Source organism: Gossypium arboreum, chromosome 3 (assembly GCF_025698485.1).
Source record: "Gossypium arboreum isolate Shixiya-1 chromosome 3, ASM2569848v2, whole genome shotgun sequence".
Classification (NCBI taxonomy): domain Eukaryota; kingdom Viridiplantae; phylum Streptophyta; class Magnoliopsida; order Malvales; family Malvaceae; genus Gossypium; species Gossypium arboreum.
Window position 1 is genome coordinate 109,867,282 of NC_069072.1, and position 72,089 is coordinate 109,939,370.

Below are 72,089 nucleotides of genomic sequence, written 5' to 3' on the forward strand. Positions count from 1 at the left end.
GCCGACTTAATATACGAGATTAGATTAGAGCATCGACACTAGGAAAATTTGCTTAAATATTTAACTCTAACTAGAAATTTAAACAATTTACAATTATTTACACCTAAATAGATTAGTTCAATAAACTACAAAGTAAATTAGTTAAAGAAAATTAAATATATGGTTCCATCAAATTGTATATACAAATATAGTATTTATTTTTGCAAAGTATAGTCAGTTCAAATATCTTTTATCCTACTCAGTTTATTTTCGTCCATGATTTCAACTCTAATGTTGTAATATTTCCCCGTATAATCCTGGCCGCCTCTGGACGTACCAACATCCAGAGTAAAAATCCTGCACAAAATATATAAAAAAAATGACAGTATCCGCAAGTATATGGGTCAGGTTGTAATATAGTTACAACTGAGTAGATGAGCACTTTGAGAATCGTACCCAAGGGAGGCGAGCACTAAGTTAACTCTAACCTAAGCACAAATATGTCTAATTAGTACTTTAGATAGATTATATTACGACGAAATATAAAGAAGGGTTTTTGGGATTTTTTATAATAATAATAAAAGAACATAAATAAATAGCAGTAAACTAAATAGTAGAATTTATCAAATCTGAGCATGAGTGATTAGCTCACTTCAGTAATCATAATCAACTGTTGTTTAGGGCTTCTTGTTCAATCAACTAGTCGATACCCTAGTAAAATCTTCCAGTCTTCCACTAGAATAACGAGTCAACAAGAACTGCTTATCTCTCAACCACACTGTAACACCCCTAACCTGTATTCGTCGTTGGAATAGGGTCCTGAGGTATTACTGAACAAAAGCACAACTCTGAATATTCATACAAGTCATATTCATATATGTAAATGAATGTCCAATTAATTTTAATCATGAATTTATTAATACATAATATAAAAAATACAAATCATATAATGAACATTGTAATGATATTTGAATATCTAGTAAACATCAATCATTTTAAATCATTTTAAGTCATAAATTAAATCAAATAAAATCTAACACATGGCATTTTAGTCATTAACTTATAAGGCATTAATATTCCATAAATGGTCAAATAAATTTCAATAAATAAATAAAACTTATACACATTTTAATCATAATGAAATGGAACTATTGCGAACATCAATAATGATGCTAATCAAGCTTAGTTCACATACTAAAAGTATACTTAATCATTTATTTATAGTTATCCATTTTATAACACAAGTAGCGACTTGAATTGCACTCATTTTACATGCCAAAATGCATATACACAACTAGTCTTTTTATCACCAATTCGGACATTTAAAAATTTCATAAAAAGCATATACTCTTGAATATCAATTGTCTAATACATATTATACCTTAGTTAGCTTAATAACCATTTTTTACCTTGTGGCCGGCGCACATAAACCAAACTCCTTAACATTACATATATTAGACATACGTTCTATATATGTCCAAACCAAGGTCAATTGTATACATAACCATGAGCATTATAATCAACCGTATTCATTATCTCATTTTAACAGAGCATATCAACCAACTTCACACATATTTATATATATAAATACCATAGCCGAATCAACTAATATACTTACGAACAGGTATAATTATTTGTACCATGACAGATACATCATATACCTAGATATAAAAATGCAAAAGCCTAATCATCAATCAATTTATTTAATACATAAATCCAACATCACACCGAATATACTTATCAACAAAATTTAACTATTACTATCATCATAAGTCATAACTGAATCATTTTAACTAAGAGTGACACATCAACATAATTCATACCATATGTATATCAAGCAACTTCAACGTACAAAGGCACATCCAAATCATCAAACAACTTCAATGTACAAAGGCACATATTAAGTATACTTCTATCCATGAATAACTTTAGCCGAACCATTCACATGCACATCCTAAGTCGTCAACCATTTTTAAATCATATAGTACCTAACACAAATATTATACATTCATAGCACATAACCTTATGACTAAAATGAACATAAACCATACTTAGCATAACCGAATTCAAATATAAAAGATTGGTCATTTTCGCATGGCTTAGATTACACACAACCAAAATCCAACATTTCAAAACGTAATCCAGCCTATACATGCCATAGGTTCGAATATTCAGCTTATAAATATCGAAGATAGTCGATAGTGTGATAAGCTTCTTTGGCAATTCCCGATCTCGTAACTTGAATCCAAAATCTATAAAATACTAAACAAACATACACACAAAGTAAGCTTTTATAGCTTAGTAAGTCATAAGCAAATAAACCATTCAAGGACATAATCCATACATTTAAACTATATCAAATTATATTATCATATTCAAATTAAACTTCAATCTTATGATTTAACATTTATCTTATACTTTCACATATAACTTATTTATGGTTGTATACATATATAAATTATCAAAGCATCTTTCGGTTTCAAAGCTCAATCATTAAATGACCATGTACATGTATACACATAAACGTATACTTATGAATTAAAATATAGCTTCTTATGCATAAGCATATCAATAACCAAATGAAAATTTATATATATATGGATACATTAACAAACTATCATTCAATGACTAAGCCAAAACAACTTTATCATACCAAATACATGTACACTTATATGCATATACTCGTAAGTCAAAGTATAACAATTACACATATATGTATTTATATCAATGGCTGAACATACCGCCAATTGCACATATTCAAAAATCATTTCAATAATACTCATATTATTTATTCACAAGGCCGAATACATTTTTCACATTCACTTACATTCTTCCTTTACTTCAAATATAAGTTGCAACAAATACTAAGTAACTTACTTACCTTGTTCAAGTAAGTGATAAACCAATTCATACCTAATCTCTTTAGCTCATTTTGCACATTCGATCACAACTTATCGATGCCCGATGAACCATTGAGAATTGGATAGGACACTAGGATAATCACACATATCATACAATGCCAACGTCTCAAACTTGGTCTTACATGTAATCACATATCGATGCCACTGTCCCAGACAGGGTTTTACTCGCATACATATATTAGAATCACATTTAGATGCCAACAAATAAAACGTGAACTGACTCGCACACATATATCAGAATCACATGTCGATGCCATGGTCTTACTCGCACATCACATATCGAAATCACATATCGATGGCAACATATTAAACGTGGTCTTACTCGCGCACATATATAGGAATCACACATCGATGCCATGGTCTTACTCACACATCACATATCAGAATTCATATGTCAATGTCTCATATACATCATTGTATCAACTTTAAATTGGTCAGAGCATACATATGCTCATTAACAAAATTATCATTTACTACCAAGATCACAATATCATCATATAATCGAATATACATATATATATATATATATATATATGTCCATGATTCATACTTTAACATCACATACATAAGCATATCTTATTTAGCGAATGTAAACTTGCAATTTATATACAAATAATCAATATTTTAATATGTATAGCTCATGTCCCCACTTTCAATACTAGAACTCATTCATTACTTTATCATCAAACGTAAATTATTTTCATTACTCAATGTCGATTCATAATTTACTTCATATTATTATAGCTATTTATTGATAGCATATATATTAAAATTTAACCACATCTATTTGCTTATAAACTTACCTCAGACGATATAAACGGAACGAGACAGCTAGTCGACAACTTTTGTTTTCCCCCAATTCAAATCAGATTTATTTGGTTCTTGATCTAAACATATTCAAATTAAGCTCATTCAAACATATTTTCATTCAATTTAGTCCAAAAACACATAAATGGGAAAATTACCATTTTACCCCTGACATTTACACTTTTTACAATTTAGTCCCTATCGCATAAAATGCAAAATATGCAAAATTTCAACACACCCATGTTAGTTCAAATTTTACCCACATTCATACAAGTCCATATATTTCATTTATTTCATATTTTAGTCCTTCAAATCATTATTTTTGCAATTTAGTCCTAATTACTCAAAATCATCAAAAATTCCAATATAAAACATGTTAACCCAAAACATATATTTCATATTTCATCATCAAACAAAAAAAATCACAAGCTTTCAACAATGGAATAACTCAAAATATTCACCAAAATCAAAAATTCAAGCATGGGTTTACTAGTACTCGAAGCAACGATCTCAAAAATGTAAAAATTATCAAAAACCGAGTAAAAATGAACCTTGAATCAAGCTTGGAAGGTGGCTGAAATTTGAAAGCTTCAAAACCCATTTTATTTTCTTTTGTTTCAACAAAAACATGATATAAACACTAAATGGCTTTTAATTTTTATGTTATAATATAACATATATTACTTAATGTTTAATTTACATTTTTAACCTTAATAAATTAATATGGAAACTATATAATATATGCCTAATGCCGTCCATTCATTTCGTCAATGGAATAATTGCAACATAAAACCTCCATATTAAAAGAACAACAACAATTTGGCCTTTTTACAATTAACCATCAAATTTTCATTTTACGCGATTAAGTCCTTTTATTTAATCGGGCACTTAAACAACAAAATCAAATCACGAAAATTTCACAGATATTAATTCACACATAATAAACATATAAAATATTTTTAAAATATTTTTTTGACTCAGATTCGTGGTCCCGAAACCACAGTTCTGACTAGGGTCTAAATCGGGCTGTTACACTCATAGTCCAGACCAGTTCGGGGTTACAGTGTTCACGGATAGGCCATACCAATTTTGGATTCATTCCCACCTTGATGACTTCCTACGGTCTTAAAGCCTAAGGTTTAAGTTCTTCCTCTCCCGTACAGCTGATCTACTAATAGAACCCTACAAAATAGTTAATTGATCATACTTCCACTTGGTAATCCCCCACAGAAAAATTAGTTCCTCATGGATCTCATAAACAACATAAACTTGATATCTACAATAGACATGAATAACAATTCAAAAATATAAAGTTTAAAAGAAGCATAATTTGTATTGAATAGAATGTCAAATCCTCACAGAGTTTGATCAAGTTCACAAACCTAATCTCTCAACAAAAGCGAAGAACAAAACTAAAAACTAAAACTATAAACAAAATTATACAATATGAAAATTTTTTCATAACATGCGTTAAATAAACCTATTTATAGAATTAGAGTGATTGTCATCTTTAATCCTAGGTTAGTTGTTGTTCTCGTGCTTAATGTTTGGTTGTGTAGACCAAAACACCCATGGTTCATAATTATTTCTCATACAAAGTTGATGTCGCGACACACTAGATCCTATGTCATGACATTGAAAGCAGTATGCTCATTTTTTGGGTATCTTTAGGGGTGTCTCATGAAACCAAAGGCAATCTTGAAATTCTTCTATTCTACTATCTATGTTGCGACATCCATCTCTCTGTGTTGCAACACAACGACTAGTGTGGAGTTAGTACACTTTGTAATGGTCTCCTGCACACTCACAAAGCATATTAACTCACCTTTAGGCCTCATTCAACCCCTAAGGTTAATAAAAGACTCAAATTACAAAATTTCTTGAATTTAAATGAAGTAATGAAAGCTTAGACAAAATCTAACTAAAGTGTTTGTATTCAACCTCCTCAAATGTGAAAGCTAGTTTTATCTGCAACATCGAATTATGACAAATCAAATCCCTTATGTTTTTTTTCATTTATTTGTTTCAATACAAGTGAGATTTTTCTCGGGCACTTTTTGTAAAGGTCATACTAGTCATAATGCACCGTTTCAATAACCATGGATTTTACTGAGTATTTTTTTTAATTCAAACATCATATACTTCTATAAATATAATTACCTATTCGTATCAACCTTCGCCACTTGGTATATTTAAAATCTATTTCCTATTTATAGTTTAATAAACTCAACTAGTTAGTCTACATATAAACAACCTGAATTATTTAATTTCATGCTAAATTTACAATTTAAATAAATAGCCTAGGTATATGCTCCTAACCAATCACTTACAAGCTTGAGCACAAACAAAATAAAAAAAATTTAAAAATGATTAAAAATAACTCTTCATTGCGATTTTGGCTCAAATTTGTAGTGCCTAAAAACTTCTAGGATTTCTACAATGAAAAGGAAAACACACATAATAATAATAATAATAATAATAATAATAATAATAATAATAATAATAATAATAATTTTTAGAATAAAATAACAAAAACAAAAAAAATAAAAGTAAACTCCTTCATAAATTGGCAAAGATGTCGCTGAACTTGTTCGCGCCATCATCGTGCTCATCTGACGCTCCCCAATCACGACTACCTTGTCACCCCCTGCAGTTTTCAGTATCATCCGCTTAGTAGCACAATCCAAGTTCACTTGATGTGTAACCAGCCAGTCCATACCCAGTATTAAGTTGAATTCTCCAAAAGGGAGTTCCATCAAATCCGCCAAAAAGATGGTTCCTTGAACCTTCAAAGGTACATCTCTGAATAATTTTATTTACCCTCACTGATTTCCTTAATGGACTCAACATAGTAACCTCACTCGTAGTGCTTTCAACCATTAAACCCAATGTGCTATATAGGAATACGTAGATTCAACATCAATTAGTGCAGTATAAGGTACATTATCAACAAAGAACGTACCCGTGATAACATCTAGGGCATCTCTGTCCTCTCGGTGACGTGCAGTATAAACCAAAGTTGGCTGCCTCACCTCAGTATAACCAGCACCTTTGCCCGGTGCCCTCTAACCACGGCCCGATCCATTTCCACCTCTGGCCTAACCACTGCCTCTCGACACCTGCTGACCACCCCTTGGTGCCTGTACATTACCCAAACCTGTAGCTCACATCTGCTCGGGTCTCCATGGGAAATCTCTGATACGGTGCTCCAATGATCCGCACCTCAAACATACTCCAATCCGTTTCCATCATTCACCCTGAGGGCGTCTTCCACAACCTGTACAGGGCTGCGGTCTAGTAGCAGTAACAGGGGGCCCAAATCTGATTGGCCCATCAACTCTGGCCTTTTTCTTAGGCCTCTAAAATGAACTTGAGGGCTTTGAATCCCTCTTGTTCCTACCCTTTTCCTTCTCACGATTCTAGCACTCAGTGTGCTTCACATCCTTAGCGATCTTCGCCTTATCGACCAAAGCAGCAAAATCTCACTTCCCTTGTGGAGCTATCAAAACTCGTAGACTATTTCTGAGGCCCTCCTCGAAATGAACACTGCGCTCATATTCAATTTCCACTATCCCACATGCATAGCGGCTTAATCGTAAAAATTCAGCCTCATATTCAGCCACTGATTTGTCACCCTGAGTCAAGTTAAGAAACTCTCTCCTCCGGGCATCTACAAAACTAGTGCCCACATAATTTTCTTGGAATGCACTCTTGAAAAATTCCTAAGTCAACCGATCGGGCTGAGTACCCACTTTAACTGTAAGCCACCACTGATCGGGTGTGTTTAGAGCACACTGACGTGTCCCCTGTCTTACACGGGTGTATAGCTCTGTATTAGGGAAAACTTTCCAAACTTTTCTAAAGTCTTTGATTTAGTCCCGAATCCCTTCCAATGGTTGTTTTGGGCCTGCGAGGCCCATATCACGGACAAATTGTGTATGTATGAATGAATTTGTTTTAAAGAAAATTTCTATAGCCTGATTTTTACATGAATGACTGTGTATGTGTTCGGTAATGCCTCGTATCCTATCCGGGCCTCAAGTACGGGTAAGAGGTGTTACATTTAGTACTATCAGATCTATGGTTTAGTCGATTCTCGGACTAACCTAGCATATTTGAGTCTAGCTATACATGCCATACGTATATATATAATGATTGTGTGATGACCCTTAACAATATTAAAATGTGTTTCATATAGCAAATGAATCCCGACAGAGTAGTGGCGGATGATGTAGAAAGTAACGCGTCTGCTCCAGCTGAAGGAGTGGTGCCATCCGAGAGTAGACCCAAAACTATTAGTAAAGGAGAAGGAGGAAGAAATGCCTTTCTCCACATGATGAATGCATGGTATACGGAGTTCGTTCGAACGAACCCGAATGCTCAACCTCCCCCACCTCCCCTAAATCCTTAGCCTATACCTGTGATGCCTCAACATATGGATTTCGTGAGATTTGCTAGAACACTTGTGGATAAAATTCGGAAACAAGGTACTAAGGAATTTAGGGCAAATGCCAATGATGACCCTGAGAAAGCAGAGTTCTGGTTAGAGAACTCGATACGGGTATTTGATGAATTATCCTGTACATCCGAGGAGTGCCTAAAATGTGCCATACCTTTGTTGAGAGATGTGGCGTATCACTAGTGGAAAACACTGATATCTGTGGCACCACCGGAGAGGGTTACTTGGGAATTCTTTCAAGAGGAATTCCGAAAGAAATACATTAGCGAATAGTTCATCGATCAGAAGTGTAAGGAGTTTCTGGATTTGAAACAGGGTCATATGACAGTTAGTGAATATAAGAGATAATTTGTCAGACTCAGTAAGTATGCTCGGGAGTGAGTATCCTCTGAAGCTAAGATGTGTAGAAGATTTGAAGATGGACTTAATGAGGATATTAAGACATTAGTGGGTATTCTTGAGTTGAAAGATTTTGTGGTACTCATTGAACGGGCTTATAAAGTCGAGGAGTTGATCAAAGGAAAGAGGAAAGCTGAATTTGAGGAAAGAGATACATGAGTAAGTCATTTCCATATCAGTCTAAGAAATTTAGAGAGATATACTCTCATTCACATGTGTTAGCTAGACATTCATACGGGTACCGTAGAAAGCAGAATTCGGGTTTTAGATCTCAGGTACATCAGTGGCAAGTGTGGGTAACGCTAAATCTTCCAAGCCCGGTGCCAACAATGTGGTAGATGTCATTTTGGCACCTGTAGGTTTAGTGAAGGATCTTGCTTCAAGTGTGGTTCTCAAGACCACTATATTAAAGACTGCCCTGAGATGGTAGAGAATGAAACATTTCAAAACTCGAGGCCAAGTGGCACAATTTCTAAGGGAAGACCCTCGAGAAATGCTGGGAATGGGTCCGGTAGTAAGAATGTGACATGAGATACAGTAGTGAGATCTAAAGCTAGGGCTCCAGCTAGAGCCTATGCCATACGCGCATGTGAAGATGTAACTTCTCTTGATGTGATCACTGGTAATTTTTCTCTCTATGATACTAATGTTATTGCTTTTGATAGACCCTGGCTCTACTCACTCGAATGTGTGTATAAAATTGGTATCTAGTGTGAATATACCTGTTGAGTCTACTAAATTTATGATTAAAGTTTCAAATCCGTTAGGAAAGCATGTAATAGTTGATAAAGTGTGCAAGAGATGCCCTTCGATGATAGAGGTCATTGTTTTCAGCCTGACTTAATGTTGTTACCGTTTGATGAATTTGATGTCATACTGGGTATGGATTGGTTGACACTACATGATGCTATAATAAATTGTAGAGAGAAAGTTATTGAATTGAAATGTAGAAATGGTGAGGTGCTTCGGGTTGAATCAGATGACGCGGATAAGTCGCAAAATGTAATTTCTTCGATAACTACTCAGAAATGTATGAGAAAAGGGTATGAAGCTTATTTGGCATACATATTGAATACAAAGGAATCTGAATTGAAAATCGAATTAGTGTCAGTTGTATGTGAGTATGCGGATGTATTCCCAGAGGAATTGCCAGGTTTGCCTCCAATTAGAGAACTTGAATTCGGTATTGAGTTAATGTTAGGGACATAACCTATTTCTATTGCTCCGTATAGGATAGCCCCAACTGAACTGAAATAATTGAAGTTACAGTTGCAAGAGTTGACTAACAAAGGTTTTGCGAGACCAAGCTTTTCACCGTGGGGTGCTCCTATACTATTTGTGGAAAAGAATGACGGTTCTATGAGATTACACATTGCCTACTGACAGCTCAATAAGGTGACAATCAAATAAGTATCCTCTTCCAAGGATTGTTGACTTGTTTGACCAGCTGAAAGGAGTGACATGGTTCTCTAAGATAGACTTGAGGTATAGATATTACCAGTTATAAGTTAAAGAGTCTGATGTGCCTAAGACTACCTTTAAAACTAGGTATGACCACTACGAGTTTCTTGTTGTGCCATTTGGATTAATGAATGCTCCTGTCATGATTATGGATTTAATGAACTAAATTTTTAGGCCGTATTTGGATAATTTTGTTGTGGTGTTTATCGATGATATTTTGATTTATTCTAGAGATGAGGCAGAGCATGCTGAACACTTGAGAACTATTTTGTAGACTTTAAGGGACAAACAGTTGTATGCTAAGTTTAGTAAAAGTGAGTTTTAGCTTCGAGAGGTCGGGTTCTTAGGCCACATTGTTTTAGGAGATGGTATACGAGTTGATCCTAGTAAGATTTTTGCTATTGTCGAATGGAAATCATTAAGGAATGTAACTGAAGTTAGGAGCTTTTTAGGTTTAGTCGGTTATTACAGACAGTTTGTGAAAGGGTTCTCTATGATTTTCACTCCTATGATGAGACTACTTCAAAAAGATGTTAAGTTTTAATGGTCAGAAAAATGTCAGCAGAGTTTCGAGAAGTTGAAAATGTTATTGACCGAGGCACCAGTGTTAGTACAACCAGAATTAGGGAAAGATTTTGTGACTTATAGTGATGTGTCCTTGAGTTGACTAGGTTGTGTGCTTATACAAGAAGTCAAGGTAGTAGCTTACGCTTCGAGGCAACTGAAGCCCCATGAGAAAAACTATCCTACGCATGATCTAGAATTTACTGTCATTGTATTTGCTTTGAAGATTTGGCAACATTACCTATTCGGGGAGAAATGTCATGTCTATACAGACCATAAAAGTCTTAAGTATCTGATGTCCCAAAAGGACTTGAATTTGAGGGAACGAAAATGGCTTGAATTGTCAAAAGACTAGGAGCTTGGGATTGATTATCACCCGGGTAAGGCAAATATGGTTACTGATGCCTTGAGCAGAAAGTCTTTATTTGCTTTGAGAGCTATGAATACATGGCTAACCCTATCTCATGATGGTGCAATTCTACTAGAGTTAAGAGCTAGACCGACTTTTCTTCAATAGATTTGTGATGCTCAGGAAGTTGATAAAGAGTTACAAGCTAAGGAAGCTCTGTGTGAGTTGATGTAACACCTCAAACCCGGCCCAGACATTATGGCCGAATCTGACGTGCCACATTGGAGTTGAAAACCCACGTTCCGTTTTAGTGTTTTAAAACCATATATTTTGTTGAGTTAACAAAGTGTATGGAAGCTGGGCACCAGGTAGGTATCCGAGACAGAGGAGGTGAGCCATGAAGGCTGCTTAAGTACCAAGCTCTTTGATTGGATCCAATCCTAGACATGCCCACAACCATAGCCACACTTTGTTATATCGAGTTTAAATTTGTTTAAGTGGACGTCTTTGATAAATCGATTAATTGTGGTGTTGAGATATTTTGAAAACAAGTGTCACTTTGAAAACACGTCTTAAGTCTAGCCCATTTGAACAATTATCAACCAGGTTTGAAGTTATTAAAAATAAAATAACCCCGAAAGAAATAAAAGGAAAGTTAAAATGGCCTTATTACAACCCAAAAATAAATAATATTTAAAGGAAATTTAAAGAAAACCTACGCTTATTTAAAAGTCCAAAGACAATCACCGTAGCCACTCTGAATCCCTACTACCCAAGTCCCCACATCAAGGCTCACGCAAGGTTAAGGAAAGGGGTGAGTTTGGAAACTCGGTGTGCAACAAGCCCCTTTCAGAGCCCAAAACAATAATGACCTATTGGGTCTAAGCCCAAATCCAATCTCAAACATGTCTTGGGCCATAGCCCTTTTCATATTCATATTTCATAACACTTTGGGCGAAGCCTTTTCAAATTTCATATTCTTGGGCGAAGCCTTTATCAGAAGCGGTATGGCCCATAGGCCCATTTCAATATCACATATAATGTCAATGAAAGAATGCAACCCATTTGGGGAGACTACTCAACCCACCATCCGCTACTCTCCACCCATACCAACCAACACACCATGTGGGGATTAACTCGACCCACCCCGCCATAACTCTCCACTAGCAGCTTAGCTGCTTTATCATATAACTGGAGGCCTAGCCTCTTTTAATAACTAGGGCAAAAGCCCTTTTTATAACTGGGGCATAAGCCCTTTAATAACTGGGGCGTAAGCCCTTTTGATAACTGGGGCATAAGCCCTTTTGATAACTGGGGCATAAGCCCTTTTGATAACTAGGGCATAAGCCCTTTAATAACTGGGGCATAAGCCCTTTTTCACTTCCTCCATTCATATAAAAAACCCAACCCAATGCATTTATGAACATCTCGTGTGCATATCATACATATCATGTGCATATCATACATGTCATGTGCATATCATACATATCATGTGCATATCATACATATCATGTTTATCAAAATCCCATGCATTAAGTTCATGTATAAACCCTAGGGGTATAATGGTCATTTTCACCTAGAGGCAAAGCGGTCATTTTCATATTATAAGGGTAATCTTGTAATTTTACCAAAAATTAGGGTTTCCATGTTCATTAACGATTACAAACAATTCATGGGTGCAAGCAAGTGATTACGGCCCATTTTTAGAAAACGAGTTATTGGGCCAAAAACCCTAATGGGCCCTACTCGGTGATTTGTCATCTAGGCCCATTTAGCTTATATCCATAACAGTATTAACAGTCTTAACATGCAATTTAACATATTTCCGTTCTCTACCAATTTTACCCAAATGGGCCCGAAAGCCCAATGGGCCCCACTTCGGCCCCTCGAGGCCCAACTTACCAAGAACGCCAAAAATCACATTCTTATTGTTTCCATCGTTCTCGATCATCGTCTCATCGATTCTAACTGACTAGTGAGCATTCGCTTGCTCACAAGTCCTCGAAATGCCAGGATTTCGGCATTTCGGCTTTTCGGCATTTTATCGCTTTAAGCTATGAAAAAGGATTCGTTACACACCTGATTGACGATATTCCTTGACGAGATCTCCTATGCGATTTGTCCTATAATCAACCACTTATAGATTAGACCATGTTATTATTAAACCAAATCGAAAACTACCTATTATCATCACTTACACATTCGGCCACCATCCACAATGGCCCTTGGGTTCATACCTTTACCGAAGTTGATGACTAGATTTAGTCACTCCGATGATCCAAGCTTTTCACACACTCCTCGATCGGTAGCCTTTAATCCTCACTAGCACCAACAAACCAAATAACACCAAAAACCCTTTTAGCCTTAGTCGACGAGAGGGTTTTCGACTTTTCTTAAACCACAAGATACAAATGGAAAGAAGGTTGAATACTTACCAAGAGATCTACTCATTGAAGAACGTTCCAAATACCTTCCTACCCCATATCATTGTGAATCCAACTTAAACATGCGTGAAAATAGATCTAAATATTAATTCCCAAATCACTAAAGTATGAAGCTTTTAGCTTTTCAAAGAAATATTAATCTAAGCTATTACGAGCGTTAGTACACACACATTACGGGTTGAAGTTGAAACGTTTCCAAAGTCAATCGCCTCGATAACCACCACATCACTCAAACTTAACTAATCCAATATTAATATATGTAAATCCTAAGCACATCAGTCATACGGAACATAAGGGCATATTCGTCATTTTACCATACGAGGGTATTTTGGTAGTTTTACAAATTGAGGTATTGCGGTAATTTCACAAACCAAGGGTATTTTAGTAATTTTGTAAATCGAGGTAAAACAAGAATTACGTAAATCAAGGGTAAAGCAGTAATTCTATAAATCGAGGTAAAATGGTAATTACGTAAATCGAGGTAAAGCAGTAATTACGTAAATCGAGGTAAAAGCGATAATTATGTAAATCGGGGTAAAATGGTAATTATGTAAATTAGGGAAAAGCGGTAATTCTATAAATCGAGGTAAAATAGTAATTACAGAACCGAGGGTAAAGCGGTAATTACGTAAATCGAGGGTAAAGCGGTAATTTTACAAATCGAGGTAAAAGCAGTAATTTCGTAAATCGAGGGTAAAACAAGAATTTCAGAACCGAGGGTAAAAGCGGTAATTCTATAAATCGGAGTACTTTGGTAATTTTACAAGTCGAGGGCATTTCAATAATTGGTAAACTAAAGTATTCTAAACATGGATAACAATACGAATGGGCCTAAAGCCTATTCTCGGCCCAAATGGGCCCACGCTCGTGTGGCCCTTTTAGCCCAAACCTAGCCACAGATATGCGATTCACCTAGCCTAGTCCAATATTTACTACACAATCAAACAACTTATCCAATTGGGCCCATAGGCCCATTGGGCCCATATGGCCCTTTCACCATCGCGACTCAAGTAGCCATCCAACAACAAGAGTAGTGATAAATACACACGATAGGAGGCGGAGTTAATCCACGCTCCGAGCACTCTTAAGCCGACGCCCAACCCAAACGAGCACGCCATACAATGAAAGGGATCGACCAAGAAAGGTACATTTACTCTCCTCATGGTTCCTCTATTTAAAGCCGACTTCACAACCACTCTTATATTAGCTTCGATGTGGGATCCTCCAACATTAGAGTTTAAATTCAACACCAACTCTTGCCGCCCCCTGTTAGCAAAATAAATGCTCTCTGCTTGCCATGGGATTCGAACCTATGCCTCCCCTTAAATGCTCCACACGCTACTTGCCACTAAGCCACAAGGCTTTTTGTGTTATATTTTATCCCCAATTAATTATAAGGTCTAAAGGCCAAAGTCCAGGTTCCCTTTAAAAAACCCAAAATAAATTGCAAGAGCCAAGGCTTGAACCCAGGCTCCCATACAACCTGAATGACGCCACAACCACTAGACTACAAGCTTCCTTGTGTCATTTATTTAACACAATAATTTAAAAACCCTCATCCAAGCATCCAGGTTTTTTTCACTTAATACCAAAATTTTAGCTAAAGCCCAAGTTTGAACCCAAGATTTCTTTAACACTTCTCAGGGCCATTAACCACCAAAGCGGACATTTAATTGTGTCATTTCATTGCACAATTAAATACCTATATACAACCTCCTTACGGACCCTCATTCAAGGCCCAATACTTCTAGGCCCAAATTCGGGGTGTTATAGTTGAGCACTGAATTATATTTTTAGAGAGATTCTAATGGTTTTCTGAGGTTTCATGGAAGGATTTGTGTCTCGAAGAATGTTGAGTTGATTCAGAATATTTTGCGTAAGGCTCATAATGGAGGTATGTCAGTTCACCCGAGTAGCACGAAAATGTACAATCACTTAAAGAAAATGTATTGGTGGAATGGCATGAAAAGAGATATATCTGAGTTTGTGTCGAGGTGCTTGATTTGTCAGCAAGTAAAGGCCAAACACGAGGTACCTTCAGGTTTACTCCAACCTATTTTGGTTCCCGAATGGAAATGGGACCAAATTGCTATGGACTTTGTGACAGGCTTACCGTTGACACCAAGAAAGAAAGATGTCGTATGGGTTGTGGTTGACAGATTGACTAAATCGGCTTATTTTACACCGGTACGCGTTAATTATTCACTGGATAAGTTAGCAGAATTGTATATTTCTGAAATTGTGAGACTTCATGGAGTACCTTTATCAATTATTTTGGATAAAGATCCGAGGTTCACTTTACAATTTTGAAAGAAGTTACAATAAGCTTTTGGTACAAAACTAAATTTAGTACTACTTTTCATCCACAGACTGATGGACAATCCGAAAGAGTAATTTAGACACTTGAAGATATGCTCAGATGTTGTGTTCTTGAATTTCAAGGTAGTTGGGAAATGCACTTACCTTTGGTTGAATTTGCCTACAACAACAGTTATCAGTCGAGCTTGAAGATGGCGCCTTATGAGGCATTGTGTGGACGTAAATGTTGTACACTATTGTATTGGATTGAGCTTAACGAGAATAAGATTCATGGAATCGATTTAGTTAAGGAAACCGAAGAAAAGGTGAAAGTAATTCGTGATTGCTTAAAAGCGACCTCGGATAGACAAAAGTGGTATGTGGATTTAAAAAGGAAAGAGACTCAGTATCAAGTTGGTGATAAGGTATTCTTGAAAGTATCTACATGGAAAAAGTTTTTGAGATTCGAAAGAAAAGGCAAGTTGAGTCCTTATTTTATAGGATCGTATGAGATTACCAAAAGGACAGGGCCTGTTGCTTATCGATTGGCCTTGCCGACTAAGTTAGAAAAGATTCATGATGTGTTTCATGTATCCTTTTTGTACCGATATAGATCCGATCCTTCTCATGTGATTGTATTGACAGAGGTTGAAATCAGACCGGATATGACTTATGGTGAAGAACCAGTTAAGATCTTATCTCAGAAAGTCAAGCAATTGAGAAACAAAAGTGTTGCTCTTATGAAAGTTTTATGGCAAAGACATGGGGTTGAAGAGGCTACATGGGAGCCCGAGAAGGCTATGAGAAAACAATACCCAAACCTTTTTATAGGTAAGATTTTCGGGGACGAATATCCCTAAAGGGGGAGAGTTGTGACATCCCAAATTAGGGCCTAGTCAGAATAATGGTTTCGAGACCACAAATTCAAGATAGAAATAATTATTTTATGATTTTTATAAGGTCTATAATATGAATGAATGCTTATGTCAAAGTTTCATGAAGAAATTATATGCATAAAATGTCTAATTGAACTTTAGGGACCAAACTGAATAAGATGCAAAATTTGTATTCTAGAAGCTTTAAGCATGAAATTGCTTTAGATTATGAATTAGAAGGTCCTAATTAGCAATTTGACCAATTTCTATAATTTTGGACAAAAATGGACATGCATAAGAAAATTTTGAAAGAAAGACCCTAAGGGCATTTTGGTCATTTGGTAATTAAAAGAATAAAAAAGGAAAATCAAAGAAAAAATGTGTCCATCTTCTCCAAGTGCTAGCCAAATTTCTCAATAGCCATAGCTAAGGTTTTGTTCAACATTTCCAAGCTTGATTGTAAGTGTTCCCTAACCTCGTTTTTAATGTTCTTTGTATTTTTGAAGTCTTTGAAGCATGATCTACCCATTTCTAGCAATATTTTGAGCTGAGGTTCATGTATGAAATTTGCACCATGTGTAACATTCATGTATTTTGATGATTAATGGAGGAATATGAGTGTTTGATGCATGATAAACATCTTTTACTAGGTGATTTTTAGTGAAAACACCTAAAAAGGGGACTTGTTTGTAAAAGTGTAAAAGTGGGTAGTAATAATGTGAAATAAAGGAAAATGTGGGCTGATATGAGCATGGTAAAGGTTCGGCAAGGCTTGGGTAACCAAGAAAATGCATGCATTTCATTTTACGATCCTAGGGACTAAATCGTAAATAAGTGAAAAGTTAGGGGTAAAAAGGTAATTTTACCAAATCATGAATTATGGATTGATTTGAATAATGTGATTAATAAACAAGTTAAATTTGGCATTATAGATCAAGAAAAACGTGAACCGGGTCTTGATCGAGGAAAGAATAAAGTATACGACGATTAGGCTCGATTACCATCATTTTGTACTGAGGTAAGTGCAGATGCAAATAATGTGGTGTTGTACCATGTTTTTAATGTTTTGATATTATGCGATAAATGTTTTTTTTATTATTATGCGTTATATACTTACTGGTTGTTATGAAAGCATAAATGATAATTGGTCGTTACATACAACATCACGAGCAAGTACGACAAAGTATGCCTTGTGCAAGTGAGGAAAATCTCGTTTGAACCTTAGGAATAGTCTAGGATACAGGTGACATGTCACTAGGTGTAACATCCCGAAATAAGGCCTAAACAGAACAGTGTTGCGAAACCACAAATTCGAGGTAGAAAAATTTATTTTATTATTATTTTGAAGTTCATGATATGATTGCATGATTGTGTGAAAATTTCGTGATGAAATTCTATGCATAAAGTGCTTAAGTTGAGGTTAGGGACTAAATCGAATAATTTGCAAAACTTGCATTCTAGAATTTTTTAGTATAAAATTGCTTTGGAATATTAATTAGGAGGGTTTAAATAACAATTTGACCAATTTTAAGTTTATGGACAAAAATTAGGACATGGAAGGAATTTTTTTAAAGTTTAGTAAGGAGGGGCAATTTGGTCATTTGGATATTAAATGAATTAAAAAGGGAAAAATAACACAAAATTTGTTATCATCTTCTTTAGTTGCTGCTGAATTTTTGCTCTCTCCATAGCTAGGGTTTCTTCAATTTTCAAGTTCCATAGTAAGTGATTCCAAGCCCCGTTTTTAATGTTCTTTACATTTTCGGAGTCCCGGTAGTTCGATAAAGCTTATGATAGCAATAATTTAAGTTAGGGTTCATATTTGGAAAAATAACCATAGGTGAAAAGTGTTTATTTTGATGTTTTATGATAGAATATGAGGTCTTAGATTATGTTAGGCAACTTGTGCTACTCAGTTTTCGGTAAAAACGAGTAAAAGGGCTTAATCGGTAAAAATACCTAATAGTCATAAGTGCATGTTAGAGTGTGAATTTGATGCTGCCATAGAAGGGACAAATGATCAGTATGTCATAAAACATAAGAATAAGGGATAAAGTTTAATTCCTGAGCCTAGGGGCAAAAGTGTAAATATGCAAAAGTTTAGGGGCAAAATGTAATTTTTGCAAAGTTTGAGTAAAGGACTGTTTTGATAAATGTGAATATTAAATAAGTTAAATTTTCTATTATAGATCAAGAAGAACGAAATTCAGAAGTAGATCAGGGAAAAGAAAAAGTAAATGACTAAATTGTAAAGTTTAGTCACATTTTGTATCGAGGTAAGTTTACAGTAAATAAATGCAATATTCTTTTATTTTACATTATTATTGTCAATTTCCAGCATTTTATACTTATTTTTTTGAGAATATTTAAAGTCGAATTAAAGGCAAAGTGACACAGAAAAAGTATTAGGAAGCCCCGTTTGAACCTTAGGAATGTTAGGATATTGGGGTTGACAGGACAGGACAAGACAGAAATGAGCCATATAAGTTCATATCAGATATATGGCTTTGGAGACAGGAATGAGCCATGTAAGCCCATATTAGATATATATATGGCATTGGAGACAGGAATAATTCATGTAAGTCCATGTCGAAGACATGGCATTGGCAGGATATTGATAGACAGGAACGACCCTAGTATCCTTAGTATTCCGAGTGGTTCAACGGGTCATTGTACATGTTAAATTATAGTGAATTATCAGCAAAAAGGGAAGGTAGATTAAATTTATGAATAGTGAAAGGTCAGGTAAGAAAGAAGGTAAGTGAGTAAAGAAGAAGGTAGAAAATGAGAATGTAAAGAAAGTTTATGAGGCTAGGTGACATTATGTATATTTATTCATTATGTTGAATGTTGTAATTTATTTGCTTGTAAGCTTACTAAACCTAGTGCTTACTCTCTTTATTTTTGTTTTCTTATAGTTTTTATCAAGCCACTCAGGGATCGAAGGAAACGTCGGAAATTGATCACACTATCGAAGAAATCATATTGGTATAGTTAGACGTTTCGTTTTGTGTATGGCATGTATAGGAACTTGGTTTCTTTTGATATGATATGATTAATGAATGATGTGTAAATACTTGCTAGTGATTAACTAATAGAATGGCTGATGATATACGTGTTTAATAGTATGTATGATTAAGTAGTAACTATCACATGAAAACTAAGAAAAATGTGAAAGTAACTTAAAAACAGATTCAAGTATCAGAAATAATGTGATTTTGAAAAATCACAAGAAATTGTAGAGACATGGGTTGATGGTGAATAATATATGAAATTAAATCTCATTGTGTCTATTTTCATATGGAATAAGCAAAACAGATAAAGGTTTTGTATTTTATAAGATATCTGAGTTTTGGTGAAATAGGGCCAGAGTGATTTCTAGATCCCCTATTCCAACTTTAGAAATTCACCATAAATTTTAAAAAAATAATTAGGTGGTGTACTTTATATTTTTAGAATCTTAATTGAATCTAGTTTTAATAGAAACAAACGGTATAGTCATATGATTGTTTTACAGAGATAAAAGTGGTTCATAGTAAGTAGAGGCCAATGCAGTCAAATTCTGAAACAGGGGTAACTTTAACTAATAAACTGTACTAATTGGCTTAGTAAGAAATTATAGAAAAAAATTAGTAGATAGATATATGAGTCTAGTTTTAGGAAAAAATTACGGATCTTAATTTCGAGTTTTGAAACTCGAGAAATTAATTTTTAAGCAACCATGACGCAGAAAAATAGTTTATGTCGAAAATTAAAATAGGTGGTTTAGAGTTGTTTAAAAGGTAAGATAAGTTTAGTAACACCTCAAGCTTGACTCTGGTGACGGTTTCGGGCGTGGGGGCATTACACTAGGAATTTAGAAATCTGAACTCGTTGAGTTGGCCTAAGTTCATGATATGTATGAGACATCTGAGCTTGTTGAGTTGGTTCAAGTTCATTATGGATGCGAGTATCCGAGCTCGTTGAGTTGGTCCGAGTTCATTATCGATGTGATACATGTAATTGGGTTCTGGGCAATGGTCTTGTGTGTCCTACCGGTGGCAAGGTAATCCTTGAGTTGGTTGGATACTTGACAGCTTGTGTGAGCAGCTCGTGTAGCTACACCTTGACCGATAGCTTACAGGAGCAAGCTCATGAGTAGCTCCATCGTGAGCATCACATGTTATGAGGTAGCTTTGGCTACGTATGTATATGTGGAACTTTTGTGCAAGTTTTTCGCATATCCAATAGTATTCCGAGTGTTCAACGGGTAATGCAATGGATGTGATGAAAGTCCCGAGGAGGGCATGTTAAAGAGGTATGGTTATATGATATACTACGATAATATGTACAGTAAACCTATGAATAATGCCTTGGTAAAGAATGATATGTGATGAGAAAGTATACGTGTACATATGATAAGTAAGTCAAAAGGTTTAAGTGATTAATATTCGTTATGTATATGTTACTATGTCTTTCCATGTTGATTGCTTACTACCATTGCATATTATTTGCATGTGGACTTACTAAGCTTTAATGTTTACCCCCTTTCCTTTCCATCCTTTGTAGTTCTGCCAAGCTAGCTCGGGGATCGAAAGCTGTCGGAGTATTCGATCACACTATCAAAAGATTATTGGGTATAGTGAAATTGTTATTTTGAGTATGGCGTGTATAGGGGACTTGGTTATTTTGTGATATGTGTCGTGCTATTTGGCCAAATTTTGAAGGCCTATGATGTTGATGATTCATTTAGTAATGGCCATGTGATATGGCTTATATTTGATCATTGGGTTGTAATCTAATTACCCATGCATGCATGTGTTAGTGCCTTGGTGATTGATATGTTTTTCCTTAGTGAATGTATGATATAGTACGGATTAGATGCTAAAAGATAACGGATGACTTAATGGTTTAAAATGACTATAGTCATGAATGCATAATTTGAAGTTATGGTAACAAGTTTGATAATGCAGGAAATTGGTGTGGAATGCTTCTAAATGGTGTAACAAAATGAATGTGCAATAGGATGACATTATGAAGATGTGAGAGTGCCATAGTGTTGAATATTTGAGTGTTTAAATATGCCATGTTGCATGCTATGAAATATGTTTGAATGTATGAATTATTGAAAGTGACACTTGGCTTGGAAAATAGCCTCTAAATGGTCCACACGGGTAGACACGAGGGCATGTGTCTAGACAATGTGTGACACACGGTCTACCCCACGGGCGTGTTGAATGGCTGTGTGTCCCCTGTACCCTAATTTTTGTAAGTCAGTATGCTCAATAGTAAACACACGGGCAAAGACATTGTCGTGTGCCTTGGCCATGTGAAAGACACGGCCTACCAACATGGGTGTGTACTCTGGCCGTGTGAAGTCTGCACCTTTTTATGAAAAATTCATTTAATTTAAATTGATCACACAGTCTGGTCACACGACCGTGTAACCTTAAATTGATGCTGAAGTCATAGTCAGAGAGTTACACGGCTGGAGGACACGGGCGTGTCTACAGCACACAGATGTGTCCCCTGTCTTACACGGTCATGTGGCTCTATATTAGGGAAAATTTCTCGAACTTTTTTGAAGTCTTCGAATTAGTCTCGAATCCCTTCCAATGGTTGTTTTGGGCCTTGCAGGCCTATATTAGGGACAAATTGTGTATGTATGAATGAAGTTGTTTTAAAGAAAATTTCTATAGCCCGATTTTTGCATGAATGACTGTGTATGTGTTTGGTAATGCCTCGTTTCCTATCCCGACCTCGGGTACGGGTAAGGAGCATTATATTATGTGATTTAGTCCTTCTCATAATTAAACATCTAACTGATAAAATTTTCGTATCAACATTTTCACACGACATGCCTACTATAATACAGACCATATAACGAAATAAAAATAAACCTTACTTTTGGATTAGATTTGTGGTCCCGAAACCACTGTTTCAATTTCATTGAAAAATAGGTTGTTACAACTCTTCCCCTTTAGGGGTTTTCATCCTCAAAAATCTTACCAATAAAAAGATTCGGGTGTTGCTTCCTCATAGTATCCTCTGGTTTCCCAAGTTTCTTCTGTACTAGTCGTTGCCAAAGAACTTTTACCAAAGCTACCTTTTTATTTCTTAACTCTTTTGTTTCTCGGGCTAAAATTTTGATTGGTTCTTCACCATATGTCATATCAGGCTGAATCTCTACCTCTTTCGGAGAGATAACATGTGAAGGATTAGATTGATACCGCTGTAGCATAGACACATGAAAAACATTATGAATCCGATCAAGCTCTAGTGGTAAAGTTAACCGATATGCAACCGGTCCAATTCTTTCTATAATTTCATATGGTCCAATGAACTGTGGACTCAGTTTTCCTTCGCGTTCAAACCGTAGAACTTTCTTCTAAGGCGATACTTTTAAGAATACTTTGTCGACGACTTGAAATTCTATTTCTTTTTGTTCCAAATCAACGTAGGACTTTCGATGATCAGAGGCTGCTTTCAAACTATCTTGAATTACTTTCACTTTTTCTTCGGTCTTTCGGACCAAGTCAATTCCATGTAACTTTTTCTCACTGAGTTCTATCCAATACAATGGAGTTCTACATTTGTGACCATACAAGGCTTCATACAATGCCATTTTGATATTAGACTGATAACTGTTATTATAAGAAAATTCAACCAAAGGCAAATACTTTTCCTAGTTACCTGCAAACTCAAGTATACAACATCAAAGCATATCTTCCAAGATCTGTATTACCCGTTTAGATTGACCACCTGTCTAAGGGTGACATGCAGTGCTAAAGTGTAACTGAGTACCCAGAGCTTCTTGCAATTTGCTCTAGAATCGAGATCTGAACCGAGGGTCTCTATCTGAAATAATGGAGACGGGCACTTCATGCAATCTGACAATCTCAGAAACATATAATTCAATTAATCTATCCAAGGAATAATCTATACGTACTGGAATAAAGTGTGCAGACTTTGTTAACTGATCAACAATTACCCAAATGGTATCTTTCTTCCTTGGAGACAATGGTAATCCCGTTATAGAGTCCATAGTAATTCTTTCCCATTTTCGTTCTGGTATCTTAACCGGTTGTAATAGTCCAGAAGGTGATGTTCAGCTTTTACTTACTAACATATCAAACACTTAGATACGAACTCAGAAATATCTCATTTCATTCACGACCACCAATACATCTTTTTCAGATCATTATACATTTTATTAATACCAGGATGTATAGACATGTTACCATTGTGAGCTTCATTTAAAATCTTCTTTACTAGTTCTGAATCTTTCGTTACACATACTCTGACTTTGAATAAACAAACAACCATCAGTCCCGATCTAAAATTATGAGTCAGAAGTCGATTCACTTTGTATCTGTTTTGCTTGCAACTTACTATCATTTTTCTGAGCGTTAGAGATCTATTGCAAAAATGTTGGTCTAGCTTTTAACTCAGCCATGATTAAACCATCATCAGCCAACGATAATCGAGTATTCATTGCTTGCAAAGTATACAGGGATTTTCTGCTTAAAGCATCTACCACTACATTGGCTTTTCCCGAATGGTAGTCTACAACAAGATCATAATCTTTCAATAACTCAAGCCATCTGCGCTGTCTCAGATTCAAATCTTTTTATGACATCAAATATTTCAGACTTTTATGATCAGTGAATATGTGACATTTTTCCCCAAACAAGTAATGCTGTCAGATTTTCAATGCAAACACTATGGCTATAACAGCCCCTTTTTGGGTCAAATCGAAACAGTGGTTTTAGGACCACAAATCTGAAGTAGAAATATCTATTTTATTTGTTCTTTAAGGTCTGCATCATGATAGAATAATTGTGTGAAAATTTTGTTAAGAAATTTTATCGATTGAATACCCAATTTGACTAGAAGGACTAAATGGCAATAGGTGCTAAATTTGAGTTCTATAAGTTAAAGGTGTCTAATTGCTATGAAAATTTAAATTATAGGTCCTTAAATGGTAATTAGACCATTTTATTTTAGTATGGACAAAAATGGACATGGCTAGGTAAAAGTTTAAGGTTATGATTACGGGAATTTTAGTAATTTGTCAAATAAATCCAAAATAACTAAATAAAAGATGTCACCTTCTTCAATTTGGTCCTTTATAACCGAAATTTTAGGGGAAACAATAGCTATGGTTTTGGCCAAGCTTTCAAGATTGATTGTAAGTCCATTCTTGTCTCGTTTTTAATAATTTTTATATTTTTGAGATCGTTGTAACTTGATTTAGCTATTTCAAGGACTAATTTGAAAGAAATTTAAAAGTCCAAAATTTTACTAATGTTGAATATGCTTTTTTTTATGTTTGATGCTAGAAAATGCATGTTTGTTGTTTGTTAAACGACTTTTAAAAAGTGATTTTCAATAAAAATGTCAAATAGGGACTTATTTGTAAAAGTCTATAAAATGTGTAGAAAAATGTGAATAAATGAAAAATGTGGGCTGTTATGAGTGCAAACAACATTTGGCTAGGCTTGGGTTGTGAGAAATTAAAATAAATTCATTTTACGAGCCTAGGGACTAAATTCTAAAATGTTAAAAAGTTAGAGGTAAAAATGTAAAATTTGTCATAATGTGTTTTTGGGCTAAATTGAATAATGTGATGATTAAATAAGTTAAATTTGGTATTATAAACCAAGAAAAAAGAAGTTCGGGTCTAGATCACAGGAAACCCAAAGTAATTGACGAGTAGATCTCTTTGGTCATTTTTGTAACCGAGGTAAGTTCGTATGTTAAATAAGCTTTACTTTAAATGTATTTTAAATGCTTTAATTTATGCATGAATTGTGTAATCGACCTTACGGACAAATTTGAGGACGTTTTGAAAAGCGAGAAATCCCAATCGAACCTTAGGAATAGATTAGGATACAGGTGACATGTCACTAGGGTTTTATGTTATGTGATCCGGTCTTTGGTCTGACGTCTTCTTGGTGGTGAGTATCTGGCATATGTTGCGATTACTTGATGATTGTGTCGTGACATTGAGTAGTTACGTCTTGACTGACAGCTTATGTGAGTAGGCCCGTAGTTGGCTCGAGAGCGAGCATATATGTGATATGAGATGTAGGTAGCAATGGCTACATATGTGGCACCTTGTGTGTAAGGTTTCCCGAGTATTCGAATTTATTATTCTGAGAGCTTCATTGGCTATGACAAGGATGTGAATGTGTATGAAATTATTTCGAGATGGTATAGGTATGTACTTAAAGCTTATGATTATTAATTCGTGATATGACAATTTTAAGGTAAGTTTGTGATGGTAGTGATTTTTGATCATGAGATTATGAAAAATCACATTGCCTTATGTTATATTACTTGCATGTCAATGTATAGTAAGTTTTGTTTATTTCTTTCATACGAGCTTACTAAGCTATATAGCTTACTCCATTTTATTTTCCATGTTTTATAATGTCACCAAGCTAGCTCGGGTTGGAGATGGTTAGAGATCATATCACACTATCGAACTGTTATTTTGTGTACTGATGACTTTAAATATTTTGAGAATATGGCATGTATAGGGACTTGGTCATTTTGTTATATGTGTTATTAAGAATTTGGCCAATTGTATTAGCTTGTAATTGTCAAGGCTTGATGTGGTATTTGGCCATGAAACTTGACTTATTTTGGTTGAATTGGTTATAAGCTTATATATATTTATATATGCATGTATGTGTAATTATCTCTTGTGTGATGTGATTTATAAATGCTAGGTAAATGGTTGAATGTGGCTTAATGGTTTTGGTTGTTGAATGGTTAAGATTGGCAAATTGGTGTGCTAGGAAAACTAAGTAAAATTATGCACGTTACTGGTAGCCATATTGAAACTTGTAGAATGTGAGTTGGTATGATTTGGCTTGACAAATTATGGTGTTGTAAATTTATTGAGTGTGGATAATGAAATGACATGATTTGGCCTTGTTTTGTGGATGTTTGGTTGCCTAAGTATATCAAGATTTATGCCATTGAACTTATGTATGTGTAGGTGGAAATCAAGGCAAAAAATGGCTTGGTAAATAGCCTTTATTTTGTCCACACGGGTAGACACGCAGGTATGAGTCTAGGCCGTGTGTGACACACGGTCTGCCCCATGGGCATGAGTTCCTGCCGTGTGTCCCCTGCACGTTAATTTTTAGAAACAAAATGCTCAGAATTGAGCACATGGGCAGAGACGCAGGTGTGTGTCTTAGCCGTGTCAAGGACACAGCCTTAGGCATGGGCGTGTGTCCTAGACGTGTGAAGTCTACACCTATTTTATGAAAATTTAATTCGCCACACGACCTAGACCATAGGTGTGTGACTTGGCCGTGTGACCTTAATTTGTTCATGCTTTGCAAAATAGAGAGTTACACGAGTTACGGACTCGGGCGTGTGTGACCACACGGCCTGCCCACACGGGCTTGTCCAAAACCACACAGGCGTGTGACCTCTGTTTATAGCTAAAATTTTCTGAGCTTTGTAAAAATTTCCCAAGTTGTCGGTTTAGTCCTGAACCACTTCCAAAGCATGTTTTGGGCCATGTAGGCTCATATTAGGGACTTTTTGATTGAATACAAATGGTTGCAAATTTATGACTCGACTTGTATGTTTGTTTGCTTTGTAAGTCTAGTAATGCCTCGTGTCTTGTTCCAACGTTGAATAAGGATAAAGGGTGTTACATTTTAGTTGTATCAGAGCTACATTTAAGTCAATTCTTAGACTAGCGTAGCATTTGTGAGAGTCTAGCTATACATGCCATATTTAATTTGTCATAGAGTGACGACTCCTGACAATTTAAATTGTGTTTTCATCTAGAAAATGGATCCTAATCGAGAGGTAGCTGACAATGTTGAAAGTACTGGACTGGCTCCCACTCAAGGGACAGTGGCATCCAAAAGTAGACCAGTAATGGTTAGTCAAGGAGGAGATGCTAGGGAAACCTTCTTCCAAAGGATGAATAAGTGGTTTACTGAGTTTGTTCGAACAAATTCGGTTGCCCAACATCCTCTAACCCCACCCAACCCCTGACCGATTCCTGTAGCTCCCCAAGGTGTGGAATTATTAAGACTGAACAAGCCTTTAGTTGATAAGATTCTGAAACAAGGGGCTGAAAAATTTAGAGGCAATGTTGAAGATGATCCAGAGAGGGCAGCGTTTTGGCTTGAGAACTCCATCAGGGTATTTGATGAGCTTTCTTGAACATCGGATGAGTGTTTAAAATGTGTTATATCACTTCTGAGGGATTCGGCATATCGGTAGTGGAATGCTCTTGTATCTATGGTACTGGAAGAAGGAGTTACCTGGGGTTTCTTCCAAGATGAGTTTTGAAAGAAATATATCAGTCAATGGTTCATTGATCAGAAACTCAAAGAGTTTTTAGAGCTGAAACAGGGTCGTATGTCTGTGAATGAATATGAGCAAGATTTTGTTAGGCTCAGTAAGTATACTCAAGAATATGTTTCAACAGAGGCTATCATGTGTAAGAGATTCGAAAATGGGTTGAATGAAGATATTAGACTGCTAGTTGGTATTTTAGAGTTGAAAGAATTTGTCGTGTTGGTCGGTCGAGCATGCAAAGTTGAAGAGTTGAGGAAAGAAAAGAGAAAAACTAAGTTTGAGGCTAGAGATTCGAGAAAAAGGCCGATGAATAACTCACTTCAATCTTCATCAAAGAAATCAAGGGATTTGTATACTCCACCGAATGTTTCAGCTGGGTATCCCAATGGAGATCGTGGGAAGCAATATTCGAGTTCCAAGGCCCAAACTACTTCAATAGTGAGTGTTGGTAACGCTAGGTTAAATAGACCTGAATGTCAGCACTATGGTAGACGACATCCCAATGAATGTAGGATAAATAATCGGGCTTGCTTTAAATGTGGCTCCCAAGATCACTTTATTTGAGATTGCCCTGGAATGGCTGAGAAAGATAATTTTTAGAATGCAAGACAGAGCACATGCTAGAACTTACGCTATTCGCGCTCGTGAAGACGCGTCATCCCTTGATGTTATCACTGGTACATTTTCTCTCTATGATACTAATGTAGCTACATTGATTGATCCTGGATTGACTCATTCTTATATTTTCATGAATTTGGTGTCTAGTAAGAATTTTTCTATTGAGTCTACTAAGTATGTGATTAAAATGTCTAACCCCTTAGGCAAATATGTTCTAGTTGATAAAGTTTGCAATAGTTGTCCTTTAATGATTCGGGGTCACTGTTTTCTGGCTGACTTGATGCTTTTACTGTTTGATGGGTTCTATGTAATTCTTGGAATGGATTGGTTGACTCTACATGATGTTGTAGTGAATTGTAAATGAAAGATTATTAAATTGAAATGTCAAAATAATGAAATTCTTCGGATTGAACAGGATGAGCCGAATGAGTTGCCAATTGTGATTTCATCGAAGTCAACCCAGATGTATGTAAGAAAAGGTTGTGAAGCTTATCTTTCGTATGTACTGAATACGAAGGTGTCTAAATTGAAGATCAAATCCGTACCGGTATTTTGTGAATACCTGGATGTGTTTCCAGAAGAGTTTCCTGGATTACCGCCTATCAGAGAGGTTGAGTTTACTATTGATTTAGTACCGGGAACTTCACCGATATTGATAGCTTCGTATAGAATGGCTCCGACTGAATTGAAAGAATTGAAGTCTCAGTTACAAGAGTTGACAGATAAGGGTTTTGCGGGATTGAGTTTTTCACCCTTGATGCACCACTGTTATTCGTCAAGAAGAAAGACGGATCCATGAGACTTTGTAATGATTATCGTTAGCTTAATAAGGTTATGATAAAGAACAAGTATCTTTTACCAAGAATTGATGATTTGTTCGATCAGTTGAAAGGGACAACAGTGTTCTTAAAGATAAACTTGAGATTAGGCTATTATCAGTTGAGAGTTAAAGAGTCGAATGTTCCAAAGACCGGGGTCAGAACGAGGTATGGGCTTTGTGAATTTCTTGTTATGCCTTTTGGATTAACAAATGCTCCTGCAGTTTTTATGGACTTGATGAATCGAATTTTCTAACCGTATTTAGATGAATTTGTGGTTATTTTTATTGATGATATTCTGATTTATTCCTAAGATGAGTCCGAGCATGCCGAACATTTAAGAATTGTATTGCAGACTTTGAGAGATAAAAAATTATTTGCTAAATTTAGCAAAAGTGAGTTTTAGCTCCGAGAAGTCAAATTTTTGGGACAAATTGTTTCAGCGGAAGGTATACGGGTTGATCCGAGTAAGATTTCGGCAGTTGTTGATTGGAAACCACCGAAAATATATCCGAAGTTAGAAGTTTTTTGGATTTGGCTAGTTATTATTGACGTTTTGTTAAGGTATTTTTGATAATTGCTACACCTATGACCAAATTGTTATGAAAAGATGTGAAATTTGAGTGGTCTGAAAAATGTCAATAGAGTTTTGAACAGTTGAAAGCCTTGTTAACTGAGGCACTGGTGTTAGAGCAACCTGAGCCAGGAAAAGAGTTTTTGATTTTCAGTGACGCGTCATTGAACGATCTTGGCTGTGTGTTGATGCAAGAGAGTAAAGTGATAGCTTATGCCTCGAGACAGTTGAAACCGCAAGAAGAGAATTATCCAACATACAACTTGGAATTAGTTGCTATTGGGTTTTCCTTAAAAATCTGGAGACACCATTTATTCGGTGAGAAGTGTCATATATTTACTGATCACAAGATTTTGAAGTATTTAATGACTCAAAAAGATTTGAATTTGCAACAACGAAGATGGCTCGAGTTGTTGAAAGATTATTTGTTAGTGATCGACTATCACCAGAGGAAAGCGAACTCAGTCCCAGACGTTTTAAGTAGAAAGACTTCCTTTGGTTTGAGGGAAATAAATATGGGGTTAACTTTATCTGATGATGGATCGATTCTTGCTTAGTTGAAAGCTAGACCGATATTTCTTCAGCAAATTTACGAAGCTCAGAAATGTGATAATGAGTTGCAAGCTAAAAGTGTTCAATGCCAATCGAATAGTGATTCAGAATGTTAGATTGGATCCGATAATTATTTGAGGTTCCAGGTAGGATTTGTGTACTGAGAGATACTGAGTTGATTCAAAAAATTATTCATGAGGCACATAATGGTTGTTTATCTATTCATCATGGGAGTACAAAGATGAATAATGATTTGAAGGAATTGTACTGGTGGTCAGGCATGAAACAAGACATTTCAGAATTTGTAACGAGATGTTTGATTTGTCAATAAGTGAAAGTCGAACATCAAGTGCCTTCAGGTTTACTTCAGCTTGTGATGGTACCTGAGTGGAAATGGGATAGACTTATGATGAATTTCATAACGAGGTTACCTCTGACCTTGAAGAAAAAAGATGTTGTATGGGTCGTTGTTGATAGATTAACGAAATCGGCTCATTTCATTTCGGTACATGTCAATTATTCACTTGATAAACTAACTGAGTTGTACATTACTGAAATTGTTAGATTGCACGGAGTGCCTACTTCTATTATTTCAAATAGAGATCCGAGGATTATGACTCAATTTTGGAAGAAATTGCAAGAAGCGTTGGGTACAAAGTTGAATTTTAGTACTGCATTCCATCTGCAAATCGACAGTCAATCTGAGAGAGCGATTCAAATTCTCAAAGATATGCTACGCTGTTGTGTTTTAGAGTTCAAAGGTAGTTGAGAGAAATATTTACTGTTGGTCAAGTATTAAGATGGAACCGTATGAAGCATTGTATGGACACAAGTGTCGAATTCCACTATACTGGACTGAGCTTAGTGAGAAACAGATTCACGGGGTTGATTTGGTAAAAGAAACCAAAGAGAAAGAGAAAGTAATTAGTGATTGTTTGAAAGCAGCTTCGGATCGACAGAAATCGTACGCGGATTTGAAACGGAAGGATATCGAATTTCAGGTTGGTGATAAAGTGTTTCTGAAAGTTTCCCCGTGGAAGAAAATTCTTAGATTTGGTCGCAAAGACAAGTTGAGTCCGTGTTTTATTGGGTCGTATGAGATTATTGAAAGAATAAGGCCAGTGGCATATCAGCTAGCTTTGCCATCAGAGTTGGAAAGAATTCACAACGTGTTTCATGTATCGATGTTGCGACGATACAGATTAGATCCTTCAGATGTAATTTCCTCCATAGAGATTGAGATTCGACCCGATATGACATATGGTGAAGAACTGATCAAAGTGTTAGCTCGAGAGGTTAAATAGTTGAGAAATAAAAGCATAGCTCTGGTGAAAATTTTATGGCAATGACACGGGGTCGAAGAGGTTACGTAGAAACCCGAGGAAGCCATAAGAAAACAGTACCCTAACCTCTTTTTCTGTAAGATTTTTAGGGACGAAAATCCCTAAAGGGGGAGAGTTGTAACAGCCCATTTTTGGGTAAAATCGGACAGTGGTTTCGGGACCACAAACTCAAAGTAGAAATATATATTTTATTATTTCTTTATGGTCTACAGCATGATAGAATGATTGTGTGAAAATTTCATTAAGAAAGTTTATCAATTGAGTACCCAATTTGACTAGAAGGACTAAATTGCAATAAGTGCTAAATTTGAGTTCTATAGGTTAAGGTGTCTAATTTCTATGAAAATTTAAATTGGAGGTCCTTGAATGGTAATTAGATCCATTTATTTTAGTATGGACAAAAATGGACATGGCTAGGTAAAATTTTAAGGTTATGCATTAAGGGCATTTTAGTCATTCGTTAAATAAAGCCAAAATAACTAAATAAAAGATGTCATTTTTAATTCTTCCATGTTTCAGCAGTAGCATATTGTTTCCCGTATTAAACGGCAGAATAGGGTTACAGAGCATAACCGGACTTACAAAACAAATAAACATCCATTTATCAAACATTTTCTCAATTCAAGAAATAAATGTAACACCCCTCACCCATATTCAACGGCAGAATAGGGTTACAGAACATTACCGGACTTACAAAAAGAATAAACATCCATTTAGCAAACATTTTCTCGATTCAAGCATTCATCATTCAATCTCAATCAATTTGTCCCTTATACGAGCCTACGAGGCCCTAAACATACTTTGGGAGTGATTCGAGACTAAATGGGTAACTGAAGAAACTTTCACAAAACTTTGAAAATTTTTCTCAAAACAGGTGACACACGCCGGTGTGGCAAGGACGTGTGTCTCACACAGCCACCAAACACGCCCGTGTCAAAGGCCGTGTGGACATTCGAAATGAGAGCACATGGCCATGTCCCAGCCCGTGTCCGACACCATGTAACTCTCTAACTTGGGTCACACGGCCAACAAACATGCCTGTGTGGCTAGCTCATGTGCCCTAAAAATGGCCATACATGCCCATGTGCCAGACTGTGTACTAGGTCATGTCAAACCTGTAAGGTATACTGACTTATGCCACATGTCCAAGTCATGCACCCGTGTGGGAGGCCGTGTGGAGCATACTGACTTGATTTTAGGTTCAACACCAAGGGACACACAGTCGTGTAACATAACCGTGTGTCACAGAAGACATGTGGACAAAAATAGGTTATTTACTAAGCCAATTTGCCACCCTATTTTTAAACACCTGCACAAGCATAATTTGCAACATTTTGTAACTCAATAGGCAGCTAATCCATAACATTTCATACACATATTATACCAATTCAACTACAATCATTTCTAAATTAAATATTCAAACAATATAACTAACTAAACATGGTATTCAAATACCTAAATTATAACCAAGCATTTTCCATTCATATGCCTATCACATATCAAGGCAACATTTGCATATTTCCATTCCATTTACTACTTGCCAAAACATACCACATTGAATACTTATACGCAACCAAAGCATTATTCCAAGTTAAGCCAAATCACATGGTATACCACAACATGTACCAAAATCACTAGCTCAAGTAACCATAACTATCATCTTTATAACTAGCCTATACATGCCATATTTACATATATCCATGCATTCAAAGTACCAATTAGCAACTGGATAGTGTGATGCGTATCTCTAATTTTATCTGAATCGAGCAAGCTATTGAACCTCTATAAAACACAGAAAAGAAACAAAGTAAGCTTTATAGCTTAGTAAGCTCGTATAATTCAAAATTAAACTTACGATTTATACAAAATCAAGACAATAAATAAGGTATGCTCAATTCAATTATCAAATGCCTAAACACAAGAAGTCGTCAATAAGTTAGTCACACAAGTGCATGTAATCATCCATTATCTCCATTTAATACTCAATACATTGTGTCATATCAAATTCATATATCACGTACATCATTTGTAACATTTCACCCTCAATCATATAAATAATAATTCATCTTTATAAACACATAGCTTTTTCACATAACCAATAACATAATTTATGACCATTGTGTAACATCCCAAATTAGGGCCTAAACGGAATAGTGGTTTCAAAACCACAAATCTGAGGTAGAAATATTTACATCGATAAAGTTTCAAGGTCTACTGTGTGATTAACTAACTGTGTAAAAATATCGATGAGAAATTTTACCGATAAGGTTTCTAATTGAATCATTAGGACTAAATTGCAATAAGTGAAAAATATATGTTCTAGTTGATTTAAGGACTTAAATGTGATGGGATTTTAAATTTGAAATCCTTATTTAGTAAATAGACTATTATATGTCATTATGGACAAAAATGTACATGGGAGGGATAATATATCAAAGTTTTAATGGAAGGGCATTTTGGTCCATTAGTATTTAAAAGAATTAAAAGGGAAAAATAGTCAAAAATTGAGTCCATCTTCTCTATTCTTGGCCGAAGTTCATAAGGAGCCATAGCTAGGGTTTCATTCATCTTTCAAGCTCAAAGTGCATCCTAGCCCCGTTTTTAATGTTTTTTTATATATTTGAAATCCTCGTAGCTCAATTAAGTTATTTCTACCCTTAATTTGAGCTAGGGTTCATGTTAAAAATTATACCCATGAATTACATGCTTGTGCTTTGATGTCTAATGGAAGAATATGGAGGTTTGAGGTGTGATAAACAACTTTTACTAGGTGGTTTTTGGTGCAATTGATAAAAAGGACCTAATTGTAAAAATTGTGAAAACTATGTGTAAATGTGTGAATAAATGAAAATTTTGGGATGGTATAGGAGAATAAATGATTCGGCTAGGCTTGAGAATTGAGAAAATGGGATACTTTTCATTTTACGAGCCTAGGGGCAATTTTATAATTTTGTGAAATTTTAGGGGAAAAATTATAATTTTACCATATCATGATTTTTCGACTGAATTGAATAGTGCGTGTACTAAATGAGCTAAATGTGCTATTATAGATCAAGCGGGGCGAGGGATAGACCTTAACTGAGGAAAAGGCAAGATTGTGGACTAAATCGCAGATTGTCATTTTTTGCATTGAGGTAAGTTATGTGTAAGTAAATCAATAACTCCCATGTTATATATTTAATATTTGAAATTATATGATACATGTATTTATACTTTAATGAAATTGACTTGTGATGATCTAATGGAAGTTTAGTGATAGCCTCGTATCTCGGAAGCCCCGGGTGACCCAAAGGAATACTTATGACTTGGATGTTGTGACACCGTGCTAAATGAGATTTTGTGTAAGACATTTTCTGGGACATGGCATTGGCATCTGAGATATGTGCCTGTGTAAGACCGTGTCTGGGACATTGCATCGGCGATAATGTATGTGCCAGTGTAAAACTATGTCTGGGACATGGCATCGGCGATGATATATGTGCCAGTGTAAGACCATGTCTGGGACATGGCATCAGCAATGATATATGTGCCAGTGTAAGACCATGTCTGGGACATGGCATTGGCGATGATATATGTGCCAATGTAAGACCATGTCTGTGACATGGCATCGACGATGACATGTGGATTCATGTAAGACCATGTCGGGGACATGGCATTGGTACTTTATTTGGTGTATGATAATCCCGAGTGTCTTTTAGTATTTCGGGTGGTTCAACAAGCCATTCAAGATTTTGGATTAAGAATTGGAGTGATATGAGTAAGAATGTATGGTACAGGTATGTACATATATCCCATGAGTATTGAACTCGATTCATGATGGGAAGTTTAGCATGAGTAGAAAGGAGTAAGATAAGCATGATGTTTAATGACATTTAATGTCAATTTTGACTATGTTCATGTGTGCAATATGATATTGTGGTGATAATTGATAACATGTTTAACCCATGATTATCTTAACTTATGTTGTTTATTATTTACATGCAACTTACTAAGCTTTGTCCTTACCCTTCTCTCTTTTCCCTTTTCTTTAAACATCGCCAAGCTAGCTCGGGGATCGTAGAAGTCGGAGCTCGAGTCACACTATCAACTAATCCTTTGAGGTATATTTGGTTTAATGTTTTTAAGTATGGCATGTATAGGGGACTTAGCATTTTGTTACTTGTGTCATATTTGTTAGCCAAAGTGATGGCTCCTTTTGGTATATTATTCCCTTTTGTGTATTGATGGCTCATTTTGATTATTGGGTTAAAATTTCTAAATATTGATACATGCATGGGATGTGTTATTATTCGTGTGGTGTGCGCTAAATTGGTTGCTAATAGTGGATGATAAAAGGTGGAACTCATGCTTGATGGATAAATGATACCAATTAGCATAGTCATAATATGAACAAAGGTAAAGAAATGAAATGACTGAACTTGTCAAGTAGGGAGTTTTAAACATGTATACCTTGATATGTGAATGTCATGCATGACATAAAGTTTTGGAGGTCTAAGTAACCTAACCATTGCCTAATCTATCACCATTGACATGTGAATGTGTTTATGTTGTTATGGGTGACAAGAGGACTTGGTAAATAGCCTCAAAATTCATCCACACGGGTAGACACACAAGCGTGTGTCTGGATCGTATGTGACACACCGTTAGCCCCATAGGTGTGTTGTCTGGCCGTGTGTCCCCTGTACCCTAAATTTTCAAGTCAGTATGCATGGTAGTAAACACACGGGAAGAGACATGGCCGTGTGTCTCAGCCGTGTGGAGGACACAGGCTTAGGACATTGGTGTGTGCCCAGGCCTTGTAAAGCCTGCACCATAAGTGCAAAAATTAAATTCGCCACACGGCCTAGCACACAGGCGTGTGACTTGGCTGTATGACCCTTAATTGAAGCTGACATCATAAACAGAGAGTTACACGGTCTAGGGACACGGGCGTGTCTTTTTTCCACACGAGCATGTGACCTTGTTTTGTGAAAATTTTTCTAAAGTTCACAATTTAGTCCCAAACCACCCCCGATACATGTTTTGGGTCTCACAGACCCATGTAAGTGATGATATGCATGTTTTTGAATAAATTTTAAATTTGAACAAAATTTCATGGCCCGGTTTTACATAGTAGTGTATGTTCAAGTCTGGTAATGCCTTGTATTCTGTCAAGGCGTTAGACACGGGTAAGGGGTGTTACATTTAGTTGTATTAGAGCTACGATTTAGTCGGTTTTATGACTACGTAGCGAGCGTGGAAGTTTAGCTATACATGCCATATGTGTATGATGATAGTGTGACAGCTTCTGACAATTTAAATTGTGTTCTATATAGTAAAAGGATCCCGAACAAGAAGTTGTTGATGATGTAGAAAGTAATGTGTCTGTTCTCGCCGAAGGAGCAGTACCATCTGATAGTAGACCCAAGACGGTTAGTACAAGAGAAGGAGGTAAAGAAGTCTTTCTCCACATGATGAATAATTGGTACACTGAGTTTGTTTGGGCAAACCCGGGTGTTCAACCTCCCCCACCCCTCCTATTCCTCAACCTACCCCTGTAGCTCCCTAAGTTGTTGAGATGGTAAGAAGGGAAAGGCCTCTGGTTGATCGAATTAGAAAGAAATAAGATGAAGAGTTTTGAGCTAACATTGATCATGATCTAGAAAGAGGGAAGTTTTGGCTCGAGAACACCATCCGAGTCTTTAATGAGTTGTCATGCACATCAGAAGAGTGCATGAAGTGCGTGGTATCACATCTAAGAGATTCAGCATACCAGTGGTGGAATACCCTCATGTCGATTGTGCCAAGGGAGAAACTGACTTGGGAGTTTTTCCAAGAGGAATTTTGCAAGAAGTATATCAGTCAAAGGTTTATGGATCCAAAGAGGAAGGAGTTCCTCGAGTTGAAATAGGGTAAACTGACAGTTACCGAGTATGAGCGTGAGTTTGTGAGGCTTAGCAAATATGCTCGGGAAAGTGTATCTACTGAAGCCATCATGTGTAAAAGATTTGAAGGCAGGTTGAACGAAGACATTCAATTGTTGGTCTGTATCCTTGAGTTAAAGGAGTTTGTTGTGCCGTTCGAAAGAGCATGCAAGGCTTAAGAATTGGCTAAAGAAAAGCAAAAAACTGATTTAGTGTCCCGAGACTTGAAGAAGAGGCAACTAAGCAAATCTTTTCAGTCTTCATCTAAGAAGTCGAGAGAGTATACTACTCGGTCTAATGCCTCTGCTGGGTATTCAAGCAAGAATAGGGGCAAGCAGTACTCATTTTTGAAAGCTCGGACTACCTCAATTGCTAGTGTTGGGAATGCTCAACCTAATTGAATAGAATGTCCCTAGTGTGGGAGACATCACCCCGGTGAGTGCCGAGAGGGTGATAGAACCTATTTTAAGTGTGGTTCCCCTGATCACTTTGTTAGGGAATGTTAAGAGAGGACGAAGAGAAGAAATTTTCAAGGAACAAGATTAGATAGCACTGCTAATAAGGGAAGACCTCAAAGAAACCCGAGTAGCAGGACGAATAGTAAGGGTGCACCTACGGAGCCTACTGTAAGATCCGAGGGCAGGGCACCTGTGAGGACCTACACCATTCGTGCTCGTTAAGAGGCCTCATCTCCTGATTTGATCACGGGTACATTTTCTATCTATGATACTACTGTTGTAGCTTTGATTGGTTTGGGGTCTACCCATTCATATGTTTGCATGAAATTGGTGTCTGATATGAACTTACTTGTTGAATCTACTGAATTCGTAATAAAAGTGTCAAACCCGTTAGGTAAGTATGTGTTAGTGGATAAGGTGTGTAAGAATTGCCCTTTGTTGATTAGGGGTCATTGTTTCCCGGCTAATCTTATGCTATTACCATTTGATGAATTTGATGTAATTCTTGGTATGGATTGGTTGGTCGATCATGATGTGGTAATGAATTGTGGAAGAAAGTTTATTGAACTAAAATGTGAGAATGGTAATGTTCTTCGAGTTGAATCAGATGAATTAAATGGTATGCCTATAGTGATTTCTTCCATGTTAGCTCATAAATGTGTAAGAAAGGGGTATGAAGCTTACCTTGCCTTTGTATTGAACACGAAAGAGTTTGAATTAAAGATTGAATCTATACCGATAGTAAGTGAGTATCCAGATGTGTTCCTGAAGGAATTTCCTGGGTTACCTCCTGTTAGGGAAGTAGAGTTTGGCATTGATTTAACTCCCGGTACTACGCCTATTTCGATTGCTCCATATAGGATGGCCCTAACAGAATTGAAGGAGTTGAAAGTTCAGTTACAAGAGTTGACTGACAAGGGTTTTACGAAGCCAAGCTGTGCACCTTGGGGCGCTCCGGTATTATTTGTGAAAAAGAAGGATGGTTCGATGAGGCTATGCATAGATTATCAACAACTCAACAAAGTGACAATAAGGAACAAGTATCCTTTGCCAAGGATTGATGATCTATTTGATCAATTGAAGGGAGCCACGATATTTTCAAAGATAGACCTGAGGTCCAGTTACTATCAGTTGTGGGTTAAAGAATCAGATGTGCCTCAGATTGCCTTTAGAACGAGGTATGGCCACTACGAATGCATCACCCCTATCCGTAACCATCGTCGGAATAGGTAAGGGGCATTACCAAAGAGACAGAACATTACAGATCAATACAGAATCACAGATATCACATGATATTAATGCATAAGCAAAACAACAATTTATCTCTTATGGAGGTCTCCAAGACCTAAGACATACTTTTAGAAGAGGTTGGAACTAAATCGAACACATTCAGAATTTTCAGAACTAAAAAAAAAAATCCAATTCTGTTGAGGTCACACACCTGTGTGACAAGGCCGTGTCAAAACAAAGCATATATAATGACTTTTACACACGGCCATGGCACATGGCCGTGTGATACTTATCTGGGTAGTGACTTAAGTCCACGACCATATGACACACCTATGTGTCTTAACCGTGTGATCTTAAGAGGTTACTGCTTTGCATACACGGCCACAAGGCACGCCCGTGTTCCCTGGCTGTGTGGAACCATGCAGGCTTGGTTTAAGCCAACTTGTCAGCCCTTTTTGAGTCATTTCTACAAGCAATAATAAACAACATTTATACTAAAATTTTCAACCAATTCCATGCTCAAAACATGTTTCATTATAACTAATCATCATTAGTCAATAACCGATTCAAATCCATACCAAAACACATTAAAAATCTTATTACAACAACATGCCAAAATGCTCATTTCATAACTCACTTATGACACCTTCTAACTCATGCTTAAACTTAACATTTCCTCAATTTGGCCTATTTCAAAATGACTACCACAAACAAGGCCATATAACCATTACAAGTATACATAACTTGGCATCACAAACCATTTACCAAAACTAAGCACAAACATACCATTTGCTAGCCAACTCTCATGGCATAACATCTATACATATCAAAGCTTAAATACATAGACATTCTAGCCTATACATGTAATACTTAAAAATATTTACACTTTCAAAAGTAACAAAATAAGTTCGCTAGTATGGTGACAATCCTCGACTATCCCCGAGCCTTCAGTACTTACGATAACTGTAAAATAGACAGAAATCACACAGAGTAAGCTACAAAGAGCTTAGTAAGCCAAATACAATTGGTTTAACTATTAAAACATATAAAGTACAAATCAACAACAAGAATTCATAGTCATTTCACTGAATAGTTCATGAGCCTAACCATGCTCATTTGCTTGTATACATGTCATGTTTAATTTTCATGATTTCATACATACTTCGCATTCATTATTTCACAGAAATAGTCTTTCATATTCAGAAATTTTGTACAATAGAAAAGTACTTGTATAAATTATACATTTCATATATTCATTCCCATATCTCTAACTCTATCATCAGACGGTTCAGAAACGATACAGATACTCATAAACGGGTACAATGCCGACGTCCCGAACGTGGTCTTACATGTAATTCAGTATCGATGCCTCTATCCCAGATAGGATCTTACACGAAATCAGATACGATGCCTATGTCCCAGACATGGTCTTACACGTAAATCTCAAATCGAGACCTATGTCCCAGACACGGTCTTACACGATATCTCAAATCAATGTCAACGTTCCTTTAGAACATACAAAGTTTTTCAGATACTAGCATATTATTGGAATTTACTCGAAATTTATTCATCAGGCTCTCAAGGCCGTCCAATACAGTTTACAGTTTGTATGCACAGAATTTAGTCAAATTACCACGTAATTGTAATTTGACTTACCTCGTACGAATTTCAGACTGAAACGAGTCGACTATTCGACTATTTTGGACTTCCCTCGATCTAAGTCCGATTTTCTTTGTTTTTGATCTAAAAAAATTCAAATTCAACCATTCAATCATTCATTTCATTCAAAATAATCCATGAACACATATTTAGGGCACTTTGCATTTTTAGCCCTTACATTTTCACAATTTGACAATTTAGTCCATTTTTCACAAAATCACAAATATGCAAAATTCACCAAGACTATAGCTTGGCCGAATATACATAGCTTCCATACAAGCCCAAATAACATATTTAATTCACAATTTAGTCCTTCAAAACCTCATTTTCACAAATTAGCCCAAATAACTCTATTCCATCAAAAATTCAAGAACAAAGCATGTTAATCTCACATATATCTTTCATAATCCATATAAAAACATTACAAAGCTCATATAATCATCAATGGCACATTTTATAATCTTCAACAAAAATAGAAATCAAGGCATGGGTTTTGAAGAACACAAAGCAATGATCACAGAAACGTAGAAATTTTAAAAAATGGAGCAAAACACATACCCGAATCAAGCCTCCAAAGTGCCGAAATTTCAAAAACTCAAAACCTCTATTTCTTTCTTAAGTTTCGACTGAACAATAAGATAATAAGGCCACCTTTTGTTTTGTTTTTATTTATTTAAGCTTTAATTTACAAATTACAAATATAACCTTTATTATAAAACATTAAATTCACCTAACACATGTCCAATATTGTCCACTTACTTTATCAATGGTATAATTACCATGCAAGGACCCTTATTTTAAAAGCCAAGGCCAAATAACCCCATTAACAATTAGCATGCAACTTTTACATTTTACGCGATTAAAACCTCTTTGTAAAATCGAGCACAAAAACAGACAAATTAAATCACAGAGACTTCACAGATAAAAATTCACATATCTCAGACACAGAAAATAATATTAAAATATTTTTTTGACTCGAATATGTGGTCCTAAAACCACTATTCTGACTAGGGTCAAAACCAGACTGTTGCAATTCTCCCCCTTAGGGATTTTCGTCCCCGAAAATCTTACCGTTAAACAGATTCGGATATTGTTGTATCATAGCATCTTCAGACTCTCACGTGGCCTCTTCAACACCATGTCTATGCCACATCACCTTAACTAATGGAATTTTCTTATTTCGCAACTTTTTAACCTCGCGAGCTAAAATACAGATCGACTTTTCTTCGTAGGTCATATCAGGCTGAATTTCAATCTTAGACGGTGAAATTACATGCGAAGGATCAGATCTGTATCGTCGAAGCATCGATACGTGAAATACATTATGAATATTTTCTAACTCAGATGGTAGCCTCAATCTATAAGCAACCGGCCCAACTCGCTCGATGATTTCATACGGTCCGATGAACCTCGGACTCAACTTGCCCTTTTTACCAAATCCGAACAGTGTCTTCCACGGAGATACTTTCAAAAACACTTTATCATCGATCTCAAATTCGATATCTTTTCGTTTTAAATCCGCATAAGATTTTTTACGATCAGAGGAAACTTTCAAACTATCTCGGATTACTTTCCCTTTCTGTTTTGTTTCTTTAATTAAATCAATACCGTAAATCTTATTCTTACTTTGCTCAGACCAATATAACGGAGTTATACACTTTCTACCTTATAAGGCTTCGTACGGTGCCATTTTAATGCTTGATTGAAAGCTATTATTATAAGAAAATTCAATCAAAGGTAAATATTGTTCCCATGTACCTTCAAACTCAAGAATGCAACATCTTAACATATCCTCAAGTATCTGAATAATCCGCTTGGATTGACCATCCGTCTGCGGGTGAAAAGTAGTATTAAAGTGCAATTTTGTGCCCAAAGCCTCTTGCAATTTCTTCCAAAAACGCGAAGTGAATCGCGGATCTCTATCAGACACAATAGATAATAGCACACCATGCAATCTCACGATATCAGAAATATATAACTCAGCTAATTTATCGAGTGAGTAATCAAATCTAGTCGGAATAAAATGAGCTGATTTAGTCAAACGATCAACTACAACCCAAATTGCATCTTTCTTTCTCAGAGACAGGGGCAAACCCGAAACAAAATCCTTGGTTACTCGATCCCACTTCCACTTAGGAATCATAACCGATTGTAACAAACCAGATGGCACCTGATGCTCAGCTTTAACTTGCTGACAGATTAAACATCTCGAAACAAAGTAAAAAATATCTCTTTTCATTTCCGGCCACTAGAATAGTTGTTTCAAATCGTTATACATTTTCATACTTCTCGGATGTACAAAAAATCTACTACTGTGAGCTTCACTCAAAATCATTTGAATTAACTCTGAATTTCTCGGAACACAAAGTCTATTTTTGAATCTCAAACATTCATCAACATCAACTCGGAATTCAGAATCACAATGAGCTCGTTTTATTATTAATTCATTATCAGACTTCTGAGCTTTGATAATATGTTGTAAGAACAAGGGTCTTGCTTTTAATTTAGCTAAAACTAAACCATCATCAAACAAAACCAAATGAGCATTCATCGCATGCAAAGCAAACAATGATTTTTGACTCAGGGCATCAGCAACAACATTTGCTTTACCAGGATGATAATCTATCACAAGTTTGTAGTCCTTTAGTAATTCAAGCTATCTTCTCTATGGCAGATTCAAATCTTTTTGCGTCATTAAATACTTTAGACTTTTATGATCAGAAAACACGTGACATTTCTCACCAAACAGATAGTGACGCCAAATCTTCAAGGCAAACATAATAATAGCTAACTCGAGGTTGTGAGTCAGATAGTTCTTTTCATGCGGCTTTAGTTGTCTCGAGGCATAAGCTATAACTTATCCTTCTTGCATTAAAACACATCCCAGACCAATCAACGAAGCATCACTATAAATCACAAATTCTTTAACCGATTCAGGTTGTACTAAAACCAGAGCTTCAGTCAATAAAGCTTTCAACTGATCAAAGTTGTTCTGACACTTTTCAAACCACTCAAACTTCACATCTTTCTGGAGCAATTTTGTCAACGGAGTCGCAATCATCGAGAAAACTTTTACGAATCTTCTATAGTAACCAGCAAGTCCCAAAAAACTACAGACTTCAGATACATTCCTCGGAGGTTTCCAATCCATAATAGCTGAAATTTTGCTCGGATCAACTCGGATACTAGAGGCTGATACAATATGACCAATGAAACCAACTTCTCGTAACCAAAACTCACATTTACTGAACTTTGCAAACAGATGCTTATCATGCAAAATCTGAAGCGCAACTCTCAAATGCTCAGCATGCTCAATTTCATCACGTAAATAAATCAATATGTCATCAGTGAATACCACAACAATTTGATCTAGATACGGTCTGAAAATTCTATTCACTAAATCCATAAAGACAGCAGGTGCGTTCGTTAATCCAAAAGGCATAATTACAAATTCATAATGCTCGTACCTCATTTTAAGAGCATTTTTCAGAACGTCAGAGTCCTTTACTCGCAACTGATAGCAACCCGATCTCAAATTTATCTTTGAAAACACAATAGCACCTTTCAGCTAATCAAATAAGCCATCAATTCTGGGCAGAGGATATTCGTTCTTTATAGTCACTTTGTTAAGCTGACGGTGATCAATACACATTCTCATTATGCCATCTTTCTTTTCACAAACAGAATAGGAGCACCCCATGGTAAAAAGCTCGGTCTAGCAAATCCTCAATCGGTCAATTCTTGTAACTGAGACTTTAGTTCTTTTAGTTCGGTCGGAGCCATTCTGTATGGAGCTATCAAAATTGGAGTAGTACCAGGTACCAATTCAATGCCAAATTCTACTTCTCTAGCTAGAGGTAATCCCGGAAGTTCTTCATGAAACACATCAGGGAACTCACAGACAACAGGTACAGATTCAACTTTCTTGTCATTCACTTTCGAGTCTAACACATAAGCTAAGTAACTTCACAACCTTTCTTCACATATTTTTGTGCTTTCATTGCAAATATCACAGCTGGTAGTCCGTTCAAATCACTAGACTCAATTCAAATTATCTCATCATTCTTACACCTTAAATCAATGACTTTTCATTTGCAATTCATAATAGCATCGTGCAAAGTTAACCAGTCCATTCCTAGAATTATATCAAATTCATCGAAAGGAAAAAGCATTAGATTAGGAGGAAAACAGATATCTCGAATCAATAATGGACAATTCTTCCAGACTTTATCAACCAAGACACTTTTGTCTAAGGGGTTCGATACTCTAATTACGAAATCAGTAGACTCTACAGGCAAAGTCTTACTATGTACTAAATTTATACAGTTATAAGAATACATTGATCCAGGGTCTATCAATGCAATCACAGAAGTATCATAAAGAGTAAAAGTACCAGCAATCACGTCTGGAGACGAGGCTTCCTCACGAGCTCAGATAGCATAGGCTCTGGTAGGTGCTCTGGCCTCAGATCTAACAACAGTATCCCTAGTAGCTCTTTGACCACCACTTGCATTTCCCGTATTTCTGGAAGGTCTACCTCTAGCTGAGGTGTTGCTCGGTCTCAGATTCTGTACATTCTCTTGTTCAGCAGGTTCAAAACAATCTCTTATAAAATGGTCTAGAGATCCACATCGGAAATAGGCTCGGTCATTTAATCTATAATTTCTCGGATGTCTTTTACCATAGTGTTTACATTCAGGTTTCTCAGATCGGACATTCCCAACACTTGCAACAGAAGTAGCAGGAGCTCTAAAATTCGAATGTGATCTAACTCGATCTCGATTCGAATGTCTTACATCAGCCTTTGAACAGCTATGATCATCTCAGAATTTCATTGTCACGGAATGAAATGATCTACTCGAAGATCTCTTTCTAACATCTCTAGTTTCAGAATCAGCTTTTCTTTTCTCTGTACTTAATTCTTCAGCTTTACAAGCTCGCTCAATGAGCACTACTACTTTAATTTCCAAAATCCCAACTAACAGACGAATATCCTTGTTTAGACCATCTCCAAACCTTTTGCACATTATTGCTTCATTTGATACACATTCTCGAGCATACTGGCTCAATCTCACAAATTCACATTTGTATTCAGTAATAGACATATGACCTTGTTTAAGCTCGAGAAACTCTTTACGTTTCTGATCGATGAATCTCTGACTAATGTATTTCTTCAGAAATTCATCTTGGAAGAAATCCCAAGTAACCCATTCATTCAGAACAACAGATATTAAAGTTTTCCACCAATGGTACGCCGTACCTTTCAGAAGTGAAATGATACATTTTACACATTCCTCAAGATTCAGAGACAATTCATCAAACACTCATATTGTATTCTTTAACCAGAATTCGGCTCTTTCAACATTATCATTCGTTGTAGCTTGAAACTTTTCAATCCCATACTTTCTAATCTTATTAACTGGTGGTCTACTTATCTGTACCAGATTCACTGGTGGCATAACAGGAATTTGAGGAGAATTAACCGGGGGTGAAGGTTGTTGTACAGTCGGGTTGGTTCAAAAATATGGAGTGAATCAATCATTCATCATATGATAGAAGGCTTGTTTAACCTCATTATCATGACTACTCGTAGCCGGTCGAGAATCAGCTTGCACTGTCCCTTGCGCGGGAGCAGGCGCATTGCTTTCATTATCGTCAGCTACATCTCTATTGGGATCCATTTGCTATATAAAAGCACATTTCAATGTCAGGATTCATCATACTATCGTATTTTCAGATATATGGTATATATAGCTAGACTCACAAACGCTATGGTAGTCCTAGAACAGACTAAACCATAGCTCTGATGTGACAGCCCAAAATTGACCCTAGTCGGAATATGGTTTCGGGACCACAAAACCGAGGCATAAAAATAATTTAAAATTTATTTTGATGCCTATAATATGTGTGTGCTCATGTGTGACATTTTTTTATGATTGATTTAGTGTTATAAAGGTGAATTTCACTAGAAGGGACTTAGTAGTGAACTTTGAAAGTACGATAGGGAAATGTGTGATGACTAATTAAAGCATGCATGCAAAACAATGGACTTGCATGTCAAATTCCCCCTTTTATAGGTGGTGGCCGCCATAGCAAGGAATTATGGGCAAAGAAAACATGTTATGACATGTTTTGTTAATGCATGATGTATTAAGTGATAAAATAATTAGATGTGGGAAGAGAAACAAAAAAAAATGTGTGTAGCATTCTTTCCCCCATTGCCGTGTAACTAAGAAAGAAAAACAAAAAAAATTGTTCATCTTTTCCTCCTTCTTTGGCCGAAAATTCTAAGAGGAAGAAGAGATTTTGCTTCATTTTCTTTGTTTAGAAGAGATCTAGAAGGAGATTTGGCTAAACTTGCATCAAGATTAAGGTATGTATGAGGTTGTGTTATGAGTTTCATGCATGTTTTAGTTGCTAACTTGATGTTCATGTTAGCCATGGTTCAAATCCTTGTTATGCCATGGAAATGGTATTTGGCCAAAGTTGTTATTGTGTTAAAGCCATTTCATGCTAAATGTGAAGCTTGCTAATGATGCATGCAATGATGGATTGTCTACTCTTGAAATTTCTTTGTAGCAATCTTGAGTAAGACATTGAGTTTTCTTTTTGTTTAACCATGACCGAAGTTGAAAGGGCATGATTGTGATGTATTCGCCATGAAGCATTCATGAGCATGGTTTATGCTTCTTGCATGTTAGTTAAAATTTGTGCTTTGGATGGTTATGGACACCTTGAAATTCAGCCTTGCACCTATATGTGTATATATGTTTGCACATGATATTTTGGTGATGAAGAAAGTGATAAATATGTTTGTTTAAAGAAGAAATTTGTTGAAGAATGTTAGAAATTTGCATGTACATTCGCCTAGTACATGTATAGGGTGAAAACCTTGAAATTATTTTTGATTTTGTGTATTTATGACCATGTATAATCGGCCACATGAGTAATTTGAGCACTTGATGTTATGTTAAAATTCTTGAGCTTAAATATATGGATGTATGTATATGTGGCCATATAATGGCGATTTGGTTCAAAGGTTGAATGATAAATTATAATAAAGTGAGATGATATGAGATGCCGAGTGTGATTGACTAGTAAACATTATTGTGAAAAATATTGAATACTTCTACTTGTATTCGTTAAGCTCAAGAGCAAAGGGAGCTAAATCCGATAAAGGGAAGGAAAAAGTGATCGAATAGCCGTTGAAGCCGCTCGACAACATCCGAAGTAAGTCCTCAAGAAATGACCCTACACGAATTATGTGAAATGAAATATGGATGTGTAATGATAATTGATTTATGTGTTTATGAGTATTTGAATGATACCCGGCTAAGTCCCAAGACGATTATGCTAGTGATATGTTTGTGTTTGAGCCTTAGTAACGAAAATGAAACATGGATGTGTAATGATTATTGATGTATGTGTGCATGAGCAATTGAATGATATCCGGCTAAGTCCCAAGACATTTATGCTAGTAATTATATCCGGTTAAGACCAAGGCAATTGTGCTAGTGACTACATCCGGCTAAGACCAAGGCATTCGTGCAAGTTGTTAAATCCGGGCTAATACCAAGGCATTTGTGCAAGTCGTTATATCCGGCTAAGACCAAGGCATTCGTGCATGTGGTTATATCCGGTTGTATTCAAGAAGCTTGGGCTGGAGGTGAGCGTTGGTTGCTGTAATAAATTTAACTAGTACGCCGAAAAGCCCAAAGGATAAGGTATGTTTATATGTGCATTGGAAAAGTCGATATGTTTGAGTAACATTCGCTCAATCGACTAACGAAGTTTTCAGCTATTGAATTGGTTGATATCTTGTGAAAGTTTATAATGATGAAGTGTGAAGTAAGTATGATTATGTGAATGTGTATTAATGAAATGATTCATTTGGCTATGTGAATGTAATGCTTTAGTTAAAGCTGATTTTATTGCTTGAGACTTACTAAGCATAAAAATGCTTACCCGCTGCTTTGGCTCTCTGTTTTATAGATTTTGCTCGTTAGCGATCGGATTCGGGATCATTAAAGTCAAGTCATCTACACTATCAAAGCCTCCATTTTGGTATAATTTTGTTTGAACTTTGAAATGGCATGTATAGGACTACCCTATTGTTGAAGGTCATGTACTTCTCGGTTTTGTGTAAGCTTGGATAGCCATGCAAAATGGCTTATATCGTTTTCAGTATGATTCTATAATCGTTTGTATGATGATCATTATGGGTATGGAATTGTTTTGAAAATATTAGCCATTGGAATGGTTAATCATGATCACACTTTGTGCTATGTATGCAAAAAGGGCCAATTGAATCGTGGAAATCATGAGATAGGTAAAGGTTTCCTTGAAATCAGATGCTGGCAGCAGCAGTGGTGTGGTTTTGAAAAATCACCAAAATTTGTGGGAATGGTATTAAGTAGTGAATAAGTTTTGTAAATGAACCTTGATGAGTCTACTTTCATATGGAAGAAACGAAACGGTCATAGGAGTTACATGTTAAGAGATATTAAAGTTATTGTGAGACAGGGCCAGAACGGTTTCTGGGTCCCCTGTCGCGACTTTAAAAATTTACTATATATTATCCAGGAAGAATTAGAAGTCATGCCTTATATGTACAGATTCCATTTTGAGTCTAGTTTCATTAGAAACAAACAACACCAGTATTAAAGCCCTGTACAGAGAGATATTCAAGTTGTAACACGCGAAGGTCAGAGCAGTCGATCCCTGTAACATGGGTGACTTTTACTAATAAACTGTACCAATTGGCCCGACCAAAAATTCTAGAAATAAATCCATGGAAGGATATATGAGTCTAAATTCAGAGAAAATTTACGGAATCAGTTTTCGAGTTTTGAAACTCGAGATATGATTTTTAAGGCGACAGTGACGCAGATTTCTAGCCTGTCTGGAAATGCCAAATTGGTCAGAGCTTTAAGAGGACTTGGCTCGTTAACCCCTCACGTCCGACACGGCGATGGTCTCGGTTCGGGTGTTACAATTTTATTGGTATCAGAGCTACGGTTTAGTCGATTCTAGGACTACCGTGATATGTTTGGGGTCTAGCTATACATGCCATTAAATGATGAATTGATAGTGTGGTGATTTCTGACAATTTGACTTTGTGTTTGTTTATAGCAATGGATCCCGATCCCAACCGAGCAATAGCTGATGATGTGGAGAGTGTGGCGCCTGCTCCCGCGCAAGGGACAGCGCCGGCGGACTCTCAACCTATGGCCAACAATCCGAACGATGAGGCTAGGCAAGCCTTTTATAGTGTGATGAATGACTGGTTTAACCAATACATTCGAACTAACACTACTGTTCCACAACCTCCATTTCCGACAAATGCAACCCCGCACCTACAATACCTCCAAGAATCGACCAAATAAGGTCAAGTAAGCCCCCATCGATAGGATTCAAAACATGGGGCCACTGAATTTAAAGCTACGGATGATGACGATGCCGAGCAAGCTGAATTTTGGTTGGACAACACTATCCGGTGCTCGATGAGCTATCTTGTACACCGATGAGTGCTTAAAGTGTACCATCTCCTTGCTACGTGATTCCGCCTACTATTGGTGGAGTACTCGACTGTGGTGCCTAGAGAGCAAGTGACTTGGGAGTTCTTTCAAACCGAGTTCAAAAAATATATCACCGAGATTCATCGACCAAAAGCGAAAGGAATTTCTTGATCTTAAGCAAGGCTCTATGTCGATTCATCACTCACGAACGAAAATTTGTGAGGCTTAGCCAGACGACGCGAGAATGCATTTCGTCCAAGCTATTATGTAAACGCTTGAGGATGGGCTGAATGATGATATAAGGATGTTCGTTGGCATTCTCGAAATACGAGAGTTCGTAGTACTTGTTGAGCGAGCTTGTAAAGTCAAGAGCTTAGAAAGGAGAAACAAAAGTTGATGTGGGAACCGGAGAATTCGAAAAGGTCCTCGGAAAGTCTCTTCAACAGCATCAAGAGATTTCGAGATGATGTGAGCCGGTCTAGAGGCGCCGGGCTTTTCTAGACGAGATCACGGTCGACCCTTGTGACCACACGAGTCACTTCGATCGCCGATGGTGGAAATGATCGCCGAGAGAGAGCGGAGTGTCGCATTGTGGCAAATGGCATTCGGGAGTCAGAGGTTCCGTGATCGCCTCGCTATAAGTGTGGATCGGTTGACCACTTTATCAAGGACCGCCCGAGGTTGCTTGAACAAAATGTAAGTCAAAGTGGAAACCCGGTGCTACCATCGCCGAGGTAGGCCATCCAAAATGCGGGCAATGCTAGTGGCGGTCGAGAGGGTCGAGAGATGCTACAACAAGACCCGAGGCTCGTGCTCTGCTAGGACTTATGCCATACGCGCACGCCGAGGATGCTGCCTCACCGATGTTATTACCGGTACTTTCACTCTTTTCGATACTAATGTGATTGCTTTGATTGACCCCGGTTCTACTCATTCTTATATATGTGAAACCTTAGCATCCAAAGAAGACTTTGCCTATTGAGTCTCATCGAGTTTGTAATTCGGTGTCAAACCCTTGGGTCATTACGTGCTTGTCAACAAAGTGTGCAACAAAAGTCCCCTAGTATTCCGAGGTTCTTGTTTTCCGCGGACTTGATGCTTTTGCCGCTCGATGAATTCGACGTTATTCTTGGTTTGGATTGGTTGACCATGCACGATGCGGATGTAAATTGCAAAAGCAAGACTATCGATCCGAGGTGCGCGAATAACGAGATAATTCGGGTTGAGTCTACGGACTTAAAGGGGTTGCCACCGTAATATCGCAATGTTGGCCCGTAAATATGTAAGGAAAGGGTGCAAAGCGTACCTTGCGTATGTGCTCGATGACAAGGAGTCGAAAAAAACCCGAATCTGTGCTGCTGGTTTGTGAATACCGGATGTTTTCCTCAAGAATTGCCGGTTTACCACTGCTCGGAAATAGAGTTTGGCATCGAATTGGTACCGTACCACTCAATTTTGATAGCTCCGTGTCGTATGGCAATCGACGGAATTAAAGGAGTTGAAAGCTCGGTTGCAAGAATTGGTGGATAGAGGTTTTGCCCGCCGAAGTTTTTCGCCTTGGGGTGCGCCCGGTGTTGTTTGTGAAAAGAAGGATGGGAGCATGAGGTTGTGCATCGACTATCGTCGACTTAATAAAGCAACGATAAAGAACAAATATCCGCTATCACAGATTGATGACTTGTTCGATCAACTCAAGGAGCCTCGGTGTTCTCGAAAATAGATTTGAGATCGGGCTATTATCGCCATGAATTCGAGATTCAGACGCACTCCAAGACCGCCTTTAGAACGAGATATGGTCACTACGAGTTTCTAGTGATGCCGTTTGACTTACTAATGCCCTGCGGTATTTATGGATTTGATGAATCGGATCTTCGCACCATATTTAGATCGGTTCGTAGTCGTATTCATTGATGACATCTTGGTCTATTCAAGAAATGAGACCGAACATGCTGAACACCGAGGTTAGTGCTGCAAATTCTACGGATAAGCAATTATATGCTAAGTTCAGCAAGTGTGAGTTTCGTTAAAAGAGGTTAGCTTCTTGGGGCATGTGATATCCAGATCGGCATTCGAGTCGATTCAACAAAATTTCAGTCATACTTAATCGAAGCCTCGAGAAATATTACCGAGGTTCGAGCTTTTTGGGGCTTGCGGTTATTACCGACGATTTGTAAAGGTTTCTCAATGATAGCCACGCCAATGACGGTTACTCCAAAAGGATGTTAAGTTCGAATGGACGGAGAAATGTCGAAGAGTTTCGATCAATCGAAAACTTATTTGACTGAAGCCCCAATTCTAGTGCAACCCGAATCTGGCAAAGAGTTTGTCATCTATAGTGACGCCTCCCTACTTGGGTTAGGTTGTGTATTGATGCAAGAAGGTCGAGTTGTGGCCTATGCGTCGAGGCAATTAAAGCCATATGAGAAAAATTATCCGACCCATGATCTCGAATTGGTCGCCATCGTATTCGCCTTAAAGATTTGGCGACATTACTTATTTGGTGAGAGGTGCCATGTGTACTCGGATCACAAAAGTCTCAAATATTTGATGACCCAAAGAGACTTAAATATGCGACAAAGACGTTGGCTCGAGCTGTTAAAGGATTATGAGCTGGTCATTGACTATCACCCGGGAAAGGCGAATGTGGTTGCGGATGCCTTGAGTCGTAAATCATTATTCGCTTTACGAGCGATGAATGTGCACTTGTCCGTTTGATCCAACAACGTGTTAGTAGTTGAATTGAAAGCCAAACCATTGTTGATACATCAAATTTGTGAAGCTCAGAAGGTCGACGATGAGTTGGTTGCAAAACGGGCCGAGTGTGTTCCGAACAAGGAATCGGAGTTTCAGATCGATGATGACGATTGTTTGAGGTTCAAGAGTTGTCTGTGTGTTCCAAAGAATTCGGAACTTATTTCGATAATACTGAACGAAGCCCATTGTAGCCGAATGGCGATCCACCCGGGGAGTACGAAGATGTACAACGATTTGAAACGTCGGTTTTGGTGGCATGGTATGAAACGAGACATCTCCGACTTTGTTTCGAGGTGTTTAATATGTCAACAAGTGAAAGCGGAACATCAAGTGCCTTCAGGATTACTTCAGCCGATCACGATACCCGAGTGGAAATGGGATCGGGTCACAATGGACTTCGTATCCGGACTGCCATTGTCAGTGAGTAAGAAGGATGCGATTTGGGTCGTTGTAGATAGATTGACTAAGTCGGCTCACTTTGTCCCCGTACGTACAGACTTTTCAATGGAAAAACTAGCCGAACTGTACGTTTCCCAGATTGTGAGATTACACGGGGTGCCTATTTCCATCGTGTCGGATAGAGATCCGAGATTTACCTTGCGATTTTGGAAAAAGTTGCAAGAAGCTTTGGGTACCAAGTTGCATTTCAGCATCGCCTTTCACCCCCAAACCGATGGTCAATTCGAGCGGATAATTTAGATACTTGAGGATATGTTGAGATGTTGCATCCTCGAGTTCAGTGGTTCATGGGAACAGATTTGCCTTTGATTGAATTCGCCACAACAACAAATTTTCAATCAAGTATTAAGATGGCACCCTACGAGGCTTTGTACGGTCGTAAATGCCGTACACCATTGTTTTGGACCGAGCTCGGTGAAAGCAAAATTTTCGGGTGGATTTGATTAGAGATGCTGAATGTAAAGTGAAAGTAATCCGTGAAAGTCTCAAGATAGCCTCCGATCGCCGAAGTCGACGCGGATCCAAGCGTAAAGACATCGAGCATCGTAGGAGATAAAGTGTTTTCAAGGTTTCACCTTGGAAAAGATACTCGATTCTACCGTAAGGGCAAGTTGAGCCCGAGGTTCATTGGGCCATATGAGATATCCGAGCGAGTCGGTCCAAGTGGCATATCGCCCGATTTTGCCCCGAACTCGAAAAGATTCACGATGTCTTTCATGTTTCGATGCTTCGACGCTATAGATCTGATCCATCGCACGTGATTAGTCCATCGGAGGTTGAAATTCAAGCCAATATGAGTTATGAGGAAGAACCGATTTGTATCCTATCACGTGAAGTGAAAGAGTTGCAAAACAAGCGGGTTCCGCTAGTGAAAGTGTTATGGCTCAAACACGGATAGAAGAAGCTACTTGGGAAATCGAGAACTCTATGAAAGAGCGATACCCAACCCTATTTACCGGTAAGATTTTCGAGGACGAAAATTTCTTAAGTGGGGGAGAGTTGTGACAGCCCAAAATTGACCCTAGTCGGAATGTGATTTTGGGACCACAAAACCGAGGCATAAAAATAATTTAAAATTTATTTTGATGCCTATAATATGTGTGTGCTCATGTGTGACATTTTTGATGATTGATTTAGTGTTATAAAGGTGAATTTCACTAGAAGGGACTTAGTAGTGAACTTTGAAAGTACGATAGGAAATGTGTGATGACTAATTAAAGCATGCATGCAAAACAATGGACTTGCATGTCAAATTCCCCTTTTATAGGTGGTGGCGGCCATAGCAAGGAATTATAAGCAAAGAAAACATGTTATGACATGTTTTGTTAATGCATGATGTATTAAGTGATAAAATAATTAGATGTGGGAAGAGAAACAAAAAAAAATGTGTGTAGCATTCTTTCCCCCATTGCCGTGTAACTAAGAAAGAAAAACAAAAAAATTGTTCATCTTTTCCTCCTTCTTTGGCCGAAAATTCTAAGAGGAAGAAGAGATTTTTGCTTCATTTTCTTTGTTTAGAAGAGATCTAGAAGGAGATTTGGCTAAACTTGCATCAAGATTAAGGTATGTATGAGGTTGTGTTATGAGTTTCATGCATGTTTTAGTTGCTAACTTGATGTTCATGTTAGCCATGGTTCAAATCCTTGTTATGCCATGGAAATGGTATTTGGCCAAAGTTGTTATTGTGTTAAAGCCATTTCATGCTAAATGTGAAGCTTGCTAATGATGCATGCAATGATGGATTGTCTACTCTTGAAATTTCTTTGTAGCAATCTTGAGTAAGACATTGAGTTTTCTTTTTTGTTTAACCATGACCGAAGTTGAAAGGGGCATGATTGTGATGTATTCGCCATGAAGCATTCATGAGCATGGTTTATGCTTCTTGCATGTTAGTTAAAATTTGTGCTTTGGATGGTTATGGACACCTTGAAATTCGCCTTGCACCTATATGTGTATATATGTTTGCACATGATATTTTGGTGATGAAGAAAGTGATAAATATGTTTGTTTAAAGAAGAAATTTGTTGAAGAATGTTGTGAAATTTGCATGTACATTCGCCTAGTACATGTATAGGGTGAAAACCTTGAAATTATTTTTGATTTTGTGTATTTATGACCATGTATAATCGGCCACATGAGTAATTTGAGCACTTGATGTTATGTTAAAATTCTTGAGCTTAAATATATGGATGTATGTATATGTGGCCATATAATGGCGATTTGGTTCAAAGGTTGAATGATAAATTATAATAAAGTGAGATAATATGAGATGCCGAATGTGATTGACTAGTAAACATTATTGAGAAAAATATTGAATACTTCTACTTGTATTCGTTAAGCTCAAGAGTAAAGGGGAGCTAAATCCGATAAAGGGAAGGAAAAAGTGATCGAATAGCCGTTGAAGCTGTTCGACAACATCGAAGTAAGTCCTCAAGAAATGACCCTACACGAATTATGTGAAATGAAATATGGATGTGTAATGATAATTGATTTATGTGTTTATGAGTATTTGAATGATACCGGGCTAAGTCCCAAGACGATTATGCTAGTGATATGTTTGTGTTTGAGCCTTAGTAACGAAAATGAAACATGGATGTGTAATGATTATTGATGTATGTGTGCATGAGCAATTGAATGATATCCGGCTAAGTCCCAAGACATTTATGCTAGTAATTATATCCGGTTAAGACCAAGGCAATTGTGCTAGTGACTACATCCGGCTAAGACCAAGGCATTCGTGCAAGTTGTTAAATCCGGGCTAATACCAAGGCATTTGTGCAAGTCGTTATATCCGGCTAAGACCAAGGCATTCGTGCATGTGGTTATATCCGGTTGTATTCCGAAGAAGCTTGGGCTGGAGGTGAGCGTTGGTTGCTGTAATAAATTTAACTAGTACGCTCGAAAAGCCCAAAGGATAAGGTATGTTTATATGTGCATTGGAAAAGTCGATATGTTTGAGTAACATTCGCTCAATCGACTAACGAGTTTTCAGCTATTGAATTGGTTGATATCTTGTGAAAGTTTATAATGATGAAGTGTGAAGTAAGTATGATTATGTGAATGTGTATTAATGAAATGATTCATTTGGCTATGTGAATGTAATGCTTTAGTTAAAGCTGATTTTATTGCTTGAGACTTACTAAGCATAAAAATGCTTACCCGCTGCTTTGGCTCTCTGTTTTATAGATTTTGCTCGTTAGCGATCGGATTCGGGATCATTAAAGTCAAGTCATCTACACTATCAAAGCCTTCATTTTGGTATAATTTTGGTTGAACTTTGAAATGGCATGTATAGGACTACCCTATTGTTGAAGGTCATGTACTTCTCGGTTTGTGTAAGCTTGGATAGCCATGCGAAAATGGCTTATATATCGCTTTCAGTATGATTCTATAATCGTTTGTATGATGATCATTATGGGGTATGGAATTGTTTTGAAAAGATTAGCCATTGGAATGGTTAATCATGATCACACTTTGTGCTATGTATGCAAAAAGGGCCAATTGAATCGTGGAAATCATGAGATAGGTAAAGGTTTCCTTGAAATCAGATGCTGGCAGCAGCAGTGGTGTGGTTTTGAAAAATAACCAAAATTTGTGGGAATGGTATTAAGTAGTGAATAAGTTTTGTAAATGAACCTTGATGAGTCTACTTTCATATGGAAGAAACGAAACGGTCATAGGAGTTACATGTTAAGTGATATTAAAGTTATTGTGAGACAGGGCCAGAACGGTTTCTGGGTCCCCTGTCGCGACTTTAAAAATTTAATATAAATTATCCAGGAAGAATTAGAAGTCATGCCTTATATGTACAGATTCCATTTTGAGTCTAGTTTCATTAGAAACAAACGGCACCAGTATTAAAGCCCTGTACAGAGAGATATTCAAGTTGTAACGCGCGAAGGTCAGAGCAGTCAATCCCTGTAACATGGGTGACTTTTACTAATAAACTGTACCAATTGGCCAGACCAAAAATTCTAGAAATAAATCCATGGAAGGATATATGAGTCTAAATTCATGGAAAATTTACGGAATCAGTTTCTGAGTTTTGAAACTCGAGATATGATTTTTAAGGCGACAGTGACGCAGATTTCTAGCCTGTCTGGAAATGCCAAATTGGTCGGAGCTTTAAGAGGACTTGGCTCGTTAACCCCTCGCGTCCGACACCGGCGATGGTCTTGGGTTCGGGGTGTTACATCTGATACCAATAAAATGTAACACCTTATCCTGTAACCGTCGTCGGAATAGGTAAGGGTCATTATCAGACAAACAGAACATTACATATCAATACAGAATCACAGTTATCACATGATATTAATGCATAAGCAAAACAATAATTTATCTCTTATGGAGGTCTCCAAGACCTAAGACATACTTTTAGAAGAGGTTGGAACTAAATCGAACACATTCAGAATTTTCAAAACTCAAAAAAAAATTCAAATTTTGTTGAGGTCACACGCCCGTCTGACTAGGCCGTGCCAAAACAGAGTATATGTACTGACTTTTACACACGGCCATGTGCCATGGCCGTGTGATACTTAGTTGGCTACTGACTTAAGCCCACGACCATATGACGCGCTCATGTGTCTTAACTGTGTGATCTTAAGAGGTTACTGCTTTGCATACACGGCCACAAGGCACGCCCATGTTCCCTGACCGTGTGGCACCATGTAGGCTTGGTTTAAGCCAACTTGCCACCCCTTTTTTGGTCATATCTACAAGCAATAATAAACAATATTTATACTAAAATTTCTAGCCAATTCCATGCTCAAAACATGCTTCATTATAACTAATCATCATCATTCAATAACTTATTCAAATCCATACCAAAACACATTAAAAATCTTATTACAACAACATGCCAAAATGCTCATTTCATAACTCACTTATGACACCTTCTTACTCATGCTTAAACTTACCATTTCTTCAATTTGGCATATTTCAAAATGACCACCACATTCAAAGCCATATAACCATTACAAAATATACACAACTTGGCATCGCAAACCATTTACCAAAACTAAGCACAAATATACCATTTGCTAGCCAACTCTCATGGCATCACATCTATACATATCAAAGCTTAAATACATAGACATTCTAGCCTATACATGCCATACTTAAAAATATTTACACTTTCAAAAGTATCAAAATAAGTTCGATAGTATGGTGACAATCCTCGACTATCCCCGAGCCTTCAGTACCTACGATAACTGTAAAATAGACAAAAATCACACAGAGTAAGCTACAAAGAGCTTAGTAAGCCAAATACAATTCGTTTAACTATTAAAACATATAAAGTACAAATCAACAGCAAGAATTCATAGCCATTTCACAAAATAGTTCATGAGCCTAACCATGTTCATTTTTTTGTATACATGTCATGTTTCATTTTCATGATTTCATATAAACTTCGCATTCATTATTTCACAGAAACAAAGTCTTTCATATTCAGAAATTTAGTACAATACAAACGTACTTGTATAAATTATACATTTCATATATTCATTCCTATATCTCGTACTCTATCATCAGACGATTCAGAAACGATACAGATACTCATAAACGGGTACAATGCCGATGTCCCAGATATGGTCTTACATGTAATTCAATATCGATGCCTCTATCCCAAACAGGATCTTACACGAAATCAGATACAATGCCTATGTCCTAGACATGGTCTTACACGTAAATCTCAAATCGAGGCTTATGTCTCAGACACGGTCTTACACGATATCTCAGATCAATGTCAACGTTCCTTTAGAGCATACAGAGCTTTTCAGATACTAGCATATTATTGGAATTTACTCGAAATTTATTCATCAGGCTCTCAAGGCTATCCAATACAGATTACAGTTTGTATACGTAGAATTTAGTCAATTTAACACGTAATAGTAATTTGACTAACCTCGTACGAATTTCGGATGGAAACAAGTCGACTATTCGACTATTTTGGACTGCCCTTGATCTAAGTCTGATTTTCTTTGTTCTTGATCTAATACAATTCAAATTCAACCATTCAATCATTCATTTCATTCAAAATAATCCATGAACACATATTTAGGGCACTTTGCATTTTTAGCCCTTACATTTTCACACTTTGACAATTTAGTCCATTTTTACAAAATCACAAATATGCAAAATTCACCACGACTATAGCTTGACCGAATATACATAGCTTCCATAAAAGCCCAAATAACATATATAATTCACAATTTAGTCCTTCAAAACCTCATTTTCACAAATTAGTCCAAATAGCTCTATTCCATCAAAAATTCAATAACAAAAATGTTAATCTCACATATATCTTTCATAATCCATATAAAAACATTAAAAAGCTCATATAATCATCAATGGAACATTTCATAATCTTCACCAAAAACAAAAATTTAGATATGGGTTTTGAAAAACACAAAGCAATGATCACAGAAACGTAGAAATTATCAAAAACAGAGCAAAACACATACTCGAATCAAGCTTCCAAAGTGTCAAAATTTCAAAAACTCAAAATCGCTATTTCTTTCTTAAGTTTCGATTAAACAAGAAGATAAAAAGGCCACCTTTTATTTTGTTTTTATTTATTTAAGCTTTAATTTACAAATTACAAAAATAACCTTTATTATAAAACATTAAATTCACCTAACACATGTCCAATATTGTCCACTTACTTTATCAATGGTATAATTACCATGCAAGGACCCTTATTTTAAAAGCCAAGGCCAAATAACCCCGTTAACAATTACTATGCAACTTTTTCATTTGACGTGATTAAGTCCTTTTTATAAAATCAAGCACAGAAACAGGCAAATTAAATCATAGAAACATCGCAGATAAAAATTCACATATCACAGACATAGAAAATAATTTTAAAATATTTTTCTGACTTGGATATATGGTTCTCAAAACCACTATTCCAACTAGGGTCAAAACCGGACTGTTACAACAAATTCCTCATTATGCCATTTGGGTTAACAAATGCTCCTATCGTGTTTATGGATTTAATGAATAGAATATTTCGGCCTTATTTGGATAAATTTGTTATGGTGTTCATCGATGATATTTTGATTTATTCAAGAGATGAGGCAGAGCATGCCGAGCACTTGAGAACTGTTTTGCAGACTTTGAGGGACAAACAGTTGTATGCCAAGTTCAGAAAAAGTGAATTTTGGCTTCGTGAAGTCGAGTTTTTAGTACACATTGTTTTGGGAGACAGTATTAGAGTTGACCCGAGTAAGATTTCAGCCATCGTTGACTGGAAACAACTGAAAAATGTGACACAGGTCAGAAGCTTTTTAGGCTTGGCTGGCTATTACAGATGGTTTGTTAAAGGATTTTCAATGATTTCCACTCTAATGACGAGGTTGTTACAAAAAGATGTTAAGTTCAAATGGACAGAGAAGTGCCAACAGAGTTTTGAGAAACTGAAAGCGTTGTTGACTGAAGCTTCAGTGTTAGTTCAACCTGAGCCGGAAAAGGAGTTTGTGATCTTTAGTGATGCATCCTTGAATGGTTTGGGATGTATGCTTATGCAAGAAGGCAAAGTGATAGCCTATGCATCTAGACAACTGAAACCGCATGAGAAAAATTACCCGACACATGATTTAGAGCTATCCGCCATTGTGTTTGCATTAAAGATTTGGAGACACCATTTGTATGGTAAGACTTGTTGAATATTCACCGATCACATGAGTTTGAAATATCTGATGACTCAAAAGGATTTAAATCTAAGGCAACGGAGATGGTTAGAGTTGATAAAATATTATGAGTTATTAATCAACTATCATCCGGGAAAGGTGAATGTGGTAGCCGATGCCCTATGTAGAAAATATTTGTTTGCTTTGAAAGCCATGGATGCTCAGTTAGCTTTATCAGATGATGGTGTTGTCGTAGTGGAGTTGAGAGCTAAGCCAATGTTTCTTCAAGAAATTTGTGAAGCTTAGAGTAACGACAATGAATTGCATGCCAAGAGAACTCAGTGTAAGTCGGGTTCTGAATCTAATTTTCGGGTTGATTCCGATGGTTGCTTGATGTTTCGAGATAGGATTTGTGTTCCTAAAGATACCAAGTTGATTCATAAGATTTTGAATAAGGCACATAATGGTCAACTGTCAGTACACCCCGATAGTACGAAAATGTAAAATAACTTGAAGAAAACATATTGGTGCAATGGTATGAAGAGAGATATTTTCGAATTTGTTGCGAGATACTTAATTTGTCAACAAGTAAAAGCTGAGCACCAAGTGCCTTCAGAATTACTATATCCTATCATGGTTACCAAGTGAAAATGGGACCGAATTACCATGGATTTTGTATCAGGCTTACCTTTAACACCGAGTAAGAAATATGCATTGTGGGTTATTGTTGATCGATTGATGAAGTCAGCTCATTTGATCCCAGTACATACTGACTACTCGCTTGATAAATTGGTTGAGTTATATATTTCTAAAATTGTGAGACTTCACAGAATACCCTTATCTATCATATCGGATAGAGATCTAAGGTTTACCTCACGATTTTGGAAAAGATTGCAAGAAGCCTTGGGCACGAGGTTGAATTTTAGTACCGCTTTCCATCCACAAACTGACGGTCAATCCGAGAGAGTGATTCAAACTGTGGAAGACATGTTGAGATGTTGTGTTCTAAAATTCCAAGGTAGTTGGGAAAAGTACTTATCCTTGGTTGAATTTGCCTATAACAATAGTTTTCAGACGATTTTAAAAATGGCACCCTATGAAGCGTTGTATGGCCGAAAGTGTCGAACTCCCTTATATTGAACAAAGCTTAAGGAGAGTAAATTGCACAGGGTTGACTTGGTTAAAGTAACTGAGGACAAAGTAAAAGTAATTAAATATTGTTTAAGAGTGGCATCAGATAGGCAAAAGTCTTATGCAGATTTGAAAAGAAAAGAAATTAAGTATCAAGTGGGAGATAAAGTATTTTTGAAAGTATCCCCATGGAGAAAGGTTTAAAGATTTGGTAGGAAAGGCAAGTTGAGTCCTCGTATTTTTGAAAGTATCCCTATGGAGAAAGGTTTGGAGATTCGGTAGGAAAGGCAAGTTGAGTCCTAGTTTCATAGGACCTTACGGGATCATCAAAAGGATAGGACTGGTAGCTTATCGGTTGGCTTTATCGCCGGAATTAGAAAAGATCCATGATATACTTCACTTGTCTATGTTACGCCGTTATAGATCAGACCCCTCACATGTGATTTCACCAACAGAGGTTGAGATTCAGCCGGACAAGACATATGGCGAATAACCGATCAAGATCCTGGCTCAGGAAGTCAAATAGTTGAGAAACAAGAATGTCACATTAGTAAAAGTGTTATGGCATAGGCATGGGTTAGAGGAGGCTACATGGGAGCCCGAGGAGGCCATGAGAAACAAATATCCATATCTGTTTACCGGTAGGATTTTCGGGGACGAAAATCCCTAAGGGGGAGAACTGTAACATCCCAAATTACGGCCTAAATGGAACAGTGGTTTTGAAACCACAAATCCAACGTTGAAATATTTATATCGATAAAGTTTTAAGGTCTACTTTGTGATTAAATAACTATGTAAACATATCAATGAGAAATTGCAATAAGTGAAAATATATGTTCTAGTTGATTTAAGAACTTAAATGTGATGGGATTTGAAATTTGAAGTTCTTATTTAGTAAATAGACTATTATATGTCATTATGGACAAAAATGGACATGGGAGGGATAATATATCAAAGTTTTAATGGAAGGGTATTTTGGTCCATTGGTATTTAAAAGGGAAAAATAGTCAAAAATTGAGTCCGTCTTATCCATCCTTAGCCGAATTTCATATGGAGCCATAGCTAGGGTTTCATTCATCTTTCAAGCTCAAAGTAAGTGCATCCTAGCCCCGTTTTTAATGTTCTTTATATTTTTTTAAATCCTCACAGCTCGATTAAGCTATTTCTACCCTAAATTTGAGCTAGGGTTCATGCTCAAAAATATTCCCACGAAATGAAATACTTGTGCTTTGATGTCTAATGGAAGAATATGGAGGTTTGAGGTGTGATAAACAACTTTCACTAGATGGTTTTTGGTGAAATTGATGAAAATGACCTAATTGTAAAAGTTGTCAAAACTATGTGTAAATGTGTGAATAAATGAAAATGTTGGGATGGTATAAGAGAATAAATGATTTGGCTAGGCTTAGGTAATGAAAAAATGGGATGCTTTTCATTTTACGAGCCTAAGGACAATTTCGTAATTTTGTGAAATTTTAGGGGCAAAATTGTAATTTTTCCATACCATAATTTTTGGACTGAATTGAATAGTGCATGTATTAAATGAGCTTAATGTGCTATTATAGATCAAGAGGGACGACGGATAGACCTTGACCGAGGAAAAGGCAAGGTTGTGGACTAAATCGCAAATTGTCATTTTTTGCACTGAGGTAAGTTGTGTGTAAGTAATTCAATAACTCCCTGTAAGAGTATGCCCAAAGATCAATCACGATATGGTTGTAATAACATACTTGGTTTATCATGTTTATTAATACAAGGCGTTGCCATTATTATTTCAGTTTCTTTTCTGTGTGCATAAATAAACTGTTTTATAATAATGTCCTGAGAATAATATGATTATTCTTAAAAGATCCTTAGTCAAGTATTATTGTTGGCTAGGACAATAATAATGCATTAAGACTAACATGTAGTTGATTGATGATAAAGAGTTGTCATTGATATGGAGTGTCAGAATCAATGCATGAATATGTGTGTTAGAGAACAACATATTGGACTGACCCGCTATGAGTATGTTTCCTGAATTATTATGTAATTGTCACAACATTACTCATAGTGATTAATATGTATATGATCCTCATACTTGAGATCATCTTTATCCCAACATCGTGAGTTGTATATTTTGATACAGTCAAACAAACATCGTAACTGGTTGTTCTATAAAGACTGATGTTGGATATACCACAATCTATGTTGAGGGATATAGTTGATCAATATAGGATAAGTCCCTCATACATAATGGGAGTAATATCTCAGGCCACTTGATTGAGTGAGGCTAGAAATGCATGGCCATGCTCAAATAAGTTGATATGAGATGTCATACTTATTTGTGTATCATAGTCTACTCAAGGTATCAAGAAACATGGGATGGACTATGCAAATGTGACTATTCCATGACTTGTGTCAATTCCAAAGATATAGGACTTAAGGATTAATGCATGAAAGGTTAATCACAAAAGGTTATGTCGAATCATGACTTCTTGTAACTTAGGTAGCATTAATGCATTGCTAGATGCCACTCATTGTTTGTAACATTAGATTCGTTTTAATATTGCTGCTAACGTTACAAGAACCTATAGGGTCACACCCTATGGTTGAAATGAATGAGGTAAAACATAGTTGGTATATTGCTTGGTTATCACATGAATTAAATTAATTATAGAATTAATTTAATTGGGCAATCAAATTGTTGAACATACTATATGTACAAGGATGTTGTACACATAATCGTAACATAATTTTATTGATATATGAATTTAGTTCGTTTATAAGTTTAAATAAATATAGTTTACTAAAATCTTTATTATAATTAATGTAATTATAATTTTCGGTTAAACATTATTATATTTATTTGAATGATAATTATTATGTTTGGATTAATTTTAATGAATTAAAATTTGTTATAAATATATACCAATTAAGAGGAGTTATATATAGAAAGGGTAAAAACCCTAAAAGGATATATAAAAACTAGCCCAAAAATATGCGGGGTGGTCTAGCGGTGCTTAGCAAAATACTCTCGAAAATAGTTTTCGGGATTTCTACCGCTCATTGTCAATCGGTGGACTACGAGAGGCCGACATCGGAAAAGGTTGCGGCTTGGTTCGATAGTGGTTCAGCATTCCATTGCTCGGGCGTCATTGTCTACTCGATTGAAGTTTCGGTAATTTTGCAACCCTTTTTATCACCCCGATTCGTTCCTTACACATGGATCCCTGGTTTGGATCGCCGGAATATTTTAATTATTTTATTTTTTCCGCTGCTCCTTGGAGGCACCGGAGTTCCAACAGTGGTATCAGAGCCACTTGTGTTTAAATACTTGGGTGATGCAATTGTATGAGATGCATGTTTTAATTTTATTATGTTTTTCTATTTAAATCGTTTAAGCAGAATCTGATGATTGTTCCTTTCGATAAGTGATTAAATATTAAGCATGATGTTATGGCCTATTCGGTTTTACGTTTTTACTGTTAACTTTAAGAAATCTGTGATGAAGCAGGGGTGGCATTTACAATTTCAAAGAATAGACATCGCCGATGGAACAAGGGTTGTTCCGGTATGAAACCTCAAGGATTAAAATCCTAAAAACACAATTATGTTGATAAAAGTTATCAAATCGTGAGGTTTCATTTGACTGGGGTTCGCGGTTCGTAATAAATAAAACTTAATGGGCCATAAAAAGGTTGAAAGGATATTTTAATATTTCACTTGACAAAAAAGTTGAATGATATATGCTATTTTTGAAATGCACGGTGTTTGAAATGCATAGTTATAGCCCGATGACCCATTTGATAAAAGGTTGTAATTTTATAAATACGGCCTGCGTGTCGTGCCTTACTACTATTCTTTTGTATTTCTCTTCTCATCTTACTCCCTCGTATGTAAAACGAGTTTCTGAATTTTGTAATTTGTAAAGTTGCTGTGGACTAGACGAGAAGGAAGATGGGCCAACTAGTGTGGATCGACAGCTTGTGAAACGGCTAACACCTTTAGGTTCCCTTTTGGTTCTCCCATTGGCTTGGGTTGAACCACCATAGTTTATGGGCTATAACTATTGCATTTATTTATTGCTTTACTTACTTATGTATGAGATGTTATGGATGTCTAAAGCATGCAAATTTGGTAATAATAAACCCCATTAATTGATGAGATCAATTAAAAGATTAAATGGACTAAAGTAGACCATAATTGGTGAGATGTAACACTCTAATAAAATCCCTCTATTAAAACATTAAGTCAATATGGCCTTCCAATTTATGCCCTCGTTAAGGCCTCGATCAATACTATGTAGGTTTTTCCAAAGCGAAGTACTAGTATTTATCTTGGTTAAACGCGAAGAATAAACAAGTGATATTCTGTAATATCCCGAATTAGGGCCTAATCGGAATAGTGGTTTCGTGACCACAAATCCGAGATAGAAATAATTATTTTATAATTATTTTGATGATTATGATATGATTGCATGATTGTGTGAAAATTTTGTGATGAAATTCTATGCCTAAAGTGCTTAAATTAAAAGTAGGGACTAAATCGAATAAGTTGCAAAACTTGCATTCTAGAAGTTTTTAGTATGAAATTGTTTTGGAATATTAATGAGGAGGTCTTAAATAGCAATTTGACCAATTTTAAGTTCATGGACAAAATTAGGACATGGAAGGAATTTTTGGAAAGTTTAGTAGTAAGGGTATTTTGGTCATTTAGTTATTAAAATGAATTAAAAACAAAATTAAAAGCCAATTTTTGTCCATCTTCTTCATTAGGCTGAAATTTCAAGGGTTCTCCATAGCTAGGGTTTGTTTCAAGCTTCCAAGCTCCATAGTAAGTGATTCCAAGCCCCGTTTTTAATGTTCTTTACGTTTTTGGAATCCCGATAGCTCGATTAAGCTTATGTTAGCAATAATTCAACCTAGGGTTTGTATTTGGAAAAATACCCATAGGTGAAATTTGTGTATTTTTATGTTTTATGATAGAATATGGGGTTTTAAATTATGTTAGACAACTTGTACTACTCGATTTTAAGCAAAAACGAGTAAAAGGGCTTAATCGGTAAAAATACCTAATAGTCACAAGTACATGCTAGAGTGAGAATTTGATGTTGCCATAGAAGAGAAAAGTGATCAGCATGTTGTAAAATATAAGAATAAGGAATAAAGTTTAATCCCGAGCCTAGGGGCAAAAATGTAAATATGCAAAAGTTTAGGGGCAAAATTGTAATTTTGCCAAAATTTGAGTTAAGGATTAATTTGATAATGTGAGTATTAAATAAGCTAAATGTGTTATTTTAGATCAAGAAAGACGTGGAATCGACCTCAATCGAGGAAAAGAAAAGATTGTGGACTAAATTGCAAAATCTTTGTATTTTGGTACCAAGGTAGGTTCATGTGTAAATAATGTAGCATAATTGTTATTTTTAAGTTATTGATATTAATTATGTGTTATGCTGAATTTCATTATGAAATGTATGCTTTGTGGTTAATTTCAAATAATATGTAACTTATGTGAGCTACTTGTTAAATATAATTATTACCGAGTATTGATTTCGGCATTCTACGGAAGACGGCAAGGATAAGTGTTCGAGAAAAATCCCGTTTGAACCTTAGGAATAGATTAGGATACAAGTGACATGTCACTAGGATGGTTGAGCATCCGAACTGGTTGAGTTGAGTCCGAGTTCACTTATGGATGCGAATGTCCGAACTCGTTGAGTTGAGTCCGAGTTCGTGAGATGTAACTAGGCATCCGAACTCGTTGAGTTGAGTCCGAGTTCACTTATGGATGCGAACGCCCGAGCTCGTTGAGTTGAGTCCGAGTTCGCTTATGGGCGGTTACATGATTGCTTGATTGAATATGTGGCACTTATATGCAAATTATCCATGTATCCGAATTATATTCGATGTGTTCAACGGGTAAAGTTTTACTCAAATGGAGGAATACTCGAGATGAAAAGAGACGTATTGGTAAGTGATGAGAAATGGATATTTTGGACAGGTATGTATTTAACCCTCGGGTTGAGTGTTGATTACAACCACGATAAGGTAATAAGATGATGAAAAATGATTAAAAAATGTGATAAGTGTGTTGATGATATATGCTAATGTTGATTAGTTTGATTGTTTGTTATGTTATTTATTATTTACATATGAACTTACTAAGCATTTATGCTTACTCCTCCTTATTACTCATTGTAGTTTTGGACAAGCCCGTTCAGAGTCGGGATAGGTCGAAGGCTCACCACACTATCGGGAAGATTTTTGGTAAATGGCTTGTAAATTTAAGTATGGCATGTATACCAATATACTTATTTTGTGTAAATGATTTTATGATATGGTGACAGAATGGTTGAGAAAATATTTGATAATGATAAATTATGAAAATGGTAAGTTTAGATTATGTTTGATGTTAAGGAAAATTATTAAGATACTTAGTGCATAAAAACTCATAAGAGGGATGAAATTTGCCATAAAATGAATCTTGCAGCAACATTGACGTGAGTTTGAAAATTTACTAAAAATCATAGCAATTGAATTTGGTGATGGACTACATGTAAAATTGAAGCTTATTATGTCTAGTTTCACATGAAACAAATGAAACAGGTAAAGGAATTATATGTTAGAAGATATTTGAATTTTAGTGAAATAGGTTCATAGCAGTTTCTGAATCCCCTGTTCCTACTTTAGAAATTCACCATAAATTGTAAAGATATAATTATGTAGTGTATTTTATATCCTCAGAATCCTTATTGAGTCTAGTTTTAGGAGAAACAAACCTGATAGTCATATGAATTTTGTACAGAGAGAAATTTGGTTCGTAGTAAACAGAGGTCAGACCAGCCAAGTCCTGAAACAGGGGTAACTTTAACTAATAAACTGTACTAATTGGCACAACCAAAAATTTTATAAAACAATTATTAGATAGGTATATGAGTCTAGATTCAGGGAAAATTTAAGGATCTTGATTTCGAGTTTCGTAACTCGAGATATGATTTTTCTTGTGACTGTGATGCAAGTAGCTTAAAAGCTGTGAATGTAGAAACAAATAATCCAAGGTTCTAAAAATGTTAAACTAAGCTTAGTAACACCTCATACTCGACTCCGGTGATAGTCTAGGGTGTGGGGGCGTTACATTTAGTGGTATCAGAGCAGGTTTAGTCGGTTTTCGGACTACGTGTTGTATGTACGGATTTTGCTATACATGCCATATGTATAAATTGTGATAGTGTGACGACTTCTGACCTTTTTAAATGATTTTTTTGATAGTAAATGGATCCCGATCCAGTGTGGCAGATGAAGTAGAGAGTAATGCGCCAGCTCGGCTGAAGGAGCAAGCAGTCTCGACTGAAAATCCACCTCCTACTGTTGGTCGGGAGGAGGAGAAAGGGTCGGAAGCCTTTCTCCAAATGATGAGTGCATGGTACACCGAGTTCGTTAAAGACGAACCCAAATGTACAACCTCTCCCACCTCCCCCAATTCCTCAACCTGTACCCCCGATGCCTCAAGGTATGGATCTGATGAAATTTCACAGAACTCCAGTTGATAGAATTCGCAAGCAAGGGGCCGAAGAATTTAAAGCAAATATTGATGATGATGCCGAGAGAGCAGAGTTCTGGCTTGAAAATTCAATCCGAGTATTTGACGAATTATCTTGTACGCCTGAAGAATGTTTGAAATGCACTATATCTTTGTTGAGGGATTCAGCTTATAATTGGTGGAAGACTTTGATTTCGGTGGTACCGAAAGAGAAAATAACTTGGGAATTCTTTCAAGAAGAGTTTCGGAAGAAATATATTAGTGAAAGATTTATTGATCAGAACCGTAAAGAATTTATTGAGCTGAAGCAAGGTAATATGACGGTTACAGAATATGAAAGAGAGTTTGTTCGATTAAGTAAGTATGCTAGAGAGTATGTTCCTACAGAGGCCAAGATGTGCCGACGATTTGAAGACGGGCTCAACGAAGACATCAAGGTATTTGTTGGAATTCTTGAATTAAAAGAAATGGTAGTATTAGCTGATCGAGCTTGTAAGGCCGAAGAATTACTTAAAGAAAAGAAAAAGGTAGAGGCTGAGACTAGAAATTGGAAGAAAATTACTTAAAGAAAAGAAAAAGGTAGAGGCTGAGACTAGAAATTGGAAGAAAAGACCGATAGCGGTTCATTTTCACAGCAACCTGGAAAGTCAAGGAATATGAATCCTCGTTCCCAAGCTTCAGCTGGGCAATCATATGGGAATTATAAGAAGCAAAATGTGGGTCCTAAATCCCAGACTACTTCAGCAGCCAGTGTAGGGAACTCGAGATTTGTTAAACCTGAGTGCCAGCGTTGTGGTAGAAATCATTTTGGTCCGTGTAGAGAAAATGAATGTTTTCGATGTGGTTCTTCGAATCATTTTATTAGAGACTGCCCAGAGAGAGCTGAAAAAGAAAAATTTCAAAATACAAAAACAAGTGGGGCGGATTCGAGAGGAAGATATCCAAGAAAAGCTGGGAGCGAAGCAAGCAGTAAGAATGAAGCTGAGGATGCACCAGTTAGACCTGAAGGAAGGGCTCCAGCTAGAACTTATGCTATTAAAGCGCGTGAAGATGCTTCCTCGCCTGATGTGATTACTGGTACATTTTCCTCTATAATGTTAATGTTATTGCTTTGATTGATCCGGTTCTACTCATTCATATGTGTGCATGAAATTGGTGTCTAGTATGAATATACTGTTGAGAACACGAATTTATGATTAGAGTGTCGAATTCGTTAGGCAAATGTGTGATTTGTCGATAAAGTATGTAAGAAATGTCCTTTAATGATTCGGGATCATTACTTTCCTACCGACTTGATGTTGTTGCCGTTTGATGAGTTTGATGTTATTTTGGGTATGGATTGGTTTACATTGCATGATGCTAAAATAAATTGCAAAGAAAAGATTATAGAATTAAAGTGTGGAAATGGTGAAACTCTGCGGGTTGAATCGGATAAATCGAGGCATTGCCTAGTGTGATTTCTTCAATGTCGGCTCAAAGATATCGAGAAAGGGTTATGAAGCTTATTTGGCGTATGTAATTAATACAAAAGAAGTTGAAAAGAAATTTGAATCGGTCTTGGGTTGTGTGAGAATTTGCGACGTATTTCGGAAGAATTGCGGGTTTGCCTCCGGTCGGAAGTAGAATTTGGAATTGATTTGATACCGAACACTCGATTTCGATTGTTCGTATAGAATGGCACCAGCAGAGTTGAAGGAATTAAAGTCGCAGTTGCAAGAGTTGGTGATAAAGGTTTTGTGAGATCGAGTTTTTCATCTTGGGGTGCTCCCGTGTTATTTGTGAAAAAGAAGGATGGTTCTATGAGGTTGTGTGTTGATTATCGGCAGTTAAACAAGGTGACAATCAAAAACAAGTATCCGTTGCCAAGAATTGATGATTTTTTTGATAAGCTAAAAGGAGCGACATGGTTTTCAAAGATTGACTTGAGATCTGGGTATTACCAACTGCGGGTAAAAGAGTCGGATGTGCCTAAAACTGCTTTTAGAACAACGTATGGTCATTATGAATTTTTAGTTATGCCATTCGGATTGACAAATGCTCCT